Below are 72089 nucleotides of genomic sequence, written 5' to 3'. Positions count from 1 at the left end.
CTATTGCCAATATTCTTATTATTATATCCTCAAATTTGGCACGCTTCTCCTCCCACAACGTTGGCGACACACACACAAGAAAGGTATCAAAACGACCGGCTCGGTCATGACATGGGTGCTCTTACTTTATGGAAACTTCCGGCACACGATGTGGACACAAATAAAGTTTAAGTGACAAAAATTCGCCCCATTTAAAATGAATGGCAAAAATTCAAATCCTAGAGTGCAACTGCCAAAAGCTTCTGTTTGAGAAACATATATGTAAATCGCCATCCTGAAGTCACTGTTACTCACATTTACAAAGAAAAATACATCAAAAGAAAGCTCTGAGTGTCCTCTCACTCATAAAGCAAAAAATAAAGACATGAAATGTTTCAGTCTCCGAGGGGAGGCACTTGTTTGACAGTCACGCACCACATACACACACATTGGGCTCTCACTCTAACTGATGTCCAGAATTTCACAGTTTTCACTCTTGTTTTAAAATTGCCACTGTGGTCCCAGTCTGAATGCTAAATGAAAATAAAGTACATCGAAACGTGCGCCTATGTGTGCTGTCGCTCACAGTCCAAACGGATCTGTGACACCATTTTTATTTTTGAAGATATTTGAGGTTTTGCGAGCAGTGGTAAGCCCATTCAAATACGTTGATGGAACGTTCTGGCAGATCAAAGCTGAATGTCAACCAATCAGTGAGCAGGTTATCAGAGTTAAAAGCTGAACATCAACCAATCAGTGAGCAGGTTATCAGAGTTACTGTTAGCTGGCTACAGTTAAACGTTCTTACTGCAGTACCACACATGCACACTGCTGATACAGCGTCTCCCTTTGTTCAATACGTTCATCTTTGACAAAGACTCAGAGTGAGTGAGCTACTGACAGATCTATAAAACAAGATCAACAAAAAGATTGAGACTTACTTCGTTCTCCACAACGGGCGCCATGGTTGACGATCAGAAGGTCCTTGATTGATAAGAAGTTCCTTGATGCTTTACACACCTTTAAACTTCCAGAACCTCCAAAAGCCCAGAAAAGAGTCCCTGATGTGGGCTGGTACTGAGGTTAAGTTTCAGAAGCCAATGCTCTCCAGAGACAAATCAAGCCATATTTATCAATACAGCACAGCAGAAATCCTATCTGGAACCTTTTAAAGAATAAACTAAAAGCCAAAGTGGATACCATTGGGTTCTGGTCATATAAAGTCGTTAGAAACAATCAGAGCATTTCTGGACAGTCACAGATAGAAAACAGACACGTCCTAACCAAGGACAGCAGTGACCATAAACTGCACATGGAAATAAAAATACTGTTTAAAGCCGAAAGAAAATGGAATCTGTCGTCTTTGTTTAACGGATCTGGTTGTGACAGAAATTCAGTGGTAATGTCTCTTAAAGCTTTATCATCATACCACCATGTGGGGAGAAGGCGCTCCCTGGTGTCACTAAGTATTGTTTGTTTGTTCCAGATCACAGATTGGGGTGTTGATTGGGATAAATTGGTGCCACTTGGGCCCATTGCTCCCAGGCTATAATCAAGGCTCTGTTGCGCATTCAAGCCCTCTGCTGCTTCTGGCTTGTATTTTTTGAGTCAAATTATCCCTCATGAACACCTTACACTGCTGACCACACTGATATTCACACTCTATATTTAAATTATTTAGTTGATCTTTTAATAAATTGACATTTAACACGTGCAGTTTAAAGCCTTTTCAAACAAGTTTCCGATAATTTCGTTCAACTTTACAATTGAAGTTTTAATCCCTATACTCAATTGGACCAAAATATCAAGAGAATTACTATTAGAAGATATAAATAAAGTTACCTTTGATCTATTTTTATTTACATTAAAAAGGAGTGTGTGCTTTTTATACTTCTTTACTCATAGTGCTTTTGAAACCGTCCAGAGTCTGGCAAAACGTTTTAGTTCCAATTCTACAAATAAATGCATACAACACTGTTCGGGTGTCATCTTCGTTCTTTTTTCCAAGGACACCAGCGATTTTTTCCCAGTCCTATCCGAATCCTAATAATGCCTGCACGTTTTCTTACACACATTAACTGAACATCAACAGGGCAAAACTACTTTTCTTGGCCGCCTCTTTCTAACAGTGTTCCCATTAGTGCTCCCATAATATTTTTTTTACACAATCATCATGGTTGTAGTGTTTAGTTATTTTCACTAACATTCTCACTTTGATCTTGCACTTCTCATATCTGACTTGACTAACTGGATGTGTCATTATTGACACTGTGTGCGTGTGAGCCATATCTTGTGTAATATCTTGTTCCTACACAGAAATCCTAGGGTGCAGTTATGATAGAACTATAATCAGAATTCTCAAGAAATACTGCATAGTGCATAGTCGTTAAAAATAAATAAATCAGCTATTATGAAGGGATACTTCCGTCTGTGCCAAAAAGATTGGAGATCAAAATGTCATGGATTCTGCTGGAGCTTCCTGCTCCTGATACCCCGCCTTCCTGCACTCACTCCTCTGCTCACTGTCCATTCTGCACCTGCCAGCCTTCCCCCCTGTTCTTGGTCTCCGCCCATTTCCTGTGCCGTCTCAGCCAATCATCTGTCAGCCTCCTGGATCCTGCCACTCACCTGTTGCTCATCTGCTCATTACCCTCTCTATATAAGCTTGGTCAATCTCCCCTCTTATTTGTCTGATCGTCATATGTGTTACTGCCTGCATAGCCTCCAGCCAGCTCGATATTGCCTGTTGGATATTCCCCCGGATGACTTGGGACTGGTTTGCTTGATTAGGGACCGAAGCACTGACCAGTGCGAAGGACCCTATTGTAACCCTAATGATTATTTATTTTATTTTTTTGTTCCGCCTCTTTGGAGCCATTTTTGACGGCTTGAACGTGAATGAAAACTCATCAAAATCTCCAATGTCATCGGGTCTGGCGAAAAATTTGATATTCTCGTCATTTCGTAAAAATTTTTTGCAAAATGACTCAATGGCGCCCCCTTCAAATTTTCAAAAGGGCCTCCCCATTGAGGTTTTTTCATCGTACGTGCACGACAATTTTTATGCACATTAAGCATGCGAGATCTCACATAAAATCCTCTTACACCCATAGTCAAAACCAAACAGGAAGTCCGCCATATTTTTTTTTGATGGCGAAAACTCGCGTTTCACAGGTTAGCTATTTGAACGAACTCCTCCAAAAGCGTTTATCCCATTGATACAATGAGATTGTCAGTGTGTTCTCGACATGTTGAAGATCTCTCGTTGTGCTCTGCACGTTATTTCCTCAAAGGGCGTGGTCATACAGACGCGTTGTTCGTCACAAACAGGAAAAAGTTTGTTACGGGCCTTAATATAGTCATACATTCATCAAACATCATACACAAGATCCCAGTGGAAAAATAAAACTAGACATGTTGGCATAAAAAGTGGGCGTGGCTAATTTACTCAGTGGCGCCCCCTTGAAATTTTCAAAAAGGCCTCCCCATTGAGGTTTTTTTGTCCTACATACACAAATTTTTTTATGCTCATTGGGCATGTCAGGACCTACATAAAATCCTCTTACACCTATAGTCATAACCAAACAGGAAGTCCGCCATATTTTTTTGATTGCAACAAAAATGGCCGAAATTCCTTTTTCACAGGTTAGCTATTTGAACGAACTCCTACAACAGCGTTTATCCGATCATTGTAAACTCAGTGTCAGTGTATTCTAGACATGTTGAAGATCTCTCCTTGTGCTCCGCACGTTATTTCGTCAAAGGGCGTGGCCACGCCGTACCATCAAACTTTGATGTCTCGGCACACTCCAATTTTTTAACCTTTGATGACTGTAAGGCCTACTGCTTGGCCTCGTGTCGCGGCTGCACTCCCGCGGTCGCACTCTCGCGGTCGCGACACGCGCCGACATGCGCGGGGTGCTTCGGTCCCTTCATCACCGCTTGCGGTTTTAATTTTTTCTTGTTCTTGTTTTTGTTAATGGACTTATGGTACTCTGCCTTAAAGATTAAGTAAAGTTTCAGTTTTTTCGCCTTACTCCTGCCTCTGCTCGTTTATTCTGCGATTGGGTCTTCTCCGAACCGTAACACAAAATAAGGGCCAGAGCACCAACAAGTGGTATGTGCCAGGAATTCCTTGTTTCATCTGTGCCAATGATTAGCATTTTTTGAGGAGGTAAATATCCAAAATATCATCATCTTTATTTAATCATGAAATGGAAATGAAATGCATTTGTAAAAGCACATGTAGCAGAACACAAACAGTAACTTAGCCTTTTTAGCTCTACATTTTACCAAATATTAAGTCACACACTTTTATTTAGAAATTTTAGAATATTAGTGGCATGATTTAACTTGCTCTTTCTAGCGTCTCCCAATGAACTTGAAAGTCATTCGATCGTCTGAATTGTGAATGTTTTGCCTTGAAATGGCTCAACAGTGTCAGTTGCATGTGCATTTTGGTGACTTAAATAATAATAAATGTAACCAATATAAAGTGTATTTGCACAGATGACTTCCCGTTTAGGAGGGGAAGCATTTCATGTCTTAATTTAATGGTCCAGGTTTTTGGTCAAAAAAACTTGAGCTAATGTTATAATTTCAAAGTTTCCTGATCGATGAGGAAGTAACATTATAATGGATACCCATGTGCGTATTTGCTTGTCATAGACATGGCGCCACCTAGTTTTCAGAGAGAGCAGAGTGAAAATCTGATTTATGGAAATGGACACTTTTACAGGATCAGAAATAAATTATTTTTTAATCCTGGGTGGGATTAGAGAAATTTTGATTTTGAAACTTGTTTTATGTAAGGTAACATACAGTCAGACATGATCAGTTTGTTTTCTTTATATTGGAGGGTCCTGTAGTGACAAGTCAAAGTGTCATTGGGCAAAACACTGAACCTCAAATTGCTCCCAAGTGGCCATCCACTGTAGTATCTGAACCTGTTTTATATTTGGTTTATTACTGGTGGGAAGTTGGGCACCTCATGTGGCATCATCATTGTATGAATGTGTGTGAATGCTAAAAAAGTGCTATGTACGTACACTTATCAACACGGAAAGTATCATGTTACTTCCTCATGGACCGTCTAAAATAAGTAACTGTTCAGAAATGAGCCCGCTGTTGTATCTGCTACTTTTGATTTTTGGTGATATGGGATAAAAGTCAACATGAGACTTATCACCGATCATGTGATTAACACTTGTCCTCCATTTCGCCCTGAGGGTGACTCTGCGGGGATGAGTAAAGCTTTGAGCGTATGACACTTTAACAGCTTCAATAACAGGAACTTCTACATATTTAGAAAGACCACAAGGGTGGAATATTCATTCATCATTCAAGGCTTCTGTGTCTCATGTAAAGCTGCTGATAAGTGAAGACTACTTAAACTGCCCGCCTAGTAGCAATTCTCATTTTACACCAACTCTAACAGATGTACTGTCCTGAGGCAAGGCTTTGTCATTTATGTCGGTGAAACTGACACACTGCATGCACTTGACAGAACACCTCAGTCCTCAAACAAATGGCACAACAATGACCGGAAAAATTACTTCCTATAAAAAAGGACATTGAGAATTAAAGTCAGGGATATACTTTTTAAGATTTTGGTTAAAATTGTCTTTAGGTCCTGACAGTAATTAATAATTCAAGGGATCTGAAAAAAAAAAAAAAAAAAAAAAAAATCTGTCATCTGTAAACTTTGACCATTGTTGGCACTCGGTGCACGTTAAATGAAAAATCAAGCCTCTTTACCCCATGCATGAGCCCACACTCAAAGCATGAGCTGGAATCCGCTTCTGAAACCAATGGCGCTAGTACATGCAAGTGAGTGGCGTGGCTTTTGGCGTTGGTGCTCTCACTGTTTGTCTATGGACACAGATGGACAGACAGTCCGTTTGCTGCCAGGAATATCTAAAATGCCAATTCCTTCTGGAACAAATCTCAGAATCAGTTGAGGAAATGGCCGTATCTGCTGTAGACAGATTGTAAATAGAGCACCGTATCTTCATTGATAGTAAGTGGTGGTGCCATGCATTCTGGGAGTCGTCATCTTTCATCTTTCATTCACATGAGCCATTGAATTTCTCTCGGAATCAATAAAGTATCTATCTAGATAGATAGATACTTTATTGATTCCAACTTTCTGCCTTTTCCCGGTTAAAAAGGCACCAATGTAAACAAAATAAAAGTATAACAAAATGTTGTTTTTCAAATGCAAAGTAACAGATTGTGAAATATTTGGTTAAAAATGTGATTCATAATGATTTACATTTGATGTAGAATTAAGCATTTAATCCTGATTTAGATAGAAAACTTCATACAGTCAACAGTACAACAAATGTTAGAGACATAAAACACAATATTTACAGAGCTTAACATATCCTGAGTCACAGAGAGCAAATTCATCATTCAACACATCTCTATGTGTTTGTCTACACTTAAACAAGGTCACCCGACTTGAGCATACTGAGTACAATGATGAGTCAGGACCCTGAGATTTATTATGAATCTTAGCGTATCATGATATACAGTATCCAAGGATTTAAGGCACTGAGACAATGCATGCATACGTACAACATCACCATGTTCAAGTGAGGGCAGGAAAGTAGCAGCAACAAGTTGTTTTTTTGCAGCAAAAGATAAACAAAATTTGTTTGTTTTTTTAAAATAAAAAAACCTAGCCGCACCTTAAACTTCTTTACAAGTCGCTGAATATGGAGCTTGAGTTTAGTTTTATAAGGATTCAAACTCAATTTCAGCTCCTGAAGACTGTCCTGTACAGAATCAAAGGCATCGTGTAACTGACAAAGAGCCTGATGCTGTGTAGTAATAGTAGACAACAGAAAAAGGAAACAGAAATACAGAAAAAGAAAAAAATAACACAAAGCAAACAAAGGAAGGAAAGAAGAAGAATGAACAGTTTGGTGTGTGGGGGGGTTAAGAGCAGGCCTGTTGCTGAGGACTGCAGCTGTCGGGATGGGGTATGGGGATGGGGTGGCACAGAACTCTACTACAGTAGTCCAGGTGGGAGGTGATGAAGGTTTGCATGTGTGCATGAGGGTCATGCCATGTGGAGGAGGAGCTAAAGTTGCTGATTGTGACAGGTTGAGGTAGGCGATTGAGGGGGATGGTTTCGGAGACCGTTAAAAAGGTCCCGGAGGATGAGGATGCTGATATAAAGAGGTCATATGGGTTCCTAACACCATCTGTTACACAAACAGGTTATCAATAATAAGTGCATGACATCAAAGTGGATACCCGTATAATGAGCTAATTCAGCACCACAGCAAAGTTTCCTGGAGAAGGATCCATATTTGATGTAGTCAGGCTGCCAGAGCCATTGGCATTAGGAAACAAGAAGGTATGTTGAGAAAGGCATACCAGACATGCAGAATGGGGATTGGTTTGATAAAGAGGCTTACAAGGAATTTCCAAGGGGAATAACCATTTACATAATGCAAGGAAGAGAGTATCATGATCATTTTATTAAAGCATTTTATATGTCCAAAGATCACCCAAGAATTGTAGTCTTATACTTACCTTATGTTCTATCTGATGAATTAAGTAATTTCCCTGTTTTGTTTTTTTAAACCATTTGGGGAGTAACCCAAGTTTCCAGTTAGAACGCTTTCTTGAATGTTCCATTGAAGGAGCGTCCATAAGAAGCTCTCACAGAGAACTGCTATCAGCTGACGGTGAGCTTGATAGTGTGTAAGTATGGACATAATGGACACTTTTTTGTCTTTAATTGAGGAGTCTTTTTAGTCACCCATCACTTCAAATGCTGTACCTATCTATAATGGTATACCCCTTTTTTTCTCAATAATCAAGAAAGCTGCTGATAAGTGTCAGCCTGTTTGCATTAATATGAAATCCTACTTTGCTTACACACGTATAGTGGCCTCTTGCATGGTTCTCATGGAACCACGTCAGGTGTGGTGCAGTGGGTGATGGTCGCAGCTGCACTTGATGTCGTAGCAGCGCTTGTCTCACCATCGAATACTAGTATATTGGTTGCATTAGTGTATAGGACCAAGCGTGCAGAACTCTGTCACACAATGATTTCAATTTATGTTCAAATTTACAAAATATCTTTCTCAATTTGACAGCATATAGGCTGTGCTTAGCCAATGAGCTGCTATCACAGACAACACAGCAAAACAAGATCACACAGGCTATAAAAAGCTGCAAGCTAAATTTCACTACACACCACTAGGAGACACCATGCAGTGCTTAAGTGTACTGGGTAGTACTTTTAATTACACATTTTATTAAAAATAGATGTCAGGAGAAGACCTTTCCCCCTTTGATCTCAAACATTCACATGAGGGACTCCAATTTTGCGAGTGCTTTTCCATGTGTCTTTTGAATGGCAGTTATAGTCGGCTGGGCGTCAGGGACGTTGGGTGGTAGTAGTGCCTTATCACCTCACTGAATGTTGAGGGATCTCTATTTACTCAAGAGCCTCGATTCTGCAACCAGGATATTGTTCTCTATTTTTTAACCTTGTTTAAAACCATGCATCCACAAGTCATCATTCACATGAAAATAAATTGGATTGATATATTTTCAACTGTGGCTCAGGTTAGAGCTGTTAATAACTTACACAACCAAATACTTTTAAAAAATCCACTGGATAACACAAATAAATAACAGACAAATGGTTTTATAGGCTGCATTTGTTTGTGTTGTCTGAAAAAAAAAGTTTCTTGAGCTTTCATCAAGAATTCAAGTCTTATGATACATAGTTGCAACAATTATTACCCACATGTTTTATATTTGCCATGTGCACCAGCTGTGGACAATATTATGTAAACATTATGGTAGAGAAAATAAATGATGGCTGATCAGAAATTGATTTTCATGCAACTCAATTATGGATGTGATATAGATTAAAGACAGTTGAACCACACAATGTAATTTGGCCTTTTTGGCACCAATGAATGAGTGAGTTGTACTCTTAATAGGATTATGCTCAGATGGTTGTTCAAATATTTGTAAGTCACATGGGCTTCACATTATCAGATTACTGTCTGCCCCCACAGCTTGTGATGGTCGGTGATTAATGAAAGATAAACTATTAAATAGAGCAGGACATTTAATCTCCGAAATAAGGGAACACATTTTCTAGAACATATAAACCCCTTATCTCTTGTTGGTTTATTAATTAATGTATGCACATTTGTTTATAAAATTACATACATATTTTGATAGGAAGTTTGATTATGCTTTAGCTGAAAGTGTTTTGAAAGATTGCAGTTTAGTAGTTAATAAATGAAAAGTATAATAATATATTCATTTGACTAAATCTCTATGTTGAACATTGTTTCACGTCTTTCTTTATAGAGAGTGTAAATTCACTTGGCACTATTGAAAAGGATATTAATAAGTTATATACAGTATGGACCAAGTAGAATACTTTGTTCTGGAAATATGAAGACAATCGGGAAATGCAAGAGTGGGATTTGTAGTTTTTTGTATGGTCACATACACACAACAGCCAAAAATGCAGTTCTTACAGGAGAAATTAACATGTTTACAGACTAGAACAACAAACAGAATAAGTCATATTAGTTTTGTGCTCATGCACACACATTGTACAGGGGTGATTTTTTCTTCTTCTTCTTATTTTTTTAAATGGCTCTGTTTTTATTTTATGACCGATACTGGGTTTCCACAGTGCTGACCTGATTGACAGGCAGGCATGGTGTAACAGTTCGTCAACAGGCTTCAAACCTGCCTCAGCTCAAGCTCTCAGCCTGTTGTGAAGTTGACTGAAAGTTAGGCTGATACAACATTTCCATCATTGTGGCTGCTGCTGGTAAGCGTCAGGAGCCCCCTGCAGGAACAGACGGCTGGTGTCACTCAGGCCTCATCTATATATTAATATAAACAGTCAATTATATAAACACATTTTCAAAAAGAGTCCAAGCCAACCTTGCACCATTATCACGTGCTTATAAGATTAAAGTTGAATATACTTTGTTTTTAAGAAAAAAGAAGGAAAGGCCAGAAGCAAGTGTTGTTTTTTTTCCAACAGCTCAGTATTCTCTTGAACCAGAACCAATCTTGAACTAAATCTTTCAAAATATGATGCAACATATAGTCAAAGAGAGAGGTTTTCTCAAGAATAGATAAGCAAATACTTTTGCATGTACTCCAAACACTTTGCAATCAACTCTTGACTTTGTGATTCATGGCTTACCTCCAAGAGTCTGTTTGAACACAGGACACAATGCTGTCTGCTTTTATGACCATGAATGTTATCTAAAATGACAGGTTGCTTGGTGACTGCCTTGCCATGGTGATGATGTGTGACCTCTGAAATATAATGTCAGTGTGATTGCAAGCCAACAAATGATTGAGCCGCAATGTCTGAAAAAAAAAAAAAAATCAGATTACATAATTTACATAAGCAAAACTACATTTCTGTTGGGCAGTGGGCCCATCAGAGAATAAACCTTCATAGAGGCAAACAAGGTGGTGAACTTTTTTGATTTTCTTTTTTTTTTGTATAAAACTTAGAGAGCTTCTTGCAATTGCAAAAAAAAGAAGATCTACTTCCCCAGGGAAGTGTTGCCAAGTTTTAAACTGTTGTGTGTATTAGACGCCTCCATGACTCACACGTTGATTTCCGTGAAGGGCATGTGCAGCCCGAGGTATCGGACAGATTTCACTCAAGGCCTTCATGCTGTTCTGAACCGTGTTTACAGTATATTCACCTGTTATGTGTTACATGTGTTTCCTGTGGTTACATGTGCTGCTGTTGGGCTGATTGTACTAACTGTTGATTGTACATGAACCCATTGATAATTTTAAGCATTGCAAAATCATCACAAAGTTCATTTTTTCAACACTTGATCTTTTCTAATCTCGGGACATTAACAGCATAATAACAGTGTTTGAGATCTCTTAGTAAAATGCATTTGTCTAGGACGCTCTGCTGTGGTAGCTTCAAGGTTGGAATAAATAAAGAAATTAAAATAGACATAGCTCGCAAGAAGAATATGATGAAACGGAGCCAGGCTTTGTTGTGCCCCACAGACCGTGTGCTTACAGATAAGTCTTGACAATGTCAGGGCTGACTTGAAGCCCAAGACCATTGACTTTGACTCTCAGTATGACATGTGCATTGAGAAAATTATACTAAATGTTGCAAGTAAACACAATCAAACCTTCATTACATTTTCTCGTTGAATGTTTCGCCTTGCAAATTAGTGCCACATGATTGTTATTTGTAAAAGTCATGGTTAGTTACACAGTGCAGGGGAACAAAATGATTTATTGTAAAGAATGTAATGAGATGCCTTTAGAGGCAGAATGACATTCAGACAGCAGATAAAAGTTTAAAAAGCTACCTTTGCACAAATATTTGAAATACACTTCCACATACATTCCTTGTTATTGTTCTTAATAAAAAAAATATGCCTTTGGGAAGAGGACTTTCATATGTCTTTGTTACCCTCGGAGTGAGTCAGACAAAGGTTTATTTTACTTCAGTCTACTATGTATACACTTTACAAAGTACACCAAGATGTAGCCTGAATAAATGTTCACTTTGACAGGAAAGAGAAAAAAAAGTTTTCCACCTAATTTGTTGTGCAAAGAGCATCATAGATGTAGTGCAAATCAGAGAGTGAACACATTATCCACACCCGTATTGATACTGACCAACGTCAATCAATCAATCTTTATTTCTATAGCACATTTAAAAGAACCCTGGAGATCTTCCATTATATCACGACCACATTGAGATTAATAGATAAGGGCTTCCAGCTTAGTGGGAAACATGGCCTAATTCAGTATGGTGCACCTTGGAGTAAAGCTGCATATAGCAGCTTAACCTGTGCTATCTTTTAATTCGAAGCGCTTATCTGTTGTTCTGGCTCGCATATGCAGATGAATTTCTTTTTTCCTCTCGTGATTTTCTTGCAACCACAAATAGTGCCCCTGATCTTACAAATTCCATTCAACTCAATGTCTGCTTAGAAAGTGTCTTCAAACTGTCCAGATTCAAACTCTTTGTCTTTGGGCACTTAATCACAAATCCATCAGTCCATCTTGCTGTTCAAAGATTGGATGTTTACATGGATATATTTGAGATGTTTTCTTTTATTTCTCAAATCTCACATATTGAATTAATTCAACAGAGCAGATTTCATGTTTCACGTCGATAGGCTTAGTTTTACTGAATGAAATTAAAGACCAGCTCAGAGTTGGCACAACTCCAAGACTGAGTCATGTTTTTACATGGCTGGTAATGCCTTGACAGACTTTCTTTAATACTTCACGTTGAGAACATCTATTCACCAAATGAACACTTTCATCTATCAATACGACTCAATCTGATTAGGATTTACTAATCCTGTTGGATTATTGAAGCCTGAGTTGCTACACTATGACCATCTTTTAAAAGTCTAACCAGCAGTTTCCATCTCCTCTGTGCGCTTCATGCTCTGTCGTTATTCGCTGCCATTCTATTCAGCGATTGTATTTACAAAGTATGCACCGTATTCTGTCTCTGGAGTGTGTCAGGAGCGCCACTTCGCTCGGCTCTGTTCCAAATACACATCAAGTGTCACAGAGCATCACGTCAAATTCAAAATAAAAACACAATTTAGAGACTCTGGATCGTGTATTCCATCACTGAATCAACTTAATGTCATAAAAGGCACAGCAAATGAATTTCAGAAAGACAAAGCAAGATGTTTGCATGGTTTTCTTTTTATTCACACATGAACTTGTTCTCCTGGGATCTTATGAATTGATATGTCTATAGGTGCTCATGGCTCTTCTATGCTCAAACCGTAGGGTGGAGCAAGACTGTAGCTCTGATGGAAGGCAGCACCCAGGGGCTTTGTGGAATTTGTGGTTAAGTGTCAAACTTGGCACTTGGCCAACCCGCATGGCTTTGGCATATGGTTCTTGCTGTGTGTGGCCCCATTTCAACCTGCCCTGTCTTGAAAGCTGTTGGTAAATTACTTCACATTGAGTTCTTCAATCATATTCTTTTTATTATATCATTAATAAAACTAATAGCCCAATCCGGAGGAACTTGGGTTGGGAAGTGGAGGGTCGTCGATTCAAGTCTTGATGTGGATCAAAATTGCTTGGTCTGGGAGCTGAACAATTAGTTGTTACAAACACAATTATATGTAATGAATATTACAATTAAAGCCTTGATTTTTACTGAGTGAAAAAAATAAAATAAAAAACTTTCTCTCATGGCGAATTGAAGTATTTTAGTCCTAAAATAAAATGAGATATTACGTCTTGTCAAAGATTTCTCCATGAAATAATTTTTGCACTTTATTGAATGCTTAAATAGCTAATGCCATCCTTTACTTGTGTTTTTCTTTTCTTTTCTTTTGGGGGGGGGGGGGGGGGGGGGCAACTTTGTATCGGATATGATTATTTATTTAAGCAACTACAATTGGGAGAGGTAGAAACCTAAACCTAACCCCTGAGCATGTGACATGACAAGAAAAGTTTACTTGGAGTGAAACTTTAAAGTCACAAAAACCATTGTATTATAATGTGAAAAATGTTTTTTTCTTTTTTTTTTTCTTTATTAAAAACTTCAATTTAACCTGTGTTCTCTGTGGCGCCAGTTTCAATTCAAACAAAGATGTGGTGACCCTGGTTGTTTTCATACTACAAAGGCTCAATGCACTTAAAGATAGACAGTAAACATCTGAGGGGATTAAACTTGTGACCTTTTCTTGCATGATGCTTTACCTGATCAGGGGACAAGAGGCTAGACTGCAGGCTAATCTGTACTGAAGGATATACTACAGACCCTAATCCCAAGAAAGGAAGAGATTTTCAGTATCAATTATGATGAAGAGCAAGACAACATATCAGTCAAACATACACTTCAAAGCTTTCTTGTGACAATAAGGAATTTTAAACTGCGAGACACGTTGGTGTCTATCCTGATGCATCACCCCACATACTTGTTCTTTTGATGGTCTCTTAGCTGAATTGTCATGAGAGACCTTTTGCACACATTCTGTAAACTTAGTGAACCCTCTTCTTAGTCAAAGTGAGTAAAGTTACGACAGCTGTATAGTGACTGCTCTACATTAGCTTTTCTTATATCATTTACGGTATGTAAGTGCTGGTAGACCTACACAGACACCAACTAATTCTATTAATAGTCAACATTAATATCTATAGAGAATCCTAAAGAGCCGAACTCTTTTGGACATTCTATTATTTTCCTGTTATGTGGGATATCATGTTTAACTCTTTAGACAACCTTTGCATAGACTTTAGAAAAAGAATTTGTTATCAGTAACAATTTTTTTTAATATAAATTTATACACACTATACGTGTTATAAACCGTTCATTTTCATTTCATAAACACTAAGTTGTCCATACATTTCTATAATATGGAGCATAACCTTTGGGATTGTGTAACACCTTATAAAATAGGTTTCCACATTAAGAGGAACATTGCCTGTAGTTACATTTCTTTGTACACATTTTCCTCCATATTGCAAATTTTTTGATGGCCTCTATGGTGGGCATGCCCTTCATAACATAACACCTGCACAATGTATTTTGTTCCTGTATGTCTGTTTTCCTATTCCCTTCATTCATTTTGATCCCTGAGCACAGGAGGGTTTGATGTTAAATCTGTCATCAGAGTTAACAAACTTTAATCATGGTCTTTAAATGATATTGACATGATTATAATTTGTGGTTAGCCCACAGGGAAGAGTGTAAATGCAGCAGGTGTGCACATCCATAAAGAAGGAATGAGGTACACAATGAAGAACATGAGAGTTGTAGGAAAAAAGAAAACAACCTTCTCACACAGCTGCCACAGGCTACAAAGTATGTTCTTCCACCAATCTGATATCCACACAAACATGTGAGTTAGTAACTTTAGGAGTAAATCAACGAATCACGATATTAAATAAAGTACATCCTAAAAGGAATTCACATTGTCAATGTGGTTGCTTTGGTCACACTCCTTGCCAGGAAATGAATTCTTATGAATTGGCGAAGCCCTAAGGCTGCGACACATACTGTAAGCGCTGAAGTTTGAAGCCTGAAGTTCAACCCCCCCCCCCCACACACACACACACTCTGTGGAGTAGTAGTATGTTTGTTTTTTTCCTTCCGTTTTGTGTATGTGTAATAAAATATATAACGTAATGTTTGTAATTGTGATGTTTGTCCATGTAACTGAAAATTTAATAAAACTATTTTACTACGATTAATTGACAATGTCATTGGTGTTGCCGTTGTTTTGGCTTCCTCTCAAAGCTAAAAGTTTAATTTTCAGCTGGCAGGCAAACACTTAGTCTATTGTTGCACATCCAAGACTTTGGGTTGACTGCAGTAAATTTGTGTTGGCAATCAAGATGGCCATGAAGTCATCCTGGTGAGACTTTTCACTTCAAAAAGGATGTTGCAAAAATAATTAATAATGATAATTTACACTTTATTAATCCCACAAGGGGAAATTCAGTTTTTACACTCTGTCTAACACACACATAGGCCGAGATACACACTCATGCACAAACAGGGTTCTAGTGACATGATGACAAATGTTGGACATTGCAAGTCTATATTAACTTTAAAATGTATTCAACAATAAACCTTTATTATCACAGTTTAGATATGATTAGAAAATATGTTACACAAATGTGTTATATTACATGAAATAAAAGCATTATGTTTGCACCCAAATTTGATTTCTGTACAGGGACAAACACAACTCAAATGTAAAAAGAATGACAGTAACATCAGACAAAGTAAATCATAAAATAAAAAGCTTTCCAATAATGATCTGTTTCTCTTCTTGTGAGGTACTCTTATTAGTATAGTAGTAATGATCCTACTGAAAACGCAGGGGTTACAACACATTCATACCACCTGAACAGGACGCCATGTCGGGATATAAGCCACACTGGCCTCATATTTGTCAGATTTCTAAACTAAAAAATAAACATCACAGGCGTCTGCACTACCAGGTAAACGAACTCATTCCATCAAAAACAATTTACAATCGTACAGTGGATTTCAGGCCTGAAGTGTGCTTTCAAGCTGTTGATCAGAACCGATCGTATCTTGTTCAAGAAACGTAATAAAACATCAGTGTAAGTCCCTCTTTCTGACACAATAGTGCTTTCTTAGTGCTGAGGAATATATTTACTTAATTAATACTTTTTAATAGAGCCTTCTTTGCTGTGGCTGATTCAATTCTTTCTCCCCCTCAGATTAGCGTGTTACTCTTTGTTAAGAGAGCCAGCTGGTTCTAAGTCAATCTACCTTAATCTCTAATGGTGAATTCCAGTGTTAATGGCAGTGGGTTAACAATGCAGCTGGTTGACCCCTGACGGTGTGCAACGCAGAACATCCGATAATCCGATAAGAAAAGCTTTTTGGGTGGTATGGGAGAAAAATGGAGCATTAGTGACATATAAATCCACCATTTTTGCAAAATGTACGAGTGACAATGAATGCCTTTTTCTGATGTATTCACCCACTGCTTTCTGGCATTAATGCTTCTCTGCAGGTTGGTCTTAAACTACATGGATGTCCCCTGTTGGTTTGACCTGTAAGAAGGGAGGAAGGGCATGTACTGGAAACATCGAAATCGTTTCAAAAGGCCGCCGCTGAAAGGGACATCGTAGCATGAAAGATCACACATGGATTTGCTTCCCCCTTGCACCTTCTCCTGCCAGCTCTTAATGCCTCGCTCTTTTTCAGTACCTTGACGAAAAAGAAAAGAAGACAAGGTCAGCTGATAGTGATGGGCTGGCTGCTGGTATTGATTTTTGTAAAGTATTTTGACAAACCGGGAATGGTGTTGTCCAAGATAAATCCAAAGAATCCTCCAATGAACATGTGTGTGGTGAAGAGCACTACGATGACTTGGTCCAGCTCTTTGATTCCTTCAGACAGAAACAGAAACAAAAAATGAGCGATACCCTTCAATAGCTTTCGAAATAAATCAATAAACAGGCTTTTTTTTTTTGCTCTTGGGACTTCATCATGGGGGTGAAAGGTTAGCTTTAACCCTTACAGATCTTTGGGTCAAATTGAGCTGTTTTGACAGCCGTTTAAAACACCATAAATGTCATCGTTAAAGCCTGAAATTTGAAGATAATAGATTGTACATTTCATTTCAAGACACTCACTTTTTTCATAATTGTATTCTTTCATTCTTTAATCTATTTGTGTTTACTTGTGACCCAACTCAAGTTTGGCTTTGAGTTTTTGCTGTAGGGTGTTTTTTTAGGGACTCTTAAAAATGTTAAAAAGTGTTCATGGCATGTCTGCGAGCATTTCTTTATGGGACAGTAATGACAAAGTTCAAGATGGAACATCGACACTGTCTCCAGAACTGCATACATTCCCAACACATGCCCCGGTCCCTGCTGGGTCCAGAGGGAATCTGACAGTGACATGATGCACAGAAGTAACTAAAGTCATGCAAAGGGTCATGATGGTCTTAGAAACAGTAGTGAGATCTGCACCTGCACACACAAACACCTGCCATGTAACAGAAGTAATTCAAATGAATCAACAAGAGAGATATACGATTATCAGAATCATCTTCATTGGCCAGGTATGCTTATGGGCTTGTTATTCATTATACATAATAATGCATTTTATTTATGGGCGCCTTTCAAAAACCCAAGGACACCTTACAAGCAGAGTTAAAAGACAACAGTATAAAACATAGAATTACAAAGCAGCCACAAGCAGGATTAAAAACAGACAATATGAAACACAAAAATGAGAAATCTAAAAGGAGGTCATGAACAGTTTTACATGAATTGAAAACAGGAGTTTTGCAGTGAAATGGACGGATGAATGGATTTTTTTAAAGCAACGTACCCAATAAATGTGACTCAGGAAACTTTCATTTAAATGACATAATTGAACATTAAGTTCAGTATTTATGATACATCCAAACGTTGTGGAATTAGAACAAAAATTATGGATGCAAAAGGATTTTTATTGGAATTGATTTTTTTTTTTTTTAAACGTGCAGAAATCATGTAATCAGTAAAAAAAAAATCAGTAATAATCACATTCAAAACTATCAACACAGTTGCTCTCTCTTTTCACGTCACTGCGTCCTGAGAACCCTTCGTCATCTTTTCAACCGAGAAAACTTCTCACTCTGATGGACATGTGGGGACAAGTAAGGAAGGAAGTTCAGTCTGTCTGATATTTTCTAGACATGTTCAGGAATGTTTCTGTGATAATGACTTTGATGAGAACAAATTACAAGTGAATCGAGTGATGAAAAATTACTAATTTGGTGTCATCCCCCAAGCTCTTAAAGTGTCAAGTAAAGGCAAAATGACCACACAAAACAACTTTGCATTGAGCTGCTCATAAATGCCTCGTGGCAGGCCAGACAAGGTTCAGCAGTTGTTGAAATGTAGAGAATTAAGCCAGCAGTGTGTCTCTTGCCAGTCCTGTAAAGCCTACAGGTCCGTAAAGAGCCAGACTTAAGGATATTTAGACATTAGTTGCTGGGGGGCTGACAGGCAGCTTCTGTGATCACTTGACCACCATGGCACTCTGATATCCTGTGTAAGATCTGGCCTTTCATGTGGCATGTGCTAGAGCCAGCGCATGGGGAACACAGAGCACCATTCAAATCAGCGGACGCCTCCATGACCCGGCTTTCATTATGCCCCTCGGGCAACAAATTTCCAAATGAAATTATAATGAATTGAATAAAGAATTGAAACAGCGCTGACGTAGTTTGACAATCTTGTTCAAAAAGCTGATCCAACACACACACATTTCCTACACAGTAAGCCAGAAGTCAAAAGTTCAAGACACCTGCTGGTTGGATTTAAAATCCCACAGCCTGTACCTTTAAGAAGTCTGGAGGAGCAGCACTTTGTTTACACTTTGCGCTGACAGGCCTCATCTTGTGCTGAGCTATCAGTAAAGTGTTGAGGCTGGAGGAAAACTCAGGGGCAAGTGTGCTTAATCTGAGCCGGGCAGATTACAGCCAGTGGCATGGGGGCTAGCCAAGCGGATTGGGAGGTAAGCAGCCTAGACCTGCGAGAACCAGACAAGCCCTCATGCCCAGTGTTGCACTTGATTAGCACTTTCCTGGGAGATACTCACATCACATGACTCATGGATCAAGGTATTATGTCTGTAGAAAAGAGCTGTTTAATCTTGAGGATTGCTCTTTTGATGGAGCTTGGTTAGAGGTGACAGAGTGCACTCTTCACAGCGCATCAAAAGCAGGAAATCATCAGCTGATGGGCTGTGATTTATCTCAGACTGGCTCTAAGATCTCTGATTAATTATAGGGCTACACATGGTCTGATGTATTTTGTTTTGTGGGGATCCTGGCTGTTAAAAAAAACGACTACTCCATGTTCAATAAAGACTGGACAAAATGTTGTCAAAATTTTGCAATGACAAAATGAGTGCAATGATTTCCAAAATATTGAAACCCAATATGTGATAAAAAATATCACAAAGACAACATGTCAACAGAAAAAGCTGTCATTGTTTTTGAAAAAGAGACGCCTCATTGGAAACAGAAGTTGCAGACTCATTTATTCCGGACTGAGAGGTTTTGGTGAATCTTTATTCTCTTGGCTAAAGAGGAGAGGGACCATCCAGCTTGGTATCATTGTTTGTTCTAAAGTCAGCGTGTCTATGATACCATGGGGGTGCATACACTGGCAAGTAGAGCATTTATTTATCGTCATTTAAGTGTAATACATTCAAGTGTCATTTAGCAAGACAATGCCAAATGACACTCTGGATGTATTACAACAGTCAGTGGCGATTCTTGAGTCCTTAGGGACTCTGTGCAAAAATTGAACTGGGGCCCCTCCAACTTTAAAAACCATGAAATGTTAAACTAAATATTATGAAAAACAATATTTACTTCTAGAATAGCAACATTCAGTCACATGCTATTCTATAAGTGAGTGTGGTCGGATGGGGCTCCCTTAGGGAGGTTTTCAATTTCAATTGCAATCTTTGCATTTCTTGAATTTAGTGTGATTTGTAAAGCACTCTAAATCACAAAGACTTATGTTAAAATGCCAATAAAAGGAATAACACGTCTTATGTTCACAGAATAAAATTTTTTGAAGTAACGGCCATATTGATGATATAAGAATGACTGATTGTATTTGTACTTGTTACAGGAAGCAGGTTTTTATGATCTGAGAGTTTTTGTTTCAAGTTTCCTCGACCTACCTGACCAACCAGTTGTGTTGCTAATCCCCCGGCTTTTCTCACAAAACTACGACCATTTGTGTGAAGTAGAACACACAAGCAACCCAGTGTTACTACTAAACCTGGATTAAACCAGGATTTCACTTTCTGCCACCCACGTCTAGCCCCCCCCCCCCCCCCCCCCCCCCCCCCCGTAAACTGCCGGATTACATGCCAGGTTCACAAAAATGTTTTAATTAATTAATTTACTAATTCTAAAGCTATTCCGTCATTAGTAAACCAAATAATAGGAAAATTATTTAATCTTAAACCCAGACAAAAAAGGAAGTATATATTCCTTTTCTAAAACTGGACAAAATGACCCCACCCCCATCACTTTTACCCCCCCCCAACAATCTGCACACCCCTAGTGCTGTGCCTACAGTTTCTCAGGGTCATGTGTAATCAATACAATATCTTACAGTCAGACTCATTAACAGACTGATATACAGCAAAAATGCATGTATCAATGTACAGAGCTATATACCCAACACTGAAGCCCCCCAGTGCCCCCTACAGGTTAGACAGCTTCTTACACTGAACTTAACCATTGGTATTTGCCATGACAAAAAAACTACAAACTGGGAGACATTTATGTTATTAGGGGTAAAAAAAACAACCAAACAGGTTGCAAGGTGAGGTATGAAAGTTCAAAATTCTCTTTGTTTTCTGTGAAATCCAGACTAAAGACCAAAGATTACCTCATGTTTGCTATCTGGGCCCGTTGGATTTGGGAACTCTTTGGCCCATCATGGTCTCAGGTTGGCAGAATTTCAGCTATGTTTTTTTCCTGTTCTTAACTGAGAACTGGAGCGTCTTTTCTTTTTTTACAGCTAGTTACGAGAAGTTCTGATGGAACCTGCATTTCAATTGAGTTCAGATGGTCAGAAATGTTCTGTGGGGGAATTCAATGTCACATCCCAGGGTTTATTTCTGTTTACCCTAATGTTTCATGACTAGTGTTTGTGGTATACTTTGGTACTTAACCTGCGTGAAAACCCCACGCAAAAGTTCGGGATCATAGTTGCGTTTGTTTGTGCTGTGAAAAGGCTTTTGCCTCTCATCCTGACCTCAAGGCCTACATCAATGAATGCTTTAATGCATTGCTTGGGAACCCATCTGCAAAACTGCCCCCTTGCTTTGTCAGGGTTGATGTTGGAAACTGCAATAAGATGATCTGCCAGTGGGACTGCCTGAAAAAGAAAACACATTGTGTTAAAGATTTCTTTGTGAGATCAATAGCACAGCTTGACAAGTCGCAATCTGTTGAACATGCAAAAAACCTCATACATGCCATCACTACTGCAGCGACGCAGAGGGCAATGACAGTTCAGGGGCTCCTCTCCCATCAGAAAGGTGCAAGAAATACCTGAAAGCTCAAATTGCAGACAAGGTTGTCATCATTCCAGATGAAAAAGTTGAGGAACAGGAACCAGCTGATGCATTTGGTCATATCCATACCACCGCCCGACAGTGGGTAACTGAAATATGTGAGTTGAACAGGTCACTTGCAAAGGCTGATGGAGATAGAGATAACATCCACTTCCTCCCTGAGATTATTCTCCACATAATAAGACTCGGAAGTTACTTACCACTCTGGACGGGAATAATGGTCCCACTTTTCCGAAGCAACAGCATCACTGCAAGCTCAGCTGCTGTTGAAGCAGCATTCAAAAACATAAAACATGGACTTTTCAAGCATGGAAATCTGCGTATTCGGGTGGATCTATACGTGGCTCGTCATCTTTCCTTCATCGAAGCTTCATCTCTACCATGAGGACTGTTTCACAAAACAATGTTCCTCACAGTACTGTGGTCTAAGCAAGCAAGTCACTAGGGAAGTTCCACTTGTGTCTACCCACACTGCTGTTCTGCAGACTTGTGGCATGGCTCATCTTGAGGTGGTTGTGGAACAAGGACTCAACCCTCCTGACTCTCCGTGCCTCAGGCCAATCCAAAGCCCATCTCAGTGTCCCCCGGAATTCAAAAAGCAAGACTACACGACAGGAAAGGTGACCCACAGCTACAGTCTAGCAGAACTGGTGTGGATTTCCACGGACCTTGGCAGCCATTCTTTCAGAACTCCATCACAGATAAATGCCTTACAGAGCGAAGTTCCATTATCTAGATTTCCCTCCAGGCTGGTGCTCCAAGGTGAGACGCTTATTTTGAGGGCAGTCATCGCTTTCCAGGGAGGCTTGACCCAGGATGCTCTTGGACATTATGTGGCATATTGCAAGAAGGCTGCATCTGTTTGGGAGATGTACGATGACCTGGGAAGTGTAGTGAAAGCAGCATCAGAGAACACCAAGATCTGCTCGCATGCTGTTTTATACTGTTTTATGTCTGGTTGTCTGGTATAAAAATTGTTGTTGTCGTTTTTTATGGTTAATAACAGATGGATATGTTCTGTATTCCTCTTCAAATGTTCCATTCTTACCATCACGTCATGCTCTATTTTGCACATAAAGCCATTGTTAGAAACAGGAGTCCTTTTTCTTCATGCAGTCAACAGCGTCAAATAGATAGATAGATAGATAGATAGATACTTTATTGATCCCGAGGGAAATTCAGGGAAAATGCATGCACATCTATTATACAGTGCTTAATAACATTGTTAGGCCAATTTATATTTTGGCATTAAAATAAAATTACTACTTCTTAAAATATAATTTCAGTTAAAGAGCTTTGGACTTGTCACCATTGGAGAAACACAATAAATATGTTGCATGAACTTTAGGTGGTGGTGTAATAAATGTCTTTTCTGTAATCATTAAGATGATTTGGAGATACTAATTAGGCCTATTAAATACCCATGTAATATCAAGTTGTGTGCAGAAGTTTGCAATGTGAACTTGCAAAATTGCTATTAAATGAATACGAAAAAATAACACTGAAAGTGGCGTCGTTACACTTTTTTCTATAGTGAAAAACTGTTGTGTGTCATATTTACCTTGAGTTCTCCTTTCATCGGCGGCGCAGGATGTTGAAGTATGGAAAAAAAGTTCACAAGACCACGTGGAATTAAAAGATAAATACATGAGCTAATCAGTTGTAGCACGGCAGCACGAGAAAAGCCTTCGGGCTTTAACCGAACATACAGGAAATATGCGAACGAGACCATTTCCGGGAATCCTCGAAGGGAGGGGGTGACGTCATCACCCGACAATAAGACTTAAAATATCTATAAAACCAAAACAGCACAAACAAACGCGACCATTCTGGGTCGATTCGGAGCAGATGGGGAGGGCTGAGTGACGTCATTGCGTGAAATTAAAATGCGCTATTTCTATAAATTCATAATAGCACGAACAACACTGTTTACAGCACAAACAAACAAGACAATTCCAGGTCAATTTGGAGAAGATGGGGGGCTGGGTGACTGGGTGGGTATATAATAATCTTGAATAACTCAGAAACAGAAACAGCCCAAACAAAGCTTTTCACAGCACAAACAAACACGACTATGATCCCGAAGTTTTGCGTGGGGTAGGGGGCCAACTTCACGCAGGTTGATACTTACCCTGTGTCTCGTTTCAGAACTGTTGCCTGCATGCCCTTCCCCCAGTGTTTCCCGCTCTGCTGATTACCTAATGTGTCTCACCTGTGTCTTGTTAACTCCACCCCCCTTTCAGTATATAGTGTCTGTGTTTCCCTCATTCTGTGCCAGTTCGTATTGTCTTTGACTTTCGTTCCAACGCTATATTTTTCTTGTTAAAATTATCTGACCAGTTTCTGTTTTTTCGACCTGCCTTTTGCCTGACCCTTTTTTGGATACCTTTGCCTATCTTTTTGGATTACTGTGTACCGACCTGTGTTTTGGAATAAATGGATTTACCACCTGCTTCCGAGTGTTAGAGTCGTGCATTTGGGTTACTTGTTCATGGTTCAGTGTGACATTCAACACTTTTCAGGCCAATTGGTTGTGTCATCAAGTATGATGCTTCCAAGTTCTCTATAAAATTCAGCCAAACTGAATTTCTATAATAGCATACTTGACCATTTGTATAATCACATATTTTGTTTCTTCAGAATCTAACATTAAAGTAGAGATAAACTGAGCATGGAATCTAAATAATTATTGGAACAAATATACTGTGACTGTGTGTGCGCAAAATGTGTTTCAGTGTGTGAAATGTACCTGTGTCGATGATGCCAGGATTAGAGTGAAACCAGGATGGTAAAACGAGACCACTGAAGGTGGAGAAGCCCAGGATGAGGAGATTACGGGACGAGTTGAGGTCCACATACTGCCGAAAGAGAGAAGAAGACAGTCAGGGACCAACACAAAATAAAAGTTAAATTAGTTAAATTTTTTGTTTTATCGTAGTTGTTTAACAAATGAATTAGGATTGTCACGTGACCAGGAAGTTAAAGTAAAACTGTCACACACAAAAAAAGCCCAGGGAGCAGAATAAGATTTAGATAGAAAGACCCAACTCGACCGTCACCTCCTCATTCTAACCCAAAATATTTTTATTTATTTTTATTTTTAAATGGATTGCTCTCCAACACAACGGGGAGTTGATTGGAGTTGTATTTCAGCTGGATTAAAGAACTGAGCACGAAAACAACTTAAAATATTCAGGTTTTTCTGATTTTATGGAACAGTGAGTTCAAAGATTAGAAAATAAAACTTGAAAATACATAAATCTACAAAAAAGAAACACTAAACCACTATAACAAAAACCCAGACACTGCATCTTCCCCAAAAGGCGTTTGTTTCATGAGCTTTAAAAATAGAGGATCAGGGTGTTCTATTTCTATTTAGGTTTTGGGGTGGGGGGGATTCCTTTTAATAAACAATAAACATAAAAAAAAAAAATAGTGGAATCAGGGTGTTTGGCTTTTGCATATATATTCTCTTTGTGGTCTAAGACTCGCTTATTCCCTCTGTTGCATTATGTGGACCTAGTGGTATGTGTTCTCGTGATGTAGAAAAAGAGGAACCACCAAATGAAATTGAACATGCTACACAGCGAAACTTTGTTTACCTGGAGGTTCGATATTCCCACTGCTGCAATCATTCCAAACATAACGAGAAACATGCCCCCGATCACCGGGTCTGGGATGGTGATAAAAACAGCTCCAAATTTCCCAAAGACTCCCAGGACGATCATCAGGATGCCCGTCGTTTGGAGGACCAGCCTACTGCCAACCTGGTAAAAAAGACAACAGGGGGTTTGTTGTTAGGTGATGGGTTACAACGACAGTCCCCTTTTACAGTAGAAGGAGCACGGAATGAAAAAGTCGCCTCGTGTGTTGCTTCTAGTGGACTGACTGCTTATGTTACGGTGCGTTATAAATGACTTCAAAGTAGGAGAAGTGGTATTATTATTATTATTATTTTAATCATTATGACGATGAAGTAGCAAACATGTCAAGATCGTATCTGAGTTGATATACTGGCAAATAAGAAACAAAAGTGGGTGGGAGTATTGGACGAAATAGCTAATTGTGTTGGTGCAAGTCACAATTATTTGTAAATTATTCCGCGGACCCTCAAGCTATGGTCCGTGGACACCCGAGGTCCTGGGACCCCACTTTGAGAACCACTGGCCTACAGCACAGATAATATTACAGTGCTAGAGACTGGGGACCCCCATTGTCCCTGAAAAGGCTGAAAACATTTGACATTGCAAAACCACCCTCTGGAAGGAATCTCACGACCCCCCCCCCCCCAACAGTGTCCCGTGACCCCCCTAATGGTCGTGTTAGTATGCAGTATGTATTGTTTAAGTTTGTAGTAGGAGGTGTGTGTAAATGGAGTATGTGGTTAGGGACACAGCTTCTGTCAATCTAATTTGTGATTTGGAGTAGGAGGCAGACATGAGACGACAGAAAAGGTGACGTACGAGAGAGAATTTCAGCTAAACCCATAAAACACAGGCTTTAGTCTGCAGGAGAGCAGTGCTGTTCAAAGACCGGCTGTTAATTTTGACAGGCTTCCACATGTCAAACTGACACACAGCGGCTCAGCACTATATACTTTCACATACCATTCGAAACAAATACTCCATTAAATGCATGTAATAACATTTAACCTCACCTACTTTAGTAGGCAACATTTTCAGAGAATACAGGAAATACTTGCAGATTTTGTCATCTGTGCAATGATCATAATACATCGAATCGTGCAAATTAAACTTTCTGCAGTGGATCTGAGCATTCTGTTCTTCTTCAATGTTTAAAAGAATAATCAGCTCAAAACAAATTCAAGGGTAACGTTCTAGTTCTCTGTCTGACAGGGTCACCACACACCTTTCTCTCTGAATCATCGTGTGCTCAACGATAGAAAAGCTCCAACCTTCTGTGAGTTGTATCACTCTGCAGGAAGTGCTCGAAAGAAAGTTACAGGTCACTGTAAACGGGAAAGAAAGCGATCACACATGTCTATGTACAACATTGGCATCTCATATAACTGGTTATGCATTAGAAGTTTTTGTAAGATGATTGTTTTAAATGAGGCTGATCTAAGAGGGTACAGCAGCCATTGCGTGTCGATGTTGATGCTCAGTGTAGATCATCCGCTGATGTAACACTGAATTGATAATTAAATTAACTTCACTTTTATTTGGCCAAATAAAATGATTTGTTATTTTCTATCTGTAATTTTAATTTTCTCACTATATGAACCTCATACAGCTACACTACACTACACACATCTGAACAGTCCTGTAATGTACAGCACTCTCTGGAGATTTCTGCTCTGTGTGGGATTCAAACCACATATCATTGGATTAACTGTGCCTGCTTGACAGATCTGTTAAGCATCATGCATGGACTTCATCACTTTTTTTTTACATTGTTTTTTTTTTCTTAAAGTTGCCATTATCCAAATGATCTGCCTATTCAACCTTCACGAGGACCAATCACAAACTAATTGGTCCTTGTGGGAAAAATCCCTGCAATTAACAAAATCTACACACACAAACTAACCACTCAATCACCGTCGACTGATTTAGTGTTTGACACATTTATCAGAGAGAATTGTAAAAACACGTCTTTTCTGCAATACTTAATTTAGGGTGCGAATGTTACATGAAGCCCACAAGATTCTTTAATTCATTAATTAAAAGCTTAATTTACCCGTCTGTTTTGCAGTGGAGTGCAGGTAATAAACTATGTTGGGTTTATTTCCGACCATAGCTCCTTGATCAGTGCAGTGTATTGCATTTTGTTCTTGTTTCTTAATAAAAATAAATAAATGTGACTTAAACTTTCATGAACAATCTCATTGTGAAAAGAAACACATGCAGTTGAGTGAACTCAACCAATCCCGCCAAATTGGTCATGAAAATGGAAGAAGTCCAGGGAGTGTCAGATCGGAAATCTGCTCAAATTTAACTGTTGGATTGCTTTCCAGCTGTCATTTGATTCTACTCTGATGATGCCTTATATAGAAACTGGAAAGGGCCATCTTGCTGCCAGAGCTGACAGCCACATTCATTCACCATAAATCAACATTATTTATGCATTCCACGAGTCTTGAGATTGCCCTCCGTCACCTCTGCTGGGCACTTAGTACACAACTGCATGCATCACATGTGCAGGAGCACTACAGTGTATCACATGCTGCAACAATGTGACTGTGAGTAAAGTATGGAATTAGCATGACCATCAGAGTTTCTATCAAACAGGCCAAAGAGTTTCGAAAAATGAATGCTACTCAAAAACCAAGTAAGAAAATGTTACCTAAAATCTGAAGGTTTAACCCCAAATCTAGACCTGTCGTTTCTATTATTTACAACCTCTTCTCCCCTGATCTTTAAATGTTCACATGTACAGACAATGACAAAGCTTCACACCTTTATAGTCCCTTGAAAGGCTGAGTTCACTTAGGTCCAGTTGAGTTTTTCGCTGGATACAAACAGAGACAGCTGGATCTTCAAAGAGAAGAGCCAAATGGCAGCACACTATCACGGCACTGTGCCAGGAGGTGACATGAACTGGCCTGTCAGACCACACTGTAAAATGGAGAGTCTGACGAAGTCGCTGTTTGGTTGATTATAAAAGAAAGTCAGAAGAAGTGTAACAAGAGTTAAACTGTGAAAGTGATTACTATTATTGAAGGCAGAACATTTTATTTAGTTTGTGATGTTTTAATATTACTCATCTGAAATATATCCTTCAGAGTCAGTCCTACTATTACCAGATGATACCGGAGTTAAGGAAACAAGATAATTGCTAAAGCTGCTCTAATGAATATTATACTGCAAATGTAGTTTTTGGCCGTTTAAACTCAAAATCCCCCCAAACAACATCCAGACAAGACATCTGGACATACACATGGATCCGTTTTGATGTATGGCCCTAATTATTTCGTTATGTTTAGCACAACTAAATACTGCAGATGCATCTTGGCCCCAATGATAATTTCAAACATATTTAGGATTTAAAATCTGAATATAAGTCAATAGCAATAATCACTGACAACTTGTATTAAAAAATACACAAAACTCACAACTTTTTTTTTTACATTAAGCTGTATGTGTGATGCAAACTACAAAATATTTAACCCTGACTTCATCCCGACTCTCTATTGCAAACCGTAATTAAAATGTGTGACGTTGGTGTGAGTTTATGTGTGACCCTAACTAAATATCAGGACAAATAAACCATTGGCAACAAGCGGGGGTTAATCACATTTATCTCACACGACCGGTGCAATTGATGTGCATGTTATATTTTTAATACTCTTTCATGCTCGCTCCTTATACATCATCTCCTGCCTCCTGAGAGATGCTGTCTTGACATTTTTGAGAGATTTTTAGGAGTGCATAGTGTGAAAGAGTCTCCACTTGGGGACGGAGGTCCTGACTGTAAACACTATCTTTTGAGGCTAATGCAGGTTAGCATTCTTCCTTTGACAATATCAAAACGTTGTTATTCAATGGCGAGAACTAGAGGTTAGATGTTAGAGTAGATTTTTCCCAATCTTTCCATCAGACAGTCTTTTCTCAAAGTTAAGCATCACTACTGTAAGTCATTGCTCTGCATCTGCTTTATTCTTCTTTTCATATGTTTCCAATAAGATCTAGAAAGAAATCACAATAGATCGCAGACAGCTCCCTGGAACACATTACCAACTGAAATAAAGTAAATCCCAGAAAAGACATTTATATTGAATCTTCCCAACTTTTAACATCCCAAAGGGACAAGGTGAGAAGTCTGAGCCACAACAGTAAGAATTTAACTATCAAACAAAACCTGAACATCTGGGGCAAGATTATAACGGGTATAATTTGGAGGGGGACATCTAATTATTAACTTGGCCTGCTATGGATCCTCAATGTAAACACGGTTTGTGATTCTGGATTCAAGCAGTGGTGGGATAAAGGTATTACAGCAGTATGTACTTTAACTTTGGGTAAACAATTCAAAAGTTTTGGTAAAATGCAGAAGCAATATAATCTCAAAAACAACAAAAACGTTCATAATGTTTGTTTTCTTTATAAATGTGACATTTGACTAAAAATGCACTGTCCGTATTAAATAAGTACCATTAAAATTCTGCTTTTGACATGTCTAACATGTAATTCAGATTTTCACCTATGTCCATGTGATGCCAAATTAATCTATAAGGATAGCATAGAATGTGCTCAGACATGAAATGAGAAGATTTTGATGGGTACCTTGGTTATGCCAAGTGCAGCAATGTTCTGGCTGTAGGAGGTGGTGCCGTTTCCTGTTCCCCACAGTGCAGCCAAGATGCAGCCGATTCCCTCCACTGCGATACCTCGGTTTATGGCGTGAGTTGGCGGGGGAGGGGCTCCAGATAAGCGAGCACATGCATAGTAGTCACCGATTGATTCCATGGTTGATGCTAGGACACCAGCAATCATGCCCAACACTGAAGACACGCTCACTGTAGGCACTCCCCATTGACCTACGGGAACAGATAAGAGACACTTCAGCTTTCATTCATGCAGATATGCAAACACATAACTGTACACTTAGATACTTAAATCATGTTGAGTTTTTTCTTCTTTAGCTTTGTTGGCCCCCTACTAGAATTCCCTATATTTTTCTCCTTTACTCAAGGTCTTGAACAGTTACAGGAGAGAGAAACTATTGGTGGGTGCAAAATACCCGAACACGTCTGTAGGAAAAGTATGTTTTGGAGAAGGGAAACACCCACACCTTCAAAGAAGTCAAAGACAATGCTGAAGCTACCCAGGGACTAATGACACTCTGATAAACTAACATAACCCCTACCACAGAATAACTTTCAACTTTAACTTTATTTTCCCTAAGGGTAATAAATGTTTTGCAACCCGCAGGCTAAATCAACAAACATATAGAACATATACTCAGATATTAGGAACATCTTCAAAACATACCAGAGTACATTAAGGAAATACTTAAAACCATTCACAGAACTATCATCAAACCAAAATGAAACCTATCATCAGTCAAACGGGTCATCGTTAGAAAACCAACAGTGTGATGGCCTGAGTTTTAAAATACATTTTCAATCTGTTACACTTATCCGTCAGTAATCTGTATCTCCTGCCTGGAGGGCAGAAGCTCAAACTTATCAAAGAGAGGTTGTCGAGGATAATATTGGGTGTTTTGTGACTTAGCTGTTGCTCTCTCACCAAATGTAAGAGGCAGATCAGGTCATTGCCCCATGGCCCCATGATCTTACTGGAAACTTTAATGATTTTCAGCAACCTGTTCATGTCTCCTATTGAGAGATTACCAAAGCCAGATTACTTAACCAGTCAATAGTGAAAACAAACTATGCTATGCAGCTTTAGCCTAATCAGCAAAGTTTTTTTGTGACAATGAGTAATATTGGAGCGCCAGCTTTGTTTACGTTATGCGTCTTCTGTTTGGCCAAAGACCTATCGAAAAAACAATGGTGACACCAATGTGATGTAGAGTTGGTTGTTTCTCAACTGGAAGGTTTGAGGTTCGATCCCCAGCTCCAGCAGGGGATTTTTTTTCTTGAGTGCAGACTTAATAACAAGCATTTATGTGCTGTATTACAACGTAATGAACAAGCGGTAATCGCACAGTAAGTCCTGGTGCAGTGTGACCACGGGCCATGCCGGTGAGTGAGGGAATACCACAGCGGGGGACCAATCGTGTTTAAGTACAGCACAGTGAGGACTGCCAGCGTGACTGCACTCTAAAAGTGCTTTCAATAGTCAGAAAACTGAAAAGTGCTACACAAGCTCAAGTCCATTTACCAGTTACCAAAGCTCCAATAATGGCAGAACTGTTACTGTGTTGTTGAGTAATCACATTGTGTAAGTTTTACATACGGGCTTTGGATGATGATTTTTTTATTTGGCAGTATAACAGTGGCCATTAACCAGACCTATAGCCCTGGCTAGTGGCTGATGGTTGCAATAATAAATATTGGAGAAAAAGAAAATGTGGTCAGACTGAATAATCCCCATTTAATCTTGATTGAACCTCAGTTACTGTGAAATACTTACATTTGAAGTAATGCAAGTTAAGTTAGGATGGTAATGTTTTATTTATCAAAAACTAATTGAGATTAAAAATCTCTTCTCCAAGAGTGTTCGTGACAAAACAAGCAGCAACACAAGTAGCAGAGTTTCAGACAGACAACGAGCAGCCAACAATACAAACACAAAAAATACATCCTTGAGCAATTGAAAGACACAAATAACAGATCTAAGCAGCAAATGTTTGTCAGGGTCATCCACAAACATCTACAGCTAGATGTCTCTGCCTCCAAGTCAGTTAACTTCCTCTTAAAAGCGTCCAATGAGAGACGTTTGGGAAGTTTCAAAGACATCTGTTTAGTTTACAACGCAACAATATGTGTTAACTGAGTGCAGATTCTCCTTTCATACTTGTCACGTATAGGTTATGTTATTAAGACAGCTTCTTTACGTTATGATAGCAGTTTCTGTTGAGGGTAATTACATTCTTTCAAGCTCAAATGTAAACCCTGCCCCACCCATGTGAATATGTTAATGGACAGGCATTCATGCATACAGTATCATCACTTGAGAATACTTGGAAAACCAAGCAGGTGTGTTTTATCTGCCCTCAGGCGATGCTCTGTAAATCGTATTAAAGGATGAGTGTGGAGTAATACTGACATGCTGAATCTTTTTCTTCACTGTTATTTTATAAGCATGTCATCGCAGGAACTATTTCCAACTTAGAAAGCATAGTTATTTTAAACTAACCTTTTGAAACACAAGACCTGTGAATGACATGTTACAACAGCTCCTGCATATGTGTTGACATCTAGGCTGACAAATGCACTTGTGCGGCACAAAAGGCCTACAGTGGTTAGTTTGCCCCACATATACCGAGGTTATAATCCACCAAGTGGACGGCTCAGGTTCATGTCCAACCTGGGGCTCTTTTCCATTCCCCATTCCTCACTTCCACTGTCCGATCTTAAAGGTCCCACATTATGCAATTTTTTTGGGTTCATATATCTAATTTATGTGTCTACTAAAGTGCGTTCACAATCGCTAATGTTCGAAAAAAAAAGTGTCAGTTCTCATGTACTGCTGTTCCATGCAGCCAGTCTCATCTGCCTGTATCATAATCCAGAACCCCCCCCGCTCAGGGTCCCCACGTGTGCTAAGTCTGATCTGATTGGTTGGCCAATCTGCTCTGTTGTAAATGGTCGTTCGGCGCGGTTTTCGGAAATGTTACGCCGCTTTTACCATCATGGGAATGCAGATCTGATGATCTGAGCGGAGCAGCATGAGCTTGTGCTTGCTACAACAAACTAATGGGCTTAGCTCAGTGACATCATCGCAGTGTGATGTCACACTTCACTTTTTAACGAGGGGGGCTTTATATTCATGACCCCACGAATATGTAAGTATCCCTTACATAATGAGCAGACTTGTAATTATCTATTAGTTATTAATTCAATAAAACTACTGTGATGCCTTAGCTGTAACAGCAGATGTGATTATTTATGCCTGCATAATCTCTGTAGAATCAGCTGATATTTTCTGCCCCTCAGCATTTAAAATCTACCACACATGGAGCACAGAAAAGGGTTCATATAAGGTTAAGTGAAACGGATAAGAATGCTTTATTTTGTAGTTCAGATAGCTTCTGCCAAATACTGAATGTCTAAATATGTCTTTAACAGTGTGTCAAGAAAATAAAAACCTAAACTTCTAACGTATAAGCTTTAAATGTACATCCATACCAGCTGTGGTGGATTTTAGGTAATGGGGAAAATGACTTTTCTCAGGAAGCAGCTTGTCCAGAGTGATTAGAGAGTCAATAAAATATCATCATCGTTCAATTTAATGCACCAGGATTTAAGGAGATACTATTCTCTTGGATCAGAAGTTTTCCAGTTGCTCCATCATTCTGGCAGGTTATTTCAGGACAGAACTTGTTCCACCCTGAATACACTACAGAATGTCCTTTGTTTGCATATGGTTTGGATTTTTGTCGATAATTAAATGAGTTGATAAGAATTGATAAGTTACATAAGTGATGATGAGACTCAGGGCTCAAAATGTTTAAAATCCTGTGAGGGTCAATCATGTAATCAGTTACAAGTGTGATCAGTGTGCACATGTTCTATCAGAGCAGCAACTGCATACAATAAACATGTTTCTTATATTTAGCTACACTTGAAATGAAGAATTTGTCATTACATTACTGGATGGTTTGTTGAAATAAACGTTTCATATTATAAAAAACTAACAGTTGTGTGGATCCTTTGGTTATGTTTAGGAACTTTTTTTTTTTTTTAAGTGACCATGCTCAATCATATGTGTTCATGTATGATATCTATGCACTTACCAGGGTAAGGAACATGGAACCAGGGGGAGTTGGTCACAGCGTCCAGGTTGATGTCGGTCCTGGCTGAGAAGCCGTACTCATCGGACTTCGAAGGGAGGACGTCAAAAACGGTGAGCAAGAAGCAGACCAGCCAGGCTCCACACATCCCCAACATAGCCTAGAAATTTAAAGTTAGATGCATTTTAAATGAAGTGTTGTCAACATATAACACTCATTACTAAAAATGCGGACTTTCATGCAAAAAATCTCCTGAAAAATCCTTCAAAAGTTCAGGACAGGCTGGCTTGTGTTGCTTATTTACACATGTCCCTTACAGCATGAAGTTGTCCGCAGAGCAGGCATAAAAAAGACACTGGGATAATCCAAGATGGTAGACAAAAGTTCTTACAGTATGCCATTTTTTGGCTGCATTTTAAGTGTAATTAGATGTATTCACAGCATCGAAAAATAAGTGTAAAAAAAAACACTGGGGAGCAAAAAAAGTATGAAGTATTTCCTTTGGGAAGTCTGTGCAGGAAGTTTGAATTGATTCTGAGCGAGACAAGTGAGTTCAACATTACTGCTGCAGGCGTGCTCTTGGTAAATTATCTGAACGTTTTCTTTGTTCACTGGTCTGATTTGCCTGACTTTACGCTAAAAGGGTAGATAATGGATAGGAAAAGTGTACGTCAAGCGTAATGTAAGTGTAAAATGTGGCCACAGGGAGCTGATAGCCTCTGACATCAGTGTATGAATGTGTGAATGGGAAGGTTTGATCTGTGGCTTAAAAGTGTTTTGAGTTGCAGGAGGATTGAAAAAATGCACTGATCATGATACATCATACAATGTAACATCATCATACATTGTGTCTCCTAAGGGAGTTGGGAGTGAAGACAAAAGCACGTGGTACAGATAGAGGGTAGGACTGTCCCATCTGAACTGTTTCTTTTACTACTTCAACACATTTCAGAGAGAGAACGTTGTAAGACTCTCAGGTTACAACACTAAACTACATCCTGCCTTCTCCTTAAAAACTTCTCGTTAAGGTTATTTATTGATCCTGTTCACTAGTGAACCTGACCCTCTGTCACCTCGTGAGCGAACACTGTGCATAGCTAATCAGAGTGTTTACAACCTTGAAACTGATTCTGACCGTGTGTGGGAAAGACACAAAGAGACCCTGATAAGGCAGGCGAAACATCAGTTCAACATTATGTTATTTTATAAACATTACAGGTGTAACATTAAAAGGAAGAACGTGTGGCTTTCTGATCCAGTTGATGTCGCCCTTGAGCACCAGCATTGAACCAAATTAAACTGCTGCTTGGTGACACCTCCACACCTCCACTCTGAAGCCTCTGCGCTCCTCCAGCGACACACCTCCAACCCCTCTCGTGTCTGCTCAGAGCAGTTTAGCACAAGCAGCGGACAAAATGGCTCTTGACTTGAGCTACAATTGGCTGTGACCTTCATTGTTGTATTAGCAGGCTAATGTTAGCACACTGGAGTTAGCGTGTAGCTTCACATTACACAGAAATTGGAAAAACACTCACGTGACATCCAAATGAGCAGTGAGCATGTTTTTTTTTTTTCTCTAGTCCTTGACGAAAACAGCTTTTAGGTTAACAGTCCATGTTCACTTGATGTAAACAAGTCTCCGACAACAACACAGCCGATGGGACTCGAGCTTCTCTGTCATTGTAGAAAGTCTTGACTCAGAGAGACATTTACACAGAACATACTTTCTGTTGTATTTATGTTTCAAATGTTGCACATTCTTCCTTTAGGTACATTTTGCCTGCTCAAGCCTGCAGAGACAGGACTTTTTCTGCCTGTTTCGTAGATTGAAAACCTGTAGCGATTGAGTAACATTTGTTTTACCCCCCCATACTAAATATTTCTCACTTAGCCAACATTAAACTGTCAGGTATTTGATCTCTTTAAAAAGCCATTGACAGTCCAATCTATCTTTGAAACAAAAAGACTTCATTAGTCCACTAATGTCCACTTGCTGTTCTCCAGCAAAGCTTTCTGTAAAGACTGTCCATCAGTGACTCAACCAAATAGCAAGAGGAGCTTTTCTACTTTGGCTAGTTGATTTATGACTTTTTAAAAATGTACTATACTGTTTATAACTTTGTTCTTCTGTTTATCATTTGCAGAAAATCTAAGTCTCAATGTACAACATGCCTCTGGAACACGTGTGCGGCTCTGTGTGTATCTGTAGAGCGAGTAGCTAGAGGGCTTAAAAAAGTGCTCTCCATACCTCCTGGATTTCTGTTTTGATGTTATCTACGCAGAGGGAGATAAATCGCTCTGCAAGTGTCATATTTGAACCACAGATATACATCCAGTGGGTTATTAAGTGCCAGTGTGCGTCATTAATAAGAATTTATTTCATGATAAATGGAGTTTGGCATTGGCTACTATAGAAGCTTCATTCCTTAACGCTAAAAACCACAGTATTTTATTTTTCTATGGCTCCATTTTATGATAGACAATTAATCCTAATGAATAGTCCAATCTTTACCATGTAGACACTGAGATCAAGAGGCCTTTATGAGGGGGAGCTGGGGTAAGGTGGGCTATTTGTCTTCTTAGATGTTGCTAGATACGCAAGATGTGAGTCATGCACGAAGCATTCTCTCAAACCCTGAAGTCAAACTGACTCCCTGGTCTTTACTTGACTGGAGGAGCTTTGTTGTTCAGTTTCACGTTTTAGTCATTTTTCAAACCTTGATCATGACTCAGCATTTCATTTGCATGTGTGTCCATCCCTTACTTTCTCTTTTAGCATTTAGGGAAATTAAACTATTATAGAACACCCAGGAGCTTTGAAACATAGCAAATAGAAATCTCTGCCGGCTGCAGCCACGATTTTTTTGCAGATTTTTGACAAGGGAAAATACGCTGTGTTCTGTTTAGTGATGTAAAAAATGGGGCGCACCATCTAATCACAAGGCCGCTGACAGCCCTCAGAATGATTTTTTTTTTTACCACATCTTGTCTCTAGTGCATACAATATTGTATGATACTATATGTTAGGATGTTTTATTTAGCTAGTTTTACTTCTTCTTTTTACAAGTCCAGTTGAGAATAAACATCTCTTTAATGATGAATATATGGTATGATACATTTTGGAACACAACATTATTGTACGACACAATACAATATGATACGATACAATACGCTAGATAAGATACAACACCATGTTCTGTCCTTAAAATGACATGTTTTGTTTAAATGGGATATGAGCACTGCCTTTAATTCAAAGGAATTAAAAGCAGGGTTTCTGAATCTATTCAATATCCCAGTTGTTATAACTTCTTTGCATTATTTCTTGGTGATAAATATGGATCTTTAATTACAGTGTAATTGACTTTCCTATGTAAAAAAAGCAGATGTATTCTCTGAACCATGACTGACAGTGCAGTAAAAGGCTGTGCTTGTCAGCATGTCATTGTATTTCCCTGAACTTAGGTGAAGCGGTTGGGCGGATGTTGAAAAGAGCATGAGTGCTTGACTAAAAAGACATCCCTGGGTAATAAGGCTTTACAAACACAAAAACAATTCACTGTGTGTGTCCATCACCGGGGGCGATCCCTGCCTGACGGATAATAGCTGTAATCACAAGGCAGCCATAGTTGAGGTGCCTTAGAAAATGGGGTTCAAAGAAATCTACTAAAGACTTTGACTGGTGTTGTGTTTGCTTAAGTTGGATGCAAGGCTAGCAAAATCTCTCAGCATTGCAACGAACAAAAATATAACCATTCCTTTTTATCTTTTTTTAAACATGTCACGCTTGTATCATGTATATTTAAAATTTGTCAACTTTTTAAATTTTTAACTATTTCAGCCTGTAATCTAATATACAAGAAAAAAAAACTAAATCAAAACAATTACAACTTGCATTGTCTACATCATCGTTCTACTTTATCCTCTCTTTCATTGTGTTTACCCTGGAGGCTGTACAGTCGAGGCTTTATATGTGATGTGTAAAATGAAATTAATTTGACAGATGCTTTGTTTGTCTGATGCTTTATTCGATTGCAAGTCTTAAAGTGCCAAAGTTTGTTGAGAAACGAAAAGCAGAGGCATGACCAACAAAGGAATATTCTTTTTTTTTTTTTTCAGTTTGAGCAACAAGGAAACTTTTCTTGGACTATGGATACAGCTGCGAAGAAAGTTTCAGATTCTGTCACCGCTTACACTTGTCTTCGAAACAGGTCAGGTACATACAGTCGCCACAGTTTCAATGTAACTTTTCAAGAGTTGTGTCACTGATTTTGGCATCTAACTCACATTTGAAATGTATTAACAATATTTTTCGTCTGTTGTTGATTTATGGCGTGGAATGACGGCCATGAAAAGGGTTTTTTATAAATTTCTGAGTTATGGACAAAATCCAAAGATGTTTTTACCCAGAAGTTGCACATATTTGTTTTGTTGAGTACTGTTTGACTGTTTTTGCATTTTATTGGTCCCCAGTTTTTGTTTTTGTTTTTTTCTTGAAGCTTTTGGTGAACACTTTGGACAAATAGTTGTAATGCATAGGCCTCTAAGCTGATTGGCAGGTCATCGTGATAGCTACCTGTCAATCACAAAACAATCCTTGATGTTTCATTGGAGCAACCTTAGACCACCGAAATGTAATCGCTTGTTTTTTTTCGTTTTCCAACTCTATGTGAATAGAGTTTCTTTTACATAGCCCACCCAGAATGGAGGATGTTTCCCACTGTGATAGCCTTACAAGTCTGTGGAACCTCTTTCTGTCCATCCTGTCATCGTGACTGAAGAGTTCCTGTACATATTTTTTTTGCTGTTATACAAGTTGAAAGCAGATGCATCAGCACAGAGCAGAAATAAATGCCTATGGGAATAAAAAACAATCAAAAAAAGATTCTATTCTAAAGCTTTTCAGTCTCAAATAGTGTCCAGACTGGCACACTTTGTTCTGATAGTGGTGGATTTTTTGATTGTTTGATTAGTATAGTTATAATACAAGGCTAGGGGTTATTTGTTATGATATGAGCCATTTTCTTTAAAAGGATATTTATAGATATTTCAGTGAATCAGAAAACAAGAATCATCCATGATGACATAATGTTGAAACTTACAGAGAAGAGCTTGAAGAGTGGATACTGGAAAACCTTCCACTTCTTATCCTTGTAAGCAATCATTGGAACGTCGACTTTGCTGAGATACTGAGAGAACAGGAGGATCAGACAGACCGTGCTGTGGGAAAAACAACAGAGACAGATCGAAATGTGTCACTCACACTCATTAACCCCCCGAGGCCTGGCCCTGGCCCATACCTACTTGTGTAATTTTGCTAAAGCATGGCATGTCCATACATCAGTCAGAATGAAGTCAAAGCAAGTAAAAACATGTAATTTTACACAGCTGGCATGCCAACATGATCCGTGTCATTATGACAGGATTATGGGTATAAGTAACAGTGAAAGCCTGGAGAAAGGGGCTGTTTGAACTTTTTGAAAAAGTGCACTTACATTTCTAAGAGTGCGTAAAATAGTGTTCAGGAGTAATGAGAGAGACGTGATGCATGTTATGTGAGAGGGGCGTTGTCATGCATATTACCGTTTTCAGTTGGCATACACTTACAATGTTTGCTGACATGCACCTACAGATACAGAAAATACTCCTGGCCTGATTCTCCAAACCTGACACTGAAGATTTATACTGAACAGCTGGTACGAAACACTCACAGGCAAAGAAAACTCAACATTCAAAACCCCTGTCAACAATATGATATATATGAAATGTAAAATGCTATCAATAATCCCCTGCAGTAGAAAATAATCTTTAGCAGACAGTGCTCATGCTGAGTGTTCACACCATGAATAGGCCAACGTACTGTAATACTTTTCCTTTCCTAAACCCAGTGTCAGTAAAGTTTACATGAACTTCATGACAATATTTGAATATGGATCAAATAGCCTTCTTGTTGGATGCTAACTAAAGTGGACTTGGACGTGAGCTTGTTTTTTTTTTTCTAGTCTCCTGACTACTCAAAGCACTTTTGCACCGCATGTCACCCCTACACATTCACACACTGATGGCAGAAGTTGCTTTGTAAAGTGGCAATCGTAGCTAATCCATTCATATGTGACAGACGAAGCAGATTCAGTTAGCATACACTTACAATGTTTGCTGATATGCCCCTATATGCCTATACATTTATGGCTGTGTGACATATGCTAGTGGTATTCAGATATATACTCCTGACCTGATTTTCCAAACCTTGAAGCAATTCAGGGTTAAGTCTCTCACCCAAGGATACATCAGACATGTGACTGCAGGAGCTGGGGATTTAACCCCCAACCTTCCAGTTGAGAGAAGACTGACTCTACCAACTGAGCCACATCCAAGTACAAAAGAAGTGAGAGCAACCCTCCGCGGCGCCATCTTGGCACTGACATCAGTGTGTGAATGTACATCATGTACTGCTGCTGAATCCCTGTGCAGAGGCCCACTGTACAAAGTGGAAGACAATTCAGTTTTAACAAATATATTTTTATGCAGGTTCTTTTACGCAGACTTTCACTCAGAAGCAGCTCACAAAGTGCTGATGTTTCAGTGTGTATGATTACTCTGATTGACTTTCCTCTATTCTACCTGTCATGTTTTTCAGTCATGGAAGTGTTTTTAAACACGGGGTTAAAATGCTGTCTCCTGTTGTTCACGTGAACCCAACATCATGTGTCGTCTCAGCGCGTGAGCTGAGTGTATCGACACACACTGACAAGGTTTTGGAAATGGAATTTTTCATGACCATCGCAGCGTGTTTCCTGACAGGCGGGTGGTGTGACAGACTGGAAGGTTGAGTTACAACCACAAGATGTTTTTCTGCTGGATACCCTCTGCAGATACTGCTGAGAAGGGGGGGGGGGGGGGGGGGGCTTAGAAGAAAATGACTGATTACCACCCATACATCTCATCAAGACCAGGATGTGCTGAACCTTTTAAAACCCACAAGGACTACTCGATGTAATGGTTTTAGTCTGTAATATCTGGAGACGTCAATGAAAACTGATTTTATGGATTTGGACAGGGGTGCAGCAAAGGTAATAAGGGACCAAAATGGGAATTATTCCCTATACATCGCTCACAGTCCCCAGCTCTCCCACCAAAGGCACATGTGTGACAGAACTTGGACCAGTACCACCATCATAAAGGATTCATTTAAAAAAAATCTTCTGGAGGAAGAGTTCAGAAACTTGAGTAAACATCTCAAACAAGAAGAACTAAAGCTGTTCATATCCAAGACACTTTGACTTTTGTGTCTTCTTATGTTTAATTGTTTGCAAACAGTTCACTGAACAATCCAGACTTACTGAACGGGTACAAACTGTATGTCTTTTGCTCAAGAATGTATTTATGTCTATTAGGCGATATACTCACAGAGCAGCTATTCCCCAGTGACCTCCAGATTTCTTTCCAGCTTCAATAAACAGCGACAGGCCGATGAGGTTGATGGTGGGAGCGATAGCCAGCGGGCCGATGAATCGCAGTACGAAGCCCACCAACCCAGAAAGGCCAAGGACGATCTGGAGCAGAGAGGACACCAGGATGGCTCCCTGGATCTGTGCATGATAAGGAAAGAGGTTGCAAATTAGGATACACACAGTGCAATATTCAATATTTGGTTATAAAGCTCTGACTGCATTATTGTATTTGTGGGCAGGGGGGAGAAGATCCCCACTTTTATTCTTAGTACAAATGTCTTGTCTTAAATCTGAATATTTATAAGTCTTGTCAAACGTTTTCAAATCTCTTTTGGAAATGTTGATGTGCATGTGTAAACATACCCTACTACAGAAACCCAAAAAATTATTTGGAAATACACATCTGAGTGATGTTAATGTTGAATGAGGGGAGAGAGCTATGTTGCGCAAAGCTCTGATAACAAGAAGGAGACCGAAGGGTGAATACAGAGGGTAGTAAAATGAAAGGATTTACAGTGCCAAAACAACTTTTTTTTATTTACATATGTCCATATGGATACATCATGAATGATAAAAGTATGTGTGTATAAAGACGAGGGGAAGATTTAATGGAAGAACTCATAAAACACCTGTACAGGACAAAATCAACAATGAAGTGCAAAGGCACTGTTTCGTCCATAAAGGGCGCCAAAATGATCATAAACTAAAGTTCCTCACAGGAGCTTTAACAACAACGTAGCTTGAACTGAACCCTTTAAATGGATATCTGTGAGGAAACTCATCTGTTACACCAACTCAATAAACACTCCTGATGCTGCAAGTCAGACTGTTAACAAATTATATTGTTATTAAATCAGAGTTCCAGTTCGCACGTAACTGAAGCTTGCTGAGGTTTCATTAGTACTTTGCCGTCTAAAACCCAATCCATTGCTACTGTCTGACCAGAAAATATCTTTCCAACCAAATTATGGTATTTTTACACAAAGATACAATTTGTGTATTGTTTCTCCCAATGTAGAAGTTTTTCCAAAAAGTCCATTAAATGTCCCATTTAGAACATTTAGCATGTAACATTTCACCAGTCAAATTTTGGCTTTTTTGCCCTTTTACCCATTTTCTTTTTCTATAGAATTTAGAAGAACTGAATCATATGAATATAAAGGTGTAACAAATAGGAAGGTTCTTCACCGTGTTCATCATTAATGCTGAGAATACCATATTTGGCAATGTGAATATGTGACATACCTCACGCATTCGGGACATCCAGACCTCATCCGAGTCCTGCATGGGCAGTGGGCTGCTGCCGTTCTGCAGCTGCATGGACAGCACCGCAGGGGCTTTCGAGGCTGGACACTGCCACTTGGGCAGAGCGAGAATAGCCAGGGTCGGAGTGATGAAACTGAAGGTTCCACCCTGGAGAACCGGTAACCTGTAGGTCAGGAAGGTGAAGCGGTCAGAGGTTGAGATGTCACTGGATTTTAATGATGTGGACTAAAATGAGGTGAAACCTTTAATGAGCTGATTGTTTTCTTTCTGGCAGAATGGCAGTTCTATCAGTTCTGAAGCTGAATAATAGTGTACAGTCCATATTCTTTTACTGTATGTGAAACAATTCACATATTTTTTGTCATCAAACTATTCATTAGCCTCTCATAGCCGGTATGGCACTTCATTTTTTTTTAATTAGAAAGTTTTAATGGGCCTAACATGGTAATTAATCCACCAATTTTCTGTATGAACACAACTTGACCTACCATTTCCTGCACATGAAATCAAATGAACTTAAGCCCCTTTAAGACCTGAACTGCTGAAAATGTCCTCACATAGTCTGGATGGACTGAATGTATGAATGCCAAAAGGTCAAATCATTCAACCCGGCTTTACGTGGCCGATGTATGAACCCAGCTGGTAACAGTCTGCAACATGCACCATTAATGAATGTGCAGAGAGATGAAGTCGATCCCATTTGGCTCTTAATGTTCTTTACTCCTCACCTTAGTTGCCTGTACTGTGCATTGTTTTCTACTTATGTTATTCCTGTTTCTGAAATAACCAGAATATTACTATTTCGTTTGTTAAGCACATTATCTTTGCTGTGTTACGGTAAGAATTTCATGCATCTTGTGGTGCAGTTTTAAAAGGTCATAACACTTATTTCTAAGGAGCAGATCTGTGATGAAAAGATATCTAAAGATTATACTTGACAAATGTTAAGTGTTCTTGTTGTTCTATAGACACGGTAGAAGATGCATGTTCATAAGACTGTGTAAATATGAGCTGCTAACAGTGTTTGACTCCAAACTGTCCTGTTAAGCGGTTGGTGTAAAGTTTGGCAGCGTAGAATTATTTTTTTCCAATATTTTGCATTGTCCTGCAAGGTGGTGAACTTTCTTGGCAGGCATGCATTTCTCTGCATAACACCAGTGTCGCCACCCTCTGTGTGTCAACAAATGCAAACCGTCAATGAGGAAAAAATGTTGACAGCACTACTTGTTTTTTTTTTTTTACAAAAGTGCGGTTGCACTCAGAGACCTTTGGTGGGCGCCAAAGAGCACCAAACCAAATTCCTACATGTTTTTGCTTAAAAAAAATCTATTGATGTTTTGCATTGGCTCAGCATGATATAATGTGAACTGTGTATAAATGTATTTTCTCAGCCTCAGTTGTGCTGCAGCTAACTGATCTCTATGCACCTTGGTCTGCATGTTTGTGTTTTGATCCCTCTATTATAGTTTGACAAAGACAGTGTTGAAAACGAGCTGCAGTGATGAAGAGGGCTATAAAAATAGAGATTAACCTCCTTATTTTTCAATGTCAAAGGGGTTTTCTGGGATCACATTTTTGTCCTTTTAAGCTGTTGCCAAACTGTGTAGGTGGAGTACTGAAACAAAAACATTAGCTATTTGCTCTGGTTTAATGTACCCGAAGTGCTGAGGGGGAAGAAAGTATGCGTTGGGCACTGTGGTGTTTTGCACTTTACTGTGTGTGTGGGTGTCAGCTACACTGAGGTGAAGCAGAGAGATTGATGCATCACTCAAAGCTCCAAACAGCTCCCAGTGATTGACAACCCTAATATAAAAGGAAACACAGCATGCAACGTAAACTAGAGCCTTTGAGGTGGACGATTTCAGCTTCTTATGTTGAAAGGTAATTCTCAGTTCCGCGATTAGTGTCACGTGGAGCCCAGCGGTGGACTGGTTTAACTGCTGGTGGACCACCAAAGGGCTGTTTGTTTTATGTTACAATATGTTTTGCTGGACTGAGGCCTACCATATTTTAAGGAACCATTTCACTGTTTGACTGACGGGCATATGTGCTTTAACTTGTATGGCTATATCTTCCAGACAAGCACGTGCTCCTGGCAGGTTCAACTAGGTATCCTAAATCAGTGAGGAGAGAGGGCAGCCTGCCCAGAAAGGCCTATTACTTTAGTTATAATACTTGGAGAGCTTTCATAGATTTTTGTGTTTTTAATCAATGTGGGCCTTATTGGTAACATCAAGATGGGTTAGAACTTAAATCCTTGAAGGATGGGACAATATGTCTTACAAATGACAGTTCTCCTGGTGTATTGGTAGAAAAAGCGTGAAACACATTTGACCCCCCAGACCACAGAAGGACTTCCCTTCGCCCATTTGTGTTAAGGGTTATTTTTTTAGTATCTTGTTCTTCTATTATACGGGGAGATGGAAAAGTCAGTAGCCTCTTAAATATGAATTTATTTTCTTTCACAAGAATTTCTACCTTTTATGTTGAGTTTATTTTAGAGCCTCTTAACTACTCCTACACTTCAGAAGAGAAGTTAAATCAGTACTTAGACTTCAAACAGACTTGTTCTCTTTTTGATTAAAACGTGTGGACTTTGGACACATCTATTGCAAAAAATAATAAGAAGTGCTGTAAAATGTTTTAACATTAAATGTTTTTAACAAAATCCTCACCCCTGATGTCTCTGTTTGAGCTTCACATTCCTCTGAACATCCAAACAGAAAAGGCCCAGAGACAGAATTTTTACCCATAGACCAGTTAATAATATTCCAGTGAGTGTGTTAGACTGATTTAAGATCATATGTGCAAATCTTTTTGACAACCTTAGAACAGATAAAGCCCGCCCCCTAAACCCAAGGTCGGGAACCTGCACTTGTTTTTATTAGTCCTCTCCATTTTTTATGAACCTGCTGTAAATCAAAACAAACACACCAATGGATATTATTCCACAAAGTCTAAGAGTACCCAGATTGTTCACACACAAGCAGAAGAAGAATTCAAATCTTACTTCTAAGAAAACGTTTCAGTGTCTCTGTCTGATATTGGTACTTTCTGTTAACCCGGGCGCTGTGGATGTTACCTGGTACCAAATGTTGTCTGCAGCAAAGTGCATATTCCCGACACAAAGAAGATGGTGGAGATGAGCTGACTCTTGGCGTTATTGTTGTCTTTTATGCAGAGTGGTTCGGCCAGGATGAGTGGGATAGCAATGATGCCACCGAAGGCCAAGATGTAATGCTGTGGAGAGAGAGAAAATGATGGATTTAAGACAAAGGGAAGGTAAAAACCTTTCCTTTACGCTGGATAGATCTTGATCTTTCTAATTTGAATATATATATATATAAAGTAAATGTGTTTCTCAAAGCAGTTATTTTATCAGAATGTAAAACTGTGCTCTTACGTTCCTCAATACAGGAATTATTGGGACTTCATAGCTGCTGATAAACTGTGTACTTATGTCATTTCCTGTAAGGTTTGAAAAAAATTAATGAACCATTCAAACGTTTGTGAAAATAAGACACAAGAGTTTTAATAGAGTTTTTTATTTGTTTAAAACAAACAAAAATGTGTACTTTGAAAACATGTGAACATCAGAAAATGAACCCTGACTAACACTAATGTTTAACACTGTAACACATGTAAAGAAAAACAAGAATGCTCAAGTAATTATCTCAAAATGTCTTTCATTCCTACGTTTATACAACCAGGGCTTTTTGTTGCTTGTTTTTTGTTTGGTTTCGTCATGGATTATCTGTCCATCAGTGACCAAAGTTTGATGTCAACACATCTTATTGCATCATTTGCATCACCGACTGCATTTGACGAGGTTTTTTTGGTAGTGGAAACTGAAACACAATGCTAAGAAGTGTGTGGTTGTAATTTGGCCTTTGTTCTGTCGCGTTTTGAGTTTTAGTTGAGCTGAGCTGTACAGAAGCTACAGCCTTCAACACAGGGCTCCACAATCCTCTTTCTAATCCGTGTTCTTTGAATTTTGTGAAAAAAATACAAGTACTTAACAAACAAAGAAAATACACATAACGGCACCGGATGGACAAGCATTCAACTCACATGCCCCATGCACTGATGGCTGTACATGGGGCGTAGCCGTAGGTTTGAATCTCATCTAGGCCCTTTTGCTGCCTATAGCTGTTCAATCACACAAAGGCAAAAAGGGGCACCGAATAAATGTTGTTTTCTTTCTTTTAAATTCATTTTACTCTATTAAGTTATTTAGCTATTTTTTCAACCCTCTATTTTCTTCCCTTTGTGTTTTTTTGTGTGTTTTCTTCTTCACCATCTCCCTTGTTTCATTTTTATACAACGAATGTGTTTGTTTGTCCTTCTTGCTAAATATCGAAGAGAAAGGGGAGAACATCTTGATGAAGGGAAAAGTCATGAAGTTATGTAATACAGTCCCAAACTATCTCAGTTTAATTTCAATATACTTTAACTAACTGTATTACATGTTTCTGTATTGTAAGAGTTGTTTTCACTTCAGTTATGTTTTTTTTTCTTGTATTTCCACAACTTAATTGGTAACACCTTTTCACATCCTAACACATGAAAAAGGTAAAATATTGTCATCTTTGTGGTGAGTATAAAATATGTGTAATGTATGCCGAGACATGATGACAATAAAACAGAAGGGACAGAAGAATGTGCTTTTTATGGCCTTGAAAAGGAGAAGAGAGTATTGAGAGAGGGTTTATGTGTGGTGTACAGTATAACTGTGAATGGTGTCTGGGCTCATGTTTTAGCTTCAGAGATTACAGGCTGCAGTGGGAGTTTAAAAGTGGTCGTCTGAGGAGCTTGATGGGTTTATGACTCTCTGGTTGGGCCCATATAACAATATATGTGTCATGGTTTGGTTTCGTATAGGTTGAGTTTTGAGTTCGATTTTATTTATTCCCTCGTGTTTTTCCGTGTTACTGTGTTTCCCTGCCTCTCTGGTTTCCCTCCTGTGTTGATTATTTCATAGTCTTGTGTTATTTTAGTCTTTAGTGTGTTTCCCTGTGTCCTCCTATGTTACCTGTAAGTTTATTTCCTGTGTTGTGTTTTAAGTCTAGTCTTTAGTGTTTCCTGTTTTATTTTGTATGTCTGGTTTTAGGTGGTGTCAGTGTTGGGTTTTACTTTGTACTTGTCCTCAGTTGTTCTGGTCTTGTGTTCTTTGTTCCTGGTGTTTCTTCTTCTTCCTTGTGATTACCCTGATGTTCCTCACCTGTCTCGTTAGTCTCACCTGCATCTGATTACCCCATGTCTATTTAGTCTCTGTGTTTTTCCTCAGTCCTCTGTCGGTTCATTGTCTTATGTCGGTTGTTCTGGCCTGTTGTTTCTTCTCCCTGCTCCCTGTGTTTCTCCTCGTGGATTTTTGGATTTTCTTTGTTTTTGCTCGAGTTGCTTTTTGGAAAGTTTTGGATTTATTAATTCAGTAAGTCTTTGTTTTGTTTAATAAATTTTTATTCCGCACTTGGGTGCTCCTCCCTGTTTCCTACCCGCAAACGTGACAATATGGACTGGACAGAATGGAGTGCGAGAAAACACACAACCTAAAAAACTAATAACACAGTCAGTAGAATCAATGAGTGTCTTTCCCAAACACACAACAATGTGTTCTGCCATGCGCTGCACGGACCTCAGAGGTGTCTATCAGTTTCACTAATGCAGGTAAATTACATGTGCTTTGGTTAGTTGAATTGGGTGTGGTGACAATTCTGCAATATCAGCCACATATCTTCGTCTCTTGTCTCAGTGCCAAACTACAGCACCAGGCGAAGGTATATAGGCTTCACTAAAGAAGAAAAAGACATTCTATCCATATTAATATTGGGTCAATGGTCAAGCCCAACAAAGGAAGGCCCCAAATCCTCAGGTGGATATTTTTTTTGCCGGACCTGTGCAATTGAAGGCGAAGATGTGGGACTCCCCAGGGTCAATTCTGACCCATTGTTTTTGACTTCATGTCATGCAATGGCTGCAGAAGCTGGGGATCAAACCCCCAACCTTTAGGTTAAGAGAAGGCCAACTCTGACCTAGATCAGGACTACAGGAGGTGCACACATGGACACACTGACTACTAGTTTGTTCATTTGTGTTAAAAGAAAAACACATCCAGGAGAATAAACTTCTGCAGCTTTAAGTAATGACTTGACTTTTCGGGACACTCTTTCCCGTGCCTGCATGTGTGTGTTGAGGGATTCAGGATGAAGGGGTGTTGGTGGGGATTCCCATGGAAAAAAAAATAAAAATTGAGGACAGATGCTCACCAGATTTATGGGGGTATTTTCGGACCTGTAACTCCCATAGGTCATTTAAGCACGTATACAAGGTCAATGTCATGACAAAAGGAGAGCAAGAGGATGATTCTTTATGCTGTGAAGATTGATTTATCTCAGTGACAGAAGTACCTCCTCACCTCTACGCTAACCCCAGTGAGTTTACAATTTGAATGGAGAAACTTGAGAGAAACTCACACACACACCTACACACACACACACACACACACACACACACACACACACACACACACACACACACACACACACACACACACACACTAATTTGTCCAGAAATGTCTTCTTGTTCTGGCACCAAAGGACCAATGCTTTTGTCAGATGCACTAGCTCTCAGTTATTATGAGTAAAAAAATAATGTTGGCCTGGCTACAGAAGAGTGACGAAATATTATCTTTGTCTTTGGACCAAACTTTTTTTTTTCTTAAGCATAATCCTAAAAAGTTGACACAGGTATGGTAAGATGATCTTTGATCGTTTTGGTCTAAATAATACCCTATGTGGTGTGTGTTACTGTAATAGCCATGTCAGCCACAAGATGCTGATTTATCCATACAGTAGATACATTTTTTTATATTTTCATTTTTTAACTTCTCTGAGAAGTAAAACTGAGTCACAAAAAAGGCAGAGGGTCTGTTTAATTCTTTTTTAAGACATGAAGAATAAAGCTTGCAGCAGTGTGAATGCGTAGAATTTGGATTAGTTACTTCTGATGGTCACTTTACATAGCAGCCTGTGCCATCAGTGTGTGAATGTGTTGGTGTGACCTGCAGTATAAAAGTGCTTTGAGTAGTCAGAATATTTGTCCAAAAAAATGTGGTCAAGGGGACCAGATGACAGGAACATGTGGTCTTTTTTTTTTACCATCAACCCCCTGGGAGAGTTTACAGCGTGTTGACTCTTCAGTTTATGTACTCTGTTGGGTGACTGAAAGAAACATGCCTCATCCTGGGATAACTAGCACAAACGCTGTTTAAAGACTATATTATCTGTCTGTAGCTGTTTCTTCTCAATTTATATTGTGAAGATGTCCAAAAACACCAAATCAATACCTAGAACTAAGACATGGAATTCAAAATTACCAACAACTGTTTGACTCATTGGCATGGGAGGTTTTTTTTTTTTTTAACCCAACATCTGTTAACGTGGCTAATGGCTGTCAATTGTGTTGCATCTCTTGACATTTTGAATGAAGACTCATCATGGTAGGGTAGCACTTCAAGGAACAGAATGACCATGTTACCATTGCAACATTACAGAGAGCTTCGGCTTCATTAAGCGGCACAGCAAAGGTACCTACATATGAGCAGTCAGCTTTTATCTTTGCTGGTTTTAAGCAGTAGGGATCCAGCTTGTTATAACTTTAAAAAAAAACATTTATACAGTTTATATTGTGTAAAATTAATCGCTTTACATTGCCTCTAAACCTTCTTTTTTCCACATCACACAGCCAATAAAGGTTTTTTGTATAAAAAAAAAATGTGCAGAAATTATATCTTTGCCTCGACTAGATTTAAACCATTTCGGAATAATCATCAAAATATTATAGCAAAAGTGTATTTTGTGACACATCAAGGATGTTAAAGGGATACATGTGAAAAATCCACTCCTACAGGGTTTTTAAACACATATGTTTTAAACCTGAGTGTCTATCAACCAATACAATTTTAAATAAACCCGTTAGTATGATAGATAGTATGTCCTCTTCAATGCATTTTGCCTGTTGAAAAACGATAGTGGTCTTGGTCGTTAAGACCTAAACAACCAAGTTACATCTTTGAAATCCCTGCTAGTGCTCATTTGGGTTTTTTTTTTTTTACAAAATGAGGGCTGTATTTAAATATGATTTTAATAGACTAACTCTCAATATGTGTCTAAACTTTACCTAAACCAACAATTAAACCATAGAGAAGACCACACTCTCTGGAGGATGGAGGGCAAATAGTCAAGTTTGGAAGTTGAGTGTTTGTGTTTTTTTGGGAACTATGTTGTTTGAGAGTAATGTGAGAAATGTGATGATCCCTGCAGTGAAAAAGAAGCTGTTGCAGATGCGAAAGTAATAACTCCTACTGGGAGGAAAAACAAGGCAATTCCCACGTGGGGAAAATGACCCTCTCCCCTTCCACCTTCATGTTTATGATAGGAGCAGCATGCTCACCTTGGAGTCATGGTATTTAAACATCTTAACACTCCTGACACAACCCAGCATGATACAGGAGTTCACTTGTCATACTCGACATGTCACATGATTTGCAGCTCTTTTGACTTGGAAATGTAAGATTGAAATTCTTTTGGACATCAGTGACGAATGCTTAAAAATTTCAAAACACTTGCTTCCGAAACTGGTACACTTACATCTAACATTTGGTGTTTCCATGGCAACTGTGAAAATCTTGTGTCTGTCATGGAGGCCACCAAGAAAAACACGATTCATTGCAACTTTGAACCTACTTTGATAACTGTTGCAAATATTTGAGGTAATGTCAGAACTCAACAAGAAATATATATAAAATAGGTTTAGTTCATTTGTAACTACACCTATTCTATATAAACAAGGTCATATTTTTTTAGAGCTTCATTTGTCATTAATAATATGATTGGAATTAAATTCAGTCTTAGGACATAATTGCAAAAGGGATCATTTACAGTAAAAAACAAACCTAGCTAGCTAACGTTGAAACATCAAGCTAATATTGAGATCAAGATATTTTCTTTGGACTTATAGGCGATCAAACAGATTAAAGCAGTTCATTCATCAGATATACAGAAGCATGACCTCATTCGAGTGCTGTTGTTGAAGACTATCCAAGGCAATTTATCAAAGTCGGGGGGATCAGGGTCTCTCTGTTTGTTTTGGCATCTCTATTCTAATTTACCATTGCAATGGTGCTTTGAAGTCAGTCTTTATTCGTACCTCGCTGTTTAGTTTACAGAGGATCCTTAGAGGCATCAAGCATCACCAATAAATTATGTCAGGTTACTTACTTAAAATACTAAAGACAGTTAAAATAATTAAACCGTGATATTTACTCTGGTACAAAAGTCAAGCTGTTACAATCATCATAGGGGACTTTTTCAGGAATAGTTTAAAGAAAACGTCAACACAATAATAAAAAAAAAAGCTGCTGTTGACTAAAATTGTGGTGTTTACCAGAGCAGCAGCAAAAATATACTTCTAATTAAGTTTGAACAAGATCAAGAAAATGATACAGTCAGCTTTCAAAAAAAAGAGAAAAAAAAGTATTTAAATCCATATTTCAAGTTAGACCGTGTTCTTTGTGAATACTCGATTGTGATTGGCTGCAGGGTGTCACATGTGTGTACATTAACTTTCATATGGACACCTAACTCCAGTTAAACAGTCGGTTTTTGGTTCCAAATTAATGCGCTTCAGATGGTTCAGATGAGTTACCATAGCGACAGAGACCCAGACAAATTAATCTTCAAAAAAAAAATTAAGCAAGATTTTTTTGTGCCGCTGCAGCAACACACTTCTCAGTCATTCTGTGTAAACGAGGTGATAATGCATGTTAATATTTCAAGGCTTGATTTACCTGGAAGCCGAGCAGAATACAGAGGTACCAGGGTGGTCTGTCATTCAGGGAGTAAACCAAATCTACCCCGTTGTCGACACTCTCGTCCAGGGCCTCTGTGTGTGGCGCCCCGATGTTAACCGTCAGCTGTGGCTCTTCATCACTGTCTTTGACCTGAGTAAAAGTGCAGCAAAGGCAAACCTTTTATCAAAGACATTTCGGTCTTCAAACAACATCAAACAAAAGACAATGTTTTTCGAACAAATTCTAGTTCAACTACATTCCCCCGTTTTGACACCAGCTCCCATGACTAATTGTTCTTAAAAGCACTCACGTATCTTGAAGCAGTCACTGACTTCTGTTTTTCACATACCGGAGACTTTCAAACAGCCGAAAGGTATCTGAAAGGTTTTATTTTGTCTTCCGAAGTGGGGATTTTTCCTTCTATCTTCATTCTTCTTCTTCATTTTAGCTCAGATAAAAGAGCATACGCAAAGGATTAAAGAGTTATGGCGTGTGAGCATCCAAGCGGGTGATGGTGTAGGGCAGGTGAGGTGAATTACATACCTCTCCAAAATCCTATCAGGATATTGCTGATGACGATGTAAAACCTGACCTGCTCTGTTCTTACAACAAAACATATCAGTGATATTATCGTTACCTTTTACAGCCTTTTAAATGTTGTGTGTGTAACATTATGACTCTTCCTGACTTGTGAACTTTTGAAAGTGACAACCTGATAGCTATCTTTGTGGTTTCCTATTTGTTCAACTAGTGCACATCAGCCCACTCGGACTTGCTGCAGAAAATAGTAGGGGTCCGGAAGGAGAAACTCAGAGTGAAAAATGTCGATCACACATACAGATGCAAAGATTTCTCTGCGAGTGTGAAAGCCCCAATGGTGTGCTCAACTATGAGAAAAGAAGACACAAATAACCGACACTCACATGCTCAATTTTCCCACAGGCAGTTTTAAACAGTATGCCTGATTGATGATTCAATACACTCTGGAGCATTAGCCAAGGAAAGATAACATCTAAAACTACAAGTAACAGCACGTAGCAGCATTTTTAGTGAATATTTCAGATATCATTTAGATTTTTAAAAAAGAGCCAAATATCTGTAAATGTTGACGAACGCGAGGGACACTGAATGATCCTCTTCCTTTAAATGTTGTCTAATCCACATATATCAAGGGACTACCTGAGATCCAGCCAATACATCATGAGAAAATGGAGGTGAACACTGAAAGGAGGGATTGACCCACAGGTCAGGTCAGATAAGGTGCTTTGCAGCATTTTGACAGCAAAGCATGTTATCTTTCCCAGAAGTTTTACAAGGAGTCGTATCTAATCCAGTGAAGAGAACGCAGCATGCTGTTTGTCTCACATAAAAGGGAAGTATCCGTTAACAGTTAAAAAGTGTTGACTGAAAACAGAAAGTTCAAATGGACCAACCGAAAAATCCTTTTATTTAAAAAAAAACCAAAAAAAAAACCTTTATTCCTTCTTGGAAAGGACACTGAGGTTTCCCTCATTTCCGAAGCCGTCGAGATTACAAGCAGAATAAAACAAGCAAAAACAAAACAAATACTCAAAAACCACTGAGATCCAAAATGTGCTTAAATATGACTTAACCAATGTTGATAAGTGATCGTGAATTAATATCTTCCAACACATTGGGAGTCAGTTTTGATCTAATAGATGGTATGCACAGTCAGGCCTGATGATATTGGATGTGACTGTATTATCACTGGCTTTAAACATTACACTAATAATGTTCTTCATACACAGCTTCTTGTTCAGACGACAAAAAGTGTCAACGACATGTAAATGAGGAGAGTGATAATGACGATGATGATGTTTTTGTCTGATAATGGCGTTTTTAGTCAGTCTGCTTCAAGCTGTTCCTTTGCACTTACTGACCACTGTCGCTTTGGAGAAAAGCGTCTGCTCAAGGAATAGTAGAATTAATTCTTTAAAGTCACAGCAAAGTGTTGTAAACACTGTAAGACTGGACACGTGTGGTGGAACGTCAACTCACACTGCTGAGTGAATCTTTTATAACGCACCAACAAAGCCTCTCAAATTAAACGAGGTGGCTGATATTTCGGCCTAACTTTGAAACTGTGTTATACTCAGCCTTACATAGACATAGAGATATTTCCTTCACTGTGAGCTTTTCTTTTCAGTTAGCTCCCAACATCCAACTTCTCCTTCCCACAGGTGCTGCCAGAAGTAGCAGCTCATAGCAGCTTTCAATTTGGAAATATTCAAAGTCATGATTAGAGTTTTTTTTGTCAGTTTGGTGACATTTGGTGGAGAATGCAGAAAGTTATGTTTGTACCTGTTCCTTCTATTATTTTCATGCCAGTTAATTGTACTGAATAAGATATCTCTCTCTGGTTGAGGGCAGTGGATCCAAACCTTTTTTTTTTTGTTCGCTTTCTCTTGCATCAGAAATGAGCATACGTTTGAATTTGACAAGAAAGGCCAACATACACTTGTTCCTATCAAGAGACCAAACCGTTAGCCTTCTAACGTTCAGTTTACGAGTAGATCTAGCTGAGCTCCCCAAAATATAGCTTGTGTTTGAGTGAGAGTACTGTTAATAAAAGTTATAATCTATTAATCTATTATAGATTTAGCACCAAGTTATAACAAATGGTATCTGGAGATGCTTTTAAAAAAGCAGTTAAAGGACCTTTTTTCTTATTATGAAGGACATTTAACATTGATTCTCTAAACCAAGAGTTCAACCCTGTCTTTAGACGGACCTCTTTGGACAAATCATTTTCCTTTGGTTTCATGGATTTGGCGGTAATAAGTGTAAGACGACGCCAAAGCCCAGATGGTTGTTAAAGTGGTTTGAAGATATTTTCTATTTCTTTACATTTAAAGAGATTCAACGCACCGACACAATAAATAAGTAATTATTTAACCTTGTCATTATAACATCCTCATTGTTTGTTTTTATACATCTTCCTGCAATGTCATCTAATACTTCACTATCTGATCCCAGGCGTCTTTGTAGACCACCTGCTGTGAATGGCTCCGTCACATTTCAAACACTGGTGTTAACTTTGGACTTTCTTACACATCAAACAGAAACATCCTCCAGAGAGTTTGAGCACTGAACAGCCCTTTGTAAACTGATCCTGCCCATGAGGTCTGTGTTAAGAGGGAGCTGACCTCTTTAGCATTTCTAGACAGCTAATGGGTTGTGTGGAGACATCCCATCATAAACTGTAAACAAATACACAATAGATAATGTGAGAGTCTAAAAAAACAAAAACAAAAGAAAACAGATACTTAAATATTCCAAATGCAACATTATCACATTTTTTTCTTTTCACCACATTTTGATCAAATGGGTTGCCACTTTAGCAGTGTTAATGCATTTGTAGCAATCCAGTACAGACTTAATCAGGGCACACTCACACAAAGCAATGTAGACCGTGGCCAACCACGTTGCACCGCCAAACTACAGTTTGATTTGAGAGAGTGCTCCATAGCTTGCTCAAGCACAGTACACTTCCATGGCCCCGGCCCAGTTGGAAGAGGAGTGATTTGGCAGACTACAGTGGCTCTTGCATGAGTAAAAGCATGAGAACGCAACATGGGAATGAAGTACGATCAATACCCGCCTTGCATAATCGAGGAATAAGCCTCAGAGTCAGTACAGCTACAGTGATGTTCTCTGTGTGGTTCTCTATCGTAAGAGAAAATTCACCTTCACTGTGATACCTTCTATGGCCACTATTTGACAGCTACCACAGCTATGATCAATCAGTCAATCAAATTTTATTTGTATAGCACCTTCCAGTACCAAATGGTGCACAAGGTGCTTTCCAGGGTAATAACAAGAACAAAAGCAATACTACTAAAACATAATTAAAACACAATGGTGATATGAAAGAGCAGCAGACACAGCTGCACCACAAAAAAGGTGCACAAAGTGCATTGAAGTCTAAAAAAAGTCTAAAAACATAATTAAAACACAACAGTAAAATGAAAGTAAAAGTGCAACGGTCCAATTAGTGGCTATGTTGGAAATGCGAGCCTGAATAAATGGGTTTTTAACTCGGACCTAAAAGTTGTGAGCTCGGTGGCAGATTGGGTGTGAGCTGGGAGAGCGTTCCACAGTTTAGGGCCTAAAACAGCAAAAGACCCCCGCCCCCCCCCCTGTACTTGGACCTAGGGATGACCAAGGTGGTGAGATAAAGGGACTTTGAAGTCCACCCTGCACCGCACCGGGAGCCAGTGAAGGGAACAGAGGACTGGTGTGATGTGTGAGTGTTTGGAGGTGCCTGAGAGAAGGCGTGCGGCTGCATTCTGTACCAGTTGGAGCTTTTGGAGGAGAGAGTGGTTGAGTCCAGCGTAAAGGGCATTGCAGTAGTCTATCCGCGAGCTGATGAAGGCGTGAATGGCCTTGATGATGATGAGGTAACTGTGATCAGGCCGAGTTGGGCCAGGAGCAGTGTGAATGCAGGCCAGCGGGGGAATGGGGAGGGGTGACAATAATGCTTCAACATAGAAAGGGAAAAATGGGACGAGTGTGAATGCGCCCTGAATCCATCAAATATCACAGACTAAGGCCAGCACATAAGACATCATCCAGACTCTTCTTCCATATTAAGTAATAGAGTGTTCAGCAAACATTTTTTGCATCTTCCACTTCAGAGAAAAATTAAATGGGGACTGACCATGCACACGTCTGTCTTCCATTTGTTCTGATTTTAATTGACACTAGCGCTCAGTAGGAAACAGACATGTGTTTCACTGATAGTATGGACATGTGCTTCCATCTAGTGGTTCTCTACCTACCACACCCGTAAACACAGGAGAGAAGAGGCCAAACAAGTAAATGATCCCCATGACATTTAAACACAGCCTCTATTATTCCCTGACACAATCTCTTAAAGGCTCTGTGAGGAGTTTATGGAATCCACTCAGTTAAATATGATTCATCTGCATGCCCTTCTTATTTTATATTTCAAGATTTATGATTCAAAGTGTTTATTGTCATGAGCACAGTAGGAAACATGTTTTCCTGTACAATGAAATTCTTACTTTTCCGTCCACAATGATAACAACAATAAAATAGTAAAAATGCATTCAGAGGACAGGATCAGCAGCAAAAAAAAAAAGACACCGCTTTGACACCAATAACTCCAACATGACTTGAATTTCCCTCGGGATCAATAAAGTATCTATCTATCTATCTATCTATCATGATCACACATTGAAAGTTCCTTCATTGCAAAAACTCTAATCTTACCTCTAATGTGTTACTAAGTTAAACTGGGCCACATGAACATTGCTTCATATAATGAATACAAAGTAGATGCCATGCATACAGGTTCCATGGCTAATTTTGCAAGCCCCTGTCCCTGGCTAGGGCTTTGAAGGTTAAAGGTATAATTTGTCTAATTCATTTTCAAAAATACTCCTAATATGAAACCAAATTCACTGGACAAGTCCAGATAAACATTTTATTTCAAAAATTAAATAAAATAGGCCTGACTGCTTGGAGGGAGTAAAACAGGCCAGGAACTTTACTCCAGTTTCCTGGAACGGGATGTCATGTCCTAAAAATCATGTAATGTACTTTTAAGAAAAACAAACAAAATATTTTTGACTTGGAATTAGACGAGACTCTTGATAAGATGTGAGGTGTTTGCTTGCTTTTCTCTGCACAAGAAAACCTCAATAGCCACCAATCAATTTAATCTAAAATATAATACACTAAATGATAATTGTTACTTAGATTTGTGCTTTTTGGCCATTTTTTGACTTTATTAGATAGAACATCCAAAGAGAGACAGGAGATGTCGGGAGGAGAGAAGAGGGTACGACATGCAGCAAATGACTGAGGTTCAATTCGAACCGACGGTTGCTGCAACAAAGACTACAGTCTCTTTACATGGAGTGTGCCACATGTCTTTAGGCTTCCAGTAGCCCATAGACATACAGTCTTTTAAAATGAGAAAACAACTACAAAAAGCTTTGTAGCCATCACCAACTTAAACAACGACAGTCGCTAAGAAAATGTTCCCAGTCCACCAGTCGGTCAAAAAAGATGTTTGCTGTGTAGAAAGTGTAAGAGGTTTTGATTCTTGTGAAGCGAGTCTTTGTTTTCGGAGTTCAGCCTTCATCCTCATCCTGTGCTGATACCTGAAACCTTAAATGGACTTCCTCTGGAATCGTAACAAAAGTTCACCTGTTACATGAGCAAGAGAAATGCCAAAGATATGAAACTGTTTGCACTGTTGATGTCCTAATGTTACCCTGTTAGAAAACACATCTTGTGTATCAGGTGCTCAGGTTATGAACATGAATTAAAAATACACCAAAAACCTTTCAATGCACAGTGAAGGTGGAATGTATTCAGCAACCTCTCTGCTGCACTTACTGGAAATTGCTTGGTCTCACTGTCAAGATCATGTGAAGTTTTCTGCTTGCACATTTTTCTGCTTTAAATCAGTTAGCTGCTATTTTGTGGCTGAATACATAAAGCACGGGATTCCTCCCATACTATACCTATCACTTTTTTGTGTGTTTACACTAAAGGTAAAACTCACACAAGAAATGTGAAATAACGCTGCACAATTAATTACAAAGCCGTCTTGATGGCAATGTGAGAATTTGCCACATCTGAAATGATCACAATGAAAAAAGGAATGATTTCCTGTAAACAGTGAGGCTTTCTCACTCGGCATGTGTGAGTTTTACTTCTTGGATGGAGGCTTTGGCACACTGTCCATGCTTTCACAGCATCTTAATGCTGTCAGATTGAGCTAAAGTTAGCTGTTAGCTGCCCTCAGATTAACTGGGGCCAAATCAGTACTGGAAATAAACCAGCTTTTCAGATTTCCTCTGAATTCAGGAGGGACATGTTGCAAACTCAGACATTGTGTTCGACATGAGGGCAGCAGATACACAGAGACTGTGAGTTACAGCTAATATGCACCCTTCCATTTGTGACTATTTACTTTTTATGGATATCTGACCATGGACTAAAGTGGGAAACTAGCCTTTTGGCGAACCATATTTAATGTTGATTGGTATGCATTGTCCCTTGAAAAGAAAATTTGCAACATGTTATCACCAAGTAGGCCTAAAGTTAAAACAAATCTTTGGGACTAACAGCATACCTTTTCTTCTTGAATGAATTAAGTTTTTATTATTTTAGCATACAAAGCTAGAAAAGCTACACTATGACTATCAATGCACGGTAAAATTCTGTGATTTGAGTTGCTTTATTTCATAAAATATTTCTAAAAAGATCGATGAACTGAAAGTATGAACTTAAATAACCTTGCACTGGACGGTTAGTAATCTAAAGGGTTAAACAGAAAGAAAACGGTTGTTGTGAAATACATTTACGTGATTAAGGTCTTGAGATGACGCATTAAAATGTCATGGTTGCCAATGTCAGGAAGCACAGTCCATTTATTAAACAAGCTAACGCCAAGTCCCCATCTTTGAATTCATTGTTGGGTGGAAATCTCCCACTAGGCTTTTAAACAAGAGTGTCAGGGATATACAATACAAGGATCATAATAATTAATGACACAGAATGCCTTTGCCTGTGTTATTCTGCAGGTGTTGACAGACTCATGTGTTTGTCCATCTGCTTTGCAAAGCTGCCCTGTTTGTTTGGGGATCCCATTTTTTTCGAAATTCTTCAGATAATTGGGATGTTGGGTTAAAGGGGAAACATCAACCCCTGAGCTCAGCTGTGTACACTTGCAAACCCTGTGCAGTCGGATGTTTCGCAATTCACACACACATGCACACACACACACACACACACACACACACACACAGACTGGCTGTGATAATCTCAATTCACTCTCTGTTTCTTGGTTGTGTTTTTAACAAAAAGCATTTCTAGATTCAGCCTGCAGCTCTTTCATCCGTCTCCTCTATGCTCAGGTCAGAACTTTGACACATATTTGGAAACCATACAATCGATTCCACAGAAATATTCATTGTTTATGGACTGCATGCACGCTCTGGTCATTTCACATTCCACTGTGGATTAAAATTCACCCCTTGGTGGTGTAATAAAGAAAATAGCAGTGGAGTTGTTTTTAGCGTACTCTCTAAGTTGAAGCTAAATAATAATACAAAAAAATTACAAAATTGTGTTTGTATTTTTATTCATCTTCCCCTGCTGTCTGACTTTTTTATTTTTTTTAAATGATGAATGAACAGACAATTTAAGAGTTCAATTCACTTACCACAAATGCAGGATTGACTGTCCCTTGCTCCTTAAGTCCCAGCTCTATTTTCTCCTCTGTAGTAAGATGCATTCTGTTCAAAAAGGCAAAGTGTTGTACAGTTGCTTCTCACGGGACTCCTCACAGATACACAAGCACACGCGGTTTGGGCTAAACTGAGACTGAGGGCAACGTCAGCGTCCAACTGACCACCTCACAGCAGGAAAAACTGAGCCAAAAAACAAGGACTGGGTTATTTTATAATCTGCTCCCCGGTTCTGAAACATCAGCTGCTCGGCAAATGAAATGTAAGCTTTAGTTACTCAGTGTTGCAGTCATGTGCCTGCTGTTGTGTGACGATGGATCCTATGAGAGGAGACAAGCACGTTTGTCACATGCATCTTTGATTTGTCACACCCATTAGAATGCTAATTTCTTGTCCAAACTTTAGAATTAGAACATTTTCAGAATAAGGGTCGCTGTGTTTGGCGTCAGAAGATCTAAATCTCCACCTTTCTTAGATTCCTGACCGTTTCTAAGTAACAGCAGTTCACCTGTTCAAATGGCAACATTTCGTCATGCATCACCTTGTGACACTTTTAGTAGGATGACATTGTGATTAGAGTCAGTTTATCTAACAAGAAAGTCTTTGTGATCCAGTGACTTCCATTAACTCACCTGAAACATCCCTCATACTCGAAGCATTCAGTTCATTTCTCTCTATATTTGATATTTTCACCTATTTTTTTTAAGGGGAAGGATTCTTTAAAGAATTGGTTCAGTGCCGTGGTACAAATGGACCTGCAGCGATGCCGTATATAACTTAGTTTCTGGCTTGTTTCTCCAAAAAGGGGCCAAGCTCACCAGCATGTCATGTGGCTTCAGGCCCTGATTTACGAAGGGCGCACTCACACTGGGCCTAAGCACCCCTCAACCCAGCGATTTGGCACAAGTCTCATGGATGCTATGAACTCTATTTTCTGCTGCGTTTACATTTTTAATCACCTGAACTTCTTAAAGACTTTCACAAAGGGTCTTGAAGGAAATACACTGGAAAAAGTTTTGGCGAAAAATGTGTCTGTTTGCATTCACATTCAGCAGGAGTCCCTTGAAAAAGGCGTTTTTATCCTCAATGGGACTTTCCTGGATAAAAAAAGGTTAAATAAAGGCATACGCCACACTTTTAGGAAAACGTTTACAAGCGTAGTGCATGTGTGAAAGAAGCAGAAGTCTACAGAAAGGTGCTAAAATGGTTAATCATTGAGTCTACTCTCTGACCAGATTTGTCTCTGTCCTTAAAGGGATACTTCACCCATTTACATGAAGCGGTGTATCATTAGAAACATGGTAGTAGTGTTGAATGGTCGTGAATCAAAAAGCGCCATATTGCATCACATGAAGAAAACTTCCAGGCAAAGAAAAACATATTTTTCTCGTCTCAGGGCAAAATGAGGGCCATTCAACACTACTACCATGTTTCTAATGATACACAGCTTCATGCAAATGGGTGAAGTATCCCTTTAAAGGCACTTCACATCACAAACACATGCACTCAGATGGAAATGCTTTGGACTTCCTTTGTGAAAGTCATTTTAGCGGTTTTCTTTTTTTTTTTAAGCACATAAAGTAGTTTAACCAATTTTGCTGTATTGATAGAAACTGAAAGGAATAAAGGGACCAGCAAAAGTCCAATACAGCATAAGGTTAGGTGCAAGTTAAGGGGGTTCGGGCATCCAAAGGGAATCAGGTGACGCATAACTGAATTTTCAGGAGGAGCTGGAAAGCGTTCCAGAGGAGAGGGAAGTCTGGGCTGACTTACTGTGCTTGCTGCCACTTGCAAACTAATTGTATACGGAAGTGAATGGATGGATGGTTGAATCAAAATCTAGCCCCTTCATTGGGTGTCTATATAATCTGAAATGCCACTACAATTGAAACCTCATTTGACCCAAAAGCAGAAAGTCCTCTCTTTTAGCACGCATGCTCAAGAATTGGACACGCTTTGAGTGAATGAATACAACTACTAACAGTAAGGTTAATATCACTGTGCAAAATGTGAAAAAAAAAAAGTCTTGCTAACGAAGTGACAAATCAGTTATTTTCAATGCAATGGCCTGTTGAGAGAGTTGTCATGAGAGATATGTTCAGAAGAAGCAGCTGCAACTCGACGCTTAGTGAGAAACTTTGAAATTGATGGAGTTCACATGCTAAATTACACAGAAGTTGTAGAAATGACCTTTCTAATTCTCAGATATCCCATGGGCCGTAGGAATGCTACATTAACATTTTAAATCATCAGTCTGCGGACAACATTTTTTCTTGTGTGATTGCCCTCTCGTTCTCCTTTTCCTCTTCCTCCCCTTGTAAGCTAATAGCCATTTTTCACGCCTGTGAGCACCTTTCTTAATGTAAACAAGGCCTCTGTAGAATGAGGGTTATGCACATTTTTTTTTTTACGTGTTTTTTAACGTCTTAGACTGAGAAGGTTTCACACCCTGTGGGATATTTATGTCTGGTTGTAAAATACAAAGAGAAGAGAGCAAAAGGTCCCTGACATTTTGACAGACTGATACTACCCCACCTCTGCCCCCCCTCTTGTCAGGGCCGGTTTGTCTGTCAACAGTTCAATACTTGTTGGTTTGGTTCACCTTTGAGGCTTGTGTGTATTGTTTGTCATGCAGTAAATCAAAGGAGCTTCAACAGTTTAAGTGTTGGTGAGAGGATAATCCTCAATGTACAGCATCTGTGATCACATCAAAGCTGGCCAAGGTTTTACCCTGGACAGCTCCTCTTACATTTTCTTATTTATCACTTTCTTTAACTATCTCCTGTACACCTTCACGACAAAGGAGTTTCTTATTTATGGTCTGCAGTTCTTAAGGTCTTTTAAACTTTAAGTGTTTTACGCTCTGTCTTCTCTTTTCAAAGGCAAAATCACAGATTTGTTTTTTTCCAAAGGTTTCTGCTGAGATTCTTTGCTACAGGTGTCTGAAGGGATTCGACATGGTACTGAAAGGATTCTTTGTACTTTCAGACTCTCACACAGTTAACAACAATGTTGTGGTTAGTCTTTCACGTGATAGAACTAAAGAGATAGGAATACTTCCCCATCCTGAGAAAGTTAACTTTGGTTTCAGTTCTGAGCTCCATTTATTAAAAGACAAAAGACCATCAGACTCCCAAAGAAATGCAACTTTTTTGAGTTAATACCACTTCAATTCAAATTGTTGCATCTCAGGAATACTGTATACATGTGTGTTAAACGTGATGGTGTCATATGGTATCTACTTGATGGAAGACCACAACTAGTAGACGGTGACTAATGAAACCGTTGAGTGCATGTGTGTGCATTAAAAAGGATTGATCCAGGCATTGATGAACCATGAACATCTTGTGACCAAAATAAAAACCACCAGACTTTGAATATCTGAAAACAAAATGAGGTCCTGCAACAGCCAGTGGGACTGAGGTAATCAGCATGAGTGTACGTTGACCTAATGGGATCTATTATGATCTTCTCGAGTAGCATACCAAAAAGTCTTTGGGACAGTCAAGGTCATTAAGCCATTTAAGATGGGTATATGTACAGTCCCCTCCCAACGGTTTTCATGGAGACGTTCATTACTTGGTGATGTATCCCAGTGAAAAGAGAGCCAGCTTTGCAACACTGAATACACTGATTTTTCAAAGATCCTTTTTTCCCTTTCCCCAATCTTTCTTCAAGTACACCTCTCTGTAAAAGTCTGCTGCGTCTTAAAACACTGTTATTTCTTTACTTTTCCTCTTCTATGTTGTAGGCCATTTTTGCCTTTATTGGCAGCTGGAAAGAAACAGTAACTGTTGGGAGGAGAGAGTGGGATTGACATGCTTTAAAGTCGAAGTAGAATTTTAATCCATAGGCAGCATTGTGGTGAGAAATATAGCCTCTGTACATGGGTCATGTAACATAACTGCTTGGCTGTCTCAGTGGTTGTATCTGTCTTCGATTTGTTCCCACTGTGACCTCTCGTGCGTACCCTTTAAAATTTAATTTGTACCGCTCCACTTATCACAGCTGCTGATGTCTGCACGTGAATCAGAGCGACTGGGGGAGTATGCAAGGCTCAGTATCCTCTATGCATGTCATCAATCAATCAATCTATCTTTATTTTTAAATCACTTCATAACAATTATTATCTTAAGAGACTTTACAAAAGAGCAGGTAAAAAACTTTACTCTTTATTTTATTATCGACCAAACATTAATCCATCATGACCACCATAACTAATCAACATTAAGCAACGTTACAGAGGCAAGGAAACACTTACTTTAAGAAACCTCGAGCAAAACCAGATTAATGAATTGAACAGTTTATCTGCTGAAACTGTTTGGGGCCTTGGAAGCAGCATAGAGGGAGATGCAGGAAGAATGAGAAAGATCAAGACAAACAGAGAAACAAAAAAAAAGACCAACGATCAAGTGTAGCTGAAATAAGCTCAACACAATACCCAAGAATACCAAAGATCACTCCAAATAACATTATGGCGCTCTTTATCCGAGAATAAAGGACAAACTATCTGACAAGTTTCCAGTCCTCAAAAAGCAGGGTAGTAATATAGCCTTAAGGTCGTTAAAATGCAAAAGCACTCGACGCAATATAACTGGGTGCCTTAAAACAGCCTGCACATTCTGGTCCTAACAAGTACAGACCATTCAGGACTGAATGGTCCCTCTATGGTATGAATGAATTAATGTAAACTAAAGCAGGCGGACATGTTGGCTGCTGCACTGTCGACAGAGTGCCCACAAGATGGCGGTATATCCTAAACCAAGCTATGATTGTCCTGCTCTCAGCACTACCAGTACTGCTGATGCACAGAGAAACCCAGACTCTGCTAACTAGAGGAAACAGTTCAGAACCACATTTGAACTTTTAAGAGCCAGGTTGATGGAGTGGACGTACTTCACAGTGTTGGTGAAAAACTGTGCACAAATGAAACATTTCCGGATTAGCTTCGGTGCACCGACACAAGTGTTTTTAGTCCTGTTCACTGATTTGACTTCGGTTCAGGTGGTGCTGAACCCTGATGACCTTTTCACCATCATCACCTGTGAGATTTGTTTTCAGGGAAGTAGAATACTTAATAAACATGCTTTTCCATACATGTCAGAAATAAAACCATTTCCACCAGGTGAATGATGTGCATTGTACACAAAATGCCTGCTCATGTAACCCTCTTTTAGTCCCTTTCATTGAGTGCATATAGTGAATTCATACATGGGTCTATGTTTACAAAGGAGCATTCAAAGGACAAACATGGTTAATCATAATATGCAGTAATAACCCCATGAGGTCATTACATCTCACTGCAGTGTGAGATAATCTGAGGTAATCCAACTGTGAGGCCTTTGGATTTAGACCATGTTGATCATGAGAGACTTAAACCATTCATAAAAGTGGGCTATCAATCTCCTTATCTGCAATGACTGCAGCAATGACCCAAATGACTTAAGAGTGTAAGAACGTGAGAAACACAGGGAGAGGCCTTTAACAGTAAATAGCTTTCTATATGTAGAGATTTTTTCTTAAACTCCCATTTTAACCTTTTGACCAACAACTGCTTTAAGAATCTTTTACAGCTATTTATTGGTACGTCAAAACCAGGACAACACCATAGACCTGGATGTACTGTGACCCTATAGAGGACAAACTGTGTGCTAGTTTTGCAATGATATTATCTTTCATTGCTTGAGTCCTGCAATTTTACTTTACATGTGCACTTATTTCCTCTATTCTGCATGCACTGCGTAGACGAATAAGAGAACATGCAAAGAACTGGTTTTCTCAAACAAGAATAATGATCAAGTCCAGCGTTATTCATAAACATCAATGATAATGTAATCCATGTCTTTAAACCATCAGAATTATGTTTCACTTATACTAGTGCTATTACATTCATGATATCAAAGAGATGCTAATGCTGCTGGGCTGGTCAAGATGACATCAGACATAAATACATTTATGTATATTGTAGCTAAATAGAACATAATGACCACTGAAAGGTCAACAACACTGATCTTCTCTTCATTACCAGTCAGTGGGCTGGGGTCATTTAAGCAGCAAAACAATGTTTGGTCTTCCAAGTTGAAGTGTTAGAAGCAAGCACCAATAAGATATCAGACATTTTTATAACTCATCCAGATTTTATGAAAGATGTGAGCTATGCATACAGTAATTAGTGGTGTTACAGACTTGACTGCAAGCTGCAGTGTCGTAGGCAATTTTTTGGGAAGGCTGAGGTTAAGTTGTCCAAAAGTTATTTTTCCAATATGGCGACTGCCAAGGTTGGTGTTTTATATAGTCTGTGGTTAAACTTTTACTGTCTATGTCTTACTTTGTTTCATATGCTTGAACTTTTAACAATCTATTGTAATTGCATACATCTGAATAAACTACTAGGCAAGCCAAGTTTATAGCGCTGTTCAGACACAAGGCAGTTCACAGTGCTTTAGAGACAGAAAAACAGAAAACTTTAAAACACAGATTAAGGAAAGAATGCAACGGACTCTGGACTAAAATGATCCTTCCAGCAAACGCAGATGCATTTACAAAAATACTAAATAATAGTTTTCCCTTTCAAAGAACAGAGACTTATTTGTGAACATTTGGCACACCTTTACATGAGTGTGTTTCACTTCTTTGTGAAAATTCTGGACATGCGTGCATGACCCATGTTTGATTGAACGTGTTTGTGTTTATTTCCTACAGTCACAGGAAGTGCACCAGTTAGTGACCCTGCGGTTTCATGTGCGTCTGTGTGTTTCCGCTAACATGTCAGTGTGTCACTGTTTATGCTGCTGTACGTGTGTTCCACTTAGTCTGCCTGCTTTCCGTTATTCACACACACTTAACACAAACTTCTGCTTCATTTAGACTGAACACCAGCAGAGACACAACAACACACAACCACAGATTGGGTTTATGACACGGTGCCTCCATCTAAGCCTTAGATCCTGAGGTGAATGTGAAAGCTCAGTGTACCGTTTAGCTGATTTTGATGTGTTTTTAAGCACATGATCCCCCTGCATGTCCTTCTACTGACGCAAACAAACAAATGGACCATGAAGAACAATCAATTTAACCCCCCAACACTGACACAAACATGCTCCCACAGGACCCCTGCACTGACCTACTTGGTTGTACAATGAAGATCGCAGGGACAGATAATTGCGTGTATGAGCACTGGTCAACACTAATGGCCCTAAAGTGAGTTTCTCTGACCCAGTTTATTTACATCAATATTTTGTTTAGACGTTTAGCTAACTTTTGTTCACTCTAATGACCATTTCCTAGTGTAATTCTTCTAGTGTTGTTAAACCACACATCCCCAATCGTTGCTTTAAGTTTCATCTGAATTTGGATGAAAAACAAACTCGCTGTTAAACCAAAGTTGAGAATCTTTCACTTGTTGTTCAGAAAGATAAACCTCTGGAATTGACATTTCTTATCTGAGTGTAAAACTGATCACTCAAAAGGGAAACTGACAAGCTTTTAATAAACTACACCAAGGTTGCTGTTAAACTTAATTCATTAAAGGCATGATATAATTTAAAATCCAAATTGAGCCGCACTGATTTCACACTTGACAGGTGTCCTGATCCACGATCACCTGACAACACTGTCTTCCATTTGCCGGTCTATTTAAACTTTAAGATGACGACTCTCTCTCTCTTTGCTATTTGCTTGCCCTCTCTTATCTGCAACGCACTCTCTCTCAGCCCCGTAACCACCGCCCAGCATCCACTTGTCTAGGCCCGATTAAGGGGTTTAAGATACCATCTCATCTCTCCTCAAATATCTGTATGTAAAATAAATCTGCGAGGGCTGACGAGGTCAGAGCCTAGAAGCAGAACAAATGGACATTTGAGTCTAAAATACATGTTAAAGCTTTTGATACATGTTTGGGGAATCTTCTGACGTATTGCATGCCAAAAAAAAGAAACACAAATACAAAGCCCATAAGCTTGTGTGAACCCAACAAACAGGAGACAACAAGATGTTATTATGATAGAGACTCAAGGTCGCAAACACAATCCGTTTATCCCAGCATTACCCTCAGATTGAGTAAGAGTCATTCCTCCACACTTTAAATATCAGTCACATTTGTTTCCAGTCAATCTTTGTTGACTCTTTTGGACTGGCACCATGTTTGTTTTGCTGGGTGCTCGTATTACCTCTAAAATGTGTCCTGACGCACACTAAACCGAGCTGTAATTTGGCCCCAATAAATGATCGAGAAAGAAGAGTCTTTCATCTGTGTTGTAAGACGCCTGGGGTGTTGATTAATGCTTCCTGCAGCATAGCAGTGCATGCACTACAGTATGTCAAAGTGTATTTGTGATGTGTGTTTGTATTGTCATATATACTGTACTTGTCTGGACACGCAGGGTGAAATGCATCACATATTGGAAACTTTTCTCACTCTATCTTTCTTTCTATCCCCCTTTAGTTCATTGCATCAAAGCACACAAACAAATCTATTTCAGTGGTTGCGCAGCATGGTTGACTTTATTGTTGTTACTTTTTTCTTGTCTAATTTTTATCACCTTTGAAAATCCTGTCTCGTTCTTTATATATTTATCTGTCTTATCGTTTCCTCAATACTCTTACATGGATTTAATGCTAGCTGCAGCTATAAACCCTTCTTCAAATCCCTCATCTTTCCTCTCTCATTCACTCTCTCCCTCTCTCTGTCAAATGCAGTTTTTCTGAATCAGTCGTCCTCTAATGACGGCATGCTTTCCCCCCTCGCGCTCAGCCTCTCTCTCCCTCCCTCCGCCCTCTCTCTCATCCAGCTGCTGTTTTCCTGAATGAGCGCTGAAACCATCCCATGACCTCACCATTTGCTCAGCTGTGCCCCCTCCCCCGCCCCAAACTCGAAAGATGAAGCGACGATGATAACAATGGCGGTGCTGCTGCTGGTGATGATGGAAAGGGGGTGGATGTGGAATAGGGTAGCACTCATGCAACGCTGCCGTTGTCATGTTTGAAAGTGACCAGAAACATCAGGTCTGCAGCAGACGATCATGCATGTACAAACGCACACACACACACACACACACTCACGTTTTTACATGTACATGCTTCAGTCTGAGCGCACGCTCCAGGATTACAGCACTTAATCTGCACGGCAACAGCCCCCATGCTGATGTAAGGCTGAGCTGACGGGGAGGGAAAGAGAGAGGAAGAGGACAGGGGAAGTGATAAATGAAAAAGGAAGCATGGGAGGAAGAAAAAGAGGAAATGTCAGTAGAGAGAGTGCAAGATGTTAAAGCAAGAAATGATACAGGATGAAGTATGTGGAGCTGAATGTGAATCTGAAAGCAGCTAGGAGAGGGAGACAAGCTTAAGAATGGCTGCTTATTCATTCATGATTTTCTCCTCATTCAGATCGCCCATCGGCCCCGTGAATGGCTGTGATCACCCTCTTACGTAAGTGAGTGAGAGGGGATAAAAAATGGCGAGGGGGGGGAGGGGTGACAGGAGGTGAGGTCAGGTGAAGGAGGGTGCAGATGGAGAGACAAAAAAATGAGAATGAATAAAGAAAGGCATGAGCTGCAGTAATCTCATCCCTGTCTTCTTCCTGCTGGACCGATCACCCTTTGATCGCTGTCAGACTGGGGTTTATGGATGATTTGTGATTTGTGTGTGATGATGACAATGATGATTGCTGATGTCACAATAGTTGCTGAGCTGCAGGAGTAAAGTGGTGCATACAGCAAGGATAATGTCTCAGTAAGTGGTGCATTGCGCCTCATCCAAAAACATAAAAAAAAAATTAAAAAAAAAAAACACGAACCGAAACAATTTTGACTGAAATAAATATAATAAGAGTGTTCCCTGTACACTATACTGCACAAAATGCATGGAGGTGTAAAGATAAAAACTCTTGATCAACAGTGAATGTTGATGCATGAAGGAAACACAGCAAAAGGTGCAGGGGATCACGTGCATTCACATGTGAGGGCAAACCGAATGACTGGCACCGTGGGAGACGGTGATCTTGAGAAAACTCTGAACAAAGCTGCAGTATTAAAGCTCTGTAGAGAACTGAGCAGGAGCACAGAGGCTGTGGATTTACTTTTTAAAGTTTGCCAAACAGGGAGGTAGAAAAATGTTATGATGGTATGGACACGACTATTCCTCGTGATTTCATTTCTTAGTTGTAAGTTCAAAGTCTGATGTGATTTTTTCCACTTGAAAAAGAGTCTTTGTAAAGAAGCTCAGCATATTTCCAAGCAGGAAGACATCTCAATAATCTTTTCTTTAATGAAAGTCGACATTCAATCATATTGCCTCCTCTCTCTTTATGACTCTCTTCCTACTTCAGGTATATGCCTATAAGCTGATGATGGGCATTTACTCTCTCAATATTTAACCACATAGAGAGGAAGGCTCAACATCTATTGACCAATCATACAACTGTATACCCCACATGGGTCACCATAAGACTTATCCACAAAGGCATTGTACATTTACCATCCTTTGTTAAAGTTTTTTATACAACTAATTAACTGTTCACCCAAAAAAAAAGTGTCTCCTTTGTTGAAATGCAAATAATGGATGTCAGGACAAGGAAACCAATCAATGTCATGACTCTGTGGGCGCCATTTTCCAATTAACACTTTGTGGCTCCCTGATTGCTGTTCATTCCATCCACCTGCTCAGACCTGCACACCTACTCTCCATCAACTCGTCAACCCAGCAGTAGATATTACCCAGCCTCCAGATAGTTGTTTTAGCTATGGTAGACCATGGCACAGGCTGATGATGGGCTGTAATAGGGTCGCTTGAGCTAGTTTTGTTTTGATATTCCTGTTCAGCCATCTCCCCTTCACTCTGCCGACCTCTGGACTCATCAACCTATCTTCATCTCCATTTCCTGCATTTAACCTCATTCCCTCTCCACCGCTCTGTATTCTGTGTCCTGCGTCTGGGTCCTAAATTCACTGGCCATAACATTGTATTACACCTTTCTCTGTGGAGTGTGCTTCTTTTATATTTACGGCTAGCATGATGAAATGGCAGGACAGTCTGATGAAGTCTTCACTGTTATTTAAAGTTGTTGTACTTTCTTTATAGTTGACTAAAAACAAGGGTTGGCTGTGTGACTCTGAACTAAAACGCATTCGTACAGAAATATGGGTGTGTTATAGAATTACTGTAGCTGAACAAAAGCCAAATTTGTCAAAACACTGCAAAGGACAATTAGTTAATTCATGTTCAGTATGAACCCATAAGGAAAGTCATTTAGTCAATTACATATTCATTAAGATCCATAGCTGGTAACT

General features: G+C 39.2%; 1 protein-coding gene across 1 annotated transcript; it reads right to left on the bottom strand.

Annotated features, from left to right (window-relative positions):
• Nucleotides 1–16075: 16075 nt before the first annotated feature.
• Nucleotides 16076–60897, bottom strand: LOC306825183 (solute carrier family 23 member 2). Its single transcript, XM_079345769.1, has 12 exons — nt 60780–60897; nt 52553–52705; nt 45788–45945; nt 42685–42868; nt 41396–41577; nt 39091–39208; nt 33995–34151; nt 29854–30107; nt 25213–25377; nt 24360–24468; nt 16801–16896; nt 16076–16714 (listed from the first exon to the last, which is right to left on the bottom strand). Exons 1-12 carry the CDS (start codon nt 60849–60851, stop codon nt 16530–16532), a joined length of 1833 nt encoding a protein of 610 aa, XP_079201895.1. The 5' UTR covers nt 60852–60897; the 3' UTR covers nt 16076–16529.
• Between the last annotated feature and the right edge of the window lie 11192 nt (nt 60898–72089).

Source organism: Symphodus melops (assembly GCF_947650265.1).
Source record: "Symphodus melops genome assembly, chromosome: 6".
Taxonomy (NCBI): domain Eukaryota; kingdom Metazoa; phylum Chordata; class Actinopteri; order Labriformes; family Labridae; genus Symphodus; species Symphodus melops.
The sequence above is the reverse complement of the archived record's forward strand: the minus strand, read 5'-3'. Positions and strand labels throughout refer to the sequence as shown.

What these genes read in the sequence shown, in the direction of transcription:
- LOC306825183 (XM_079345769.1), bottom strand. Translation starts at nt 60,851, where the DNA reads ATGCATCTTACTACAGAGGAGAAAATAGAGCTGGGACTTAAGGAGCAA. An exon ending in CAGTCAATCCTGCATTTGTG is followed by an intron (nt 52,706 to 60,779) that starts GTAAGTGAATTG and finishes ACTTTTACTCAG; the next exon opens with GTCAAAGACAGTGATGAAGA. An exon ending in CTGCACTTGGCATAACCAAG is followed by an intron (nt 25,378 to 29,853) that starts GTACCCATCAAA and finishes CTTTTTTACCAG; the next exon opens with GTTGGCAGTAGGCTGGTCCT.